This window comes from Melospiza melodia, chromosome 11 (genome assembly GCF_035770615.1).
Source record: "Melospiza melodia melodia isolate bMelMel2 chromosome 11, bMelMel2.pri, whole genome shotgun sequence".
NCBI classification, from domain to species: domain Eukaryota; kingdom Metazoa; phylum Chordata; class Aves; order Passeriformes; family Passerellidae; genus Melospiza; species Melospiza melodia.
In genome coordinates this window covers 19643571-19715659 of record NC_086204.1, presented here as the reverse complement: position 1 = coordinate 19715659, position 72089 = coordinate 19643571, and the positions used below count along the sequence as shown (strand labels likewise).

At 39.7% G+C, this 72089-nt stretch overlaps 1 protein-coding gene across 1 annotated transcript; it reads right to left on the bottom strand.

The window, feature by feature from the left end:
• Positions 1-25431: 25431 nt before the first annotated feature.
• On the bottom strand, positions 25432-68280 carry LOC134422795 (vitellogenin-1-like). Its single transcript, XM_063165168.1, has 36 exons — positions 68241-68280; positions 67909-67929; positions 67533-67684; positions 64849-65100; positions 62530-62691; positions 61689-61840; positions 58866-59016; positions 58609-58766; positions 58344-58509; positions 57142-57264; positions 55373-55591; positions 53120-53337; positions 52943-53040; positions 48533-48657; positions 48348-48449; positions 48144-48263; positions 47701-47890; positions 47519-47612; positions 47221-47406; positions 42151-42295; positions 40399-40618; positions 39348-39517; positions 38281-38713; positions 37796-38061; positions 37657-37713; positions 36652-36858; positions 35484-35690; positions 34165-34307; positions 33511-33649; positions 32216-32351; positions 31338-31524; positions 30845-30942; positions 30170-30264; positions 29905-30064; positions 28566-28727; positions 25432-25550 (listed from the first exon to the last, which is right to left on the bottom strand). Exons 1-36 carry the CDS (start codon positions 68278-68280, stop codon positions 25432-25434), a joined length of 5673 nt encoding a protein of 1890 aa, XP_063021238.1.
• Positions 68281-72089: the final 3809 nt, after the last annotated feature.

Below are 72089 nucleotides of genomic sequence, written 5' to 3'. Positions count from 1 at the left end.
TGCTGCAAATATTCACTATCTCAGCTCTGCAGGCTCAGCCTCTTTGTAGGGTGTTTGGGAATATCTGACAGCACAGACTATAAAAGCAGAGCAGTGGAGAGCTGCCTTCAGCTTCCAAATGAAAATGACTGATTATAAAACCCCTATTTTAATGGCATTGTCTCTCCCAGGAACATTTGAAAGCCAAGCCAGCAAAGTCTCAAACAGATTTTATGGGCCAGGCATGTCTGTGGGTTGTGCAGGCACGTGTCACTCGCCGGTGGGGTGAGTACCAATGCCCGGAGTCACAGATTTACCTGCTCTGCCATCCCTGCCTGGTCTGCAGAGACAAGGAACCAGCCCAGCAGGGACCTCACCTGTGAGCAGCTTTGCCCAGCAGCAGCTCCTCAGTGCAGGCGCAGATGGCCTTGGTGTGAGCGTGGTGTGACAGCAGAGCCGTGGTGTGACAGCACAGCCGTGGTGTGAGCATGGTGTGACAGCAGAGCCTTGGTGTGACAGCACAGCCTTGGTGTGAGCATGGTGTGACAGCACAGCCGTGGTGTGACAGCACAACCTTGGTGTGACAGCACAGCCTGGCTCCTGGACACGCTCAGGGGAGCAATCCCCACCTCCCCAGCAGGGAAATGAGAGCAGCACCATGGCACCGAGTCCCCGTGGGGATGTCCCCATCCCTTGCCGGCTCTGCCTGTGCTGGGCTGCAGCTCCGCTGCTTTCACACTGCCCTCTGCTGCAGGAATCGCAGCAGAGCCCTCGGGCTGGCAAAGAAGGCGCAGCTCAGGAAGGCAGACCCCAGCACCGAAATGTGCCCACCTGCAAAGAAATCCCTGACACAGCAGAGGGGTTGTGTGGCATTTAAATGTATTTAAGAATTTTTGTTTTTTAAAAAAGCAGAAAGATTTTTTGCATCTACTTGTTAGATTACACAAGTATAGAATACTTACTAGAGATATTGTTATATTTCTCGTAATGCTGAAACACTAAGGGTTTTAGAGAAGGACAACAGAGTTATGTAGGAAGTGCCCTGGATGTATGCATATTATTTGTGTGCACAGCAAGCTTTCTTATGTTCTTGAATGGTTTAGTAAGGAATAATAAAAAAAAAAAAACTTTTAAGAAATTCAGATTAGAATTGGTTCAAATAAATTAGATTTTTCTTCAGCTGAAAGCACAAATATTGAGATAGATATGCATACATGCAAAGTTGATTGGTTCTCTCTTTTCCCCTGTAACAATCAAGATCCTTCAATTGCAAAACATCTGGATCCAAACTTGTTTGGGGCTCTGCCAGCACAGGCATGTGTGAGGAATTGAGGGGGCATTTTGACACATTTCTGCAGCTTTTGGAGGGGTAAAGGTAATTGGCTCCAAGGTCAATTTGCACAACCTGGCTTCAGGATTTTTTTCTATCTAGTTGAGGTTTTCCCCAGAAGATGGAGAAACATGATTTCAATTTTCTGAGGGAACCTGTGCAGAGGAATGGGGAATCCATGACCCTGCTTAGGGCAGCAGCCACATCTGACACCATTTGTGTTTGGGGGGCTTATTGTGAATGGACTGTGCTGCTGGGCTCTGTGTCCTGGCCAGGAGAGAGTCAAAGCAAGAGTCTGAGGCCCCTTTCTGACCACATCAACAGGATTATTAATTCCCTTCTGCTTCTTCACTGCATTGGAAGGGTGGCAGCACGTGAGTACTTCTCCCACTTGTTCTTTTCAATTTCTGAGAGCATTTGTAGTAAGTGTTGAGCACACAAAATTATAGCTCTGTAGTGGGTGAGAAAGCTGCTTGCTGCAATCAAAGTGAGACAGACTCTTGACAGCAGACTTTGGTGCTTGCACAGAAGTGCAGAATAAATGAGAAATGTCAGGAATTATTCTGATGACATGCCCAAAGCTTTGGGTGAATCTTGGCAGAACTCAGACCAGATGTTTAACCCTCCCATCTTCTTATGACATTGCCTCTTGTTAAGAAAGTGTCCCCACATAAAAAATATACAGGGTTTTTCCATCTGGGACTGTGCTGAGACATTTCAATGTTTGGTCTGTTCTTTGTAGTTGCATTTCCTTCCTCCTTGTAGGGAATAATTGCCCCTTTGCAAAAAAATACAGCTGAACATCTCTGTACTACTATGTGCTACACCCTCTAATGAAAGCCTCAAAATATTTTCATATCATTAGTAAAGAACAATGAGCATGGACATGTTCCTTCGTACTGAAATATTGGCAAAGTTAGGAAAAATCAAGACAGTCCAAGTCATGAATGAGGCCTCATCAAATTAATTGCTGAAATCTGGTTAACACTCATTGACATTTTTGATTATGCCACAGCTGGCTCATGTTTTACACAAGGATATTGTTCAGAAAGGGTTAGTGCAACTGATTAATTATTAATAGTTACTTTTGCAAAAGCAGACCATAATGTTATTTGTTACAAATAACATACAGGCAAGCAAATCAGTATTAGCAGTGTATACCTGTACCTGGTGTTTCATATTGGCTTACTTTCAGCTCTCTGGAACTCAAGAGTATTCATGTGTAAAACCTGCTCTTGATATTTTAATTAATTAGTTTATCTAAACCAGTAATAGAAAGTGGAACCCATGGCTTTGGTGCTGTCTGGTTTATTATTATCCTGCTACCTTTTTGGCAAACAAAGCACAAATTTCATGCTGTAATAACTCCCCTTGGATTAGCTAAGGAGCAGAAGGAAGGGAAACAAGAAAAGGTATAGAATGAGTGCTATGTTTGCAATTTGTGTTCACTTTTTTGTCCCCTGTGACAGTACAGATTTGATGTAATATTTAAATACAAGCAAAGCAAAGTCATTGATACAATTTCTTTCTTGTGCCATGATCTATTTAGGCTGAATTCTGTTGACAGCTGAGTAACACTGTTACCTGCCAGTGTGATTACAGCAGTGTCCGCCTTCATTTTCAAACCCAATTTGCATTTAATAAAATGAAAGATGAAAGCAACCTGGCTGAAAGTGCATCATCAGCACCAGCTTGCTGAATAATGGATTTGAAAGACTGGAAAGAAGTCACCAAACTAGTTACAACGTTGGAGCGAATCTAGGTCAGAGAAACTTCAGCATGACTTATTGCAAGCCCATGGCATAAATCATCCAGGAGAGGCCAGGGAAGACCAGCTCCTGGGCTTATTTATTGTGGGAAAGATTGGCATTAATGAGCTGGAGGAGCAGGACGCATCCATCTGGGCTCAAAACACCAGCACGTCCTTCAAGGGAGTGTTGGCTGTCCAGAAAACTCTGTAGCCAGCGTGTGCAGCAGGACCCTGAGCTCCAAACCAAGGGGGAGTCTCCTGCTGGCTGCAGTGTCATCCCAAGGTGACACATGCCTGTCCCTCCTGTGCAGCCCTGGAGAGCACCCATGGAGCTGGAGGGGCTGAGCTGTGGCTCAGCCGCTGCCCTGGCTGGGGCTGGTGCCTCAGCTGCTGTCACAGCTGGGCTCCTCTGGCTTCAGCTGCCTTCCCCCAGCCTGTCCTGGCTCTGATGGTGTTGCTGTGGTGCTGTGGAAGCTGGTGTGGCTACAGCTCACTGCCCGTGGCAGTGTTACACATTGTGGTGAACCAAAAACCAGCCCTTTGTGCTGATCAGCCCCTTCTCCTACTGTCGTTCTTCTTTTTGGGCAGAAAAAACATTTTAGCTTTGGTTGTGTGGGTTGAATTATTGCTGCTTGCTGCCTTTGAGCAGAGAGGATTGAAAGTTTGTGGGCTTGGGACTAGCCTTGACTAAGGCCTTTTTTCTCCTCTGGGGTATAAATATTTAGTGCTCTGTTGGACAGGGACGTTTTCCAGTGCAGTTCTGTTTTCAGCATGATTTCCATTTTAGCTTCCATTTCTAAATCACAAAATTTTGCTCTAATGATTCTGGATGCATGAGAATGGAACTAGTTGGACTGTGGGAGATTGGATATCATGACAACATACATATGTTATTTTCTTTCCTTTATCTGCTTTGCTTGTAAGGGCTGTTATCTAGCTGTCATTTTCCTGGCTGGATTTCCTGGTTTATGTTCTTGTCCCAGAGTATTTATTTCTCTTTTGTCTGCACCCAGTACTTGTAAGTGTCTTAATTTTGTTTTTTCTTTACATGCTCCTGTGATGCTTTATTTCATAAAAAAGTACACCTGGCAGGGAAGCCTTGTTTAGCCCATCAGTTCTCAAGAGTGTTTGTAGAATAAAAAACTTCCTGATGTTTCTGAAGGCGTAAATGTGTTCAGCCACACCTAGCATTCACAATTGCAAGTTATTTTAGTGTTTTTTATTCCAGGAAATGATAATTATACAACAGTAATTTCTTTCAAGTTTTGCTATTACATGTATTGCAAGGCATGGAGGAAACTCTTTGCTTTCAAAAATTTATGTATCTTAAAAGGGCTATGACTTTGCTTGGTTATTATACAGACTGCTGGCATAGTCTGTATAATGCCTGTCATTTTAATAAGATTTTAAAAGTTAAGCTGTATAAAACATTCTTCTGAAGCAAGGAAAGAGGACTTGAATATACCTAACCAGTGAAGATGGGCAGTAAACCTGCATAAATCTTACTGGGGAGCTGATGTAACTGGAACCAGGATGTCAAAACTTTCAAGGGCCTGACAGCTATCAGCAGGACCTAAAGTGAGGAGAAGCTTTTGTTCAGTAGAGCTGATGAACAGCTCACTGATGTTAATAGGACACTTTTCAAGTAGTTTGAATTTTTGGACTTTGAATCAGGTCTAACATTCTCATTGAAAGTGTGATATTGCAATCCTTCTGTTGTCATCAGAATGACACCTTCTTCAGAGGAGATTATTTTCTTTTGGAAAGGGAGGGAGCCATGAAGGAAATAATTGATAGTCTTAAATGCCGCTTTGAAAATTCAGGTTCTCTTTATAATCCTCAGAGAATGAGAAAAATTACTAGCAACTGCACAATACTTACAGCAGACCTGATAATAGAGTAATTATTTTACAGAAGAGCACATTCTTTATTGCAAAGATGAGCATTTAATTCTACCTATACACAGCTTTGCAATAAAGGTAATAATTTCCACCAGAACATGTATGATTAAATGAGCAACCTGGTATAGAGTTGTCAATCTTGAATGTTCTGGTAGCAAGGAAAGAACAAGGACACCTTGTCTGTGATTATTGTTATTGGGGTGGGGGTGGACAGAACGATCTCACAAACAGTGTCTCAACTCACCTTAGGTGTATCCTTTAGATCCACAAAAGAGAATGGGGGATAAAGCGAATAAAAAAGCTAAAATGACTGCCTGCTGCTGAACAAACCAGTCCCTAGGAAAAATGAAGTAGAAGCATAAGATGGGCAAAATGCATTATCTGTGCCTGAGGAGAATAATATGGAAGTAGAGAGAAAAAAATTAGTACAACTTAAAAGTTTAGGAGAATAACATTATCTAAAATTACAGTGCCTTGAAGGAAATAAAGATATTTTAATATATTAATTAATTTTGATATCTTTATTTTCCCCATTTTTAATCTGTGGGATTTTTTTAAATTAGTAAGAATTGGAAGAGTGAAGTTCTAATTAATTTTTTTAAATATGCAGGAAATTATGTTGTTATTTCTAAAGGTACGTATGTGTGGATTAGTAACTTAAAAATGATTTTATTTTTTGCTTAAACTGATAATTACATTAGTGGTTCATAATCTATTAATGGGAATGTAACTTTCATGTACTTTGGTTAAAAGACATGCTGCAAAGCAGAAAAAAAGCGTTAGAGACGTGCAGTACAATCCTCAGCGTGCTTGCAAAATACATGAATGTAATGCTGTGGAAGTGAAAGCAAATTTTTAGGAACAATTTGAACTTCACAATTTATACCAATGCTGTGTCTCTGGAGGGCTGTGGGTCACAGCAGCAGGAACTGCAGACCTGGGAGCATTGGGAAGGTGACCAGGGCAGTGCTTCAGGGTGAGCAGCATTTGTGTGCCCAGCACTGCACCCATCACCACACCGCAGAGGGGAAAGCAAGCTCATCTTCTCATCCCTTAGATTTGCATTGTGTGGCATGAATTCTGATGCGCTTTTGCCTGTATGTTGTGTAAGCAGTGGAACTATCTGCAACGTTTCAGTTTGCTGATGTCCTGTGGCATTGAATTCCTTGAATTCCAGAGACTGCATTTGCATGAATTTTTGGCTTCTAACTTTCCTGTTATTTCTCACCTTGAACATTGTTTTGGGAAGACAAAGGAGTGTGATCTCTGTTTTCTGAGCCTTGTTGCAGCAAGAGTTGTTTTATGGCAGCAAAGCACCTGCAGAGGACTAGGACAGGAATGTATTTGTTGGTGAGCACACAACTCCAGGTAGCAAAACACCAGGGGCTGTGAGCACTTTGAATTTGCTCATTTGTTGATCAGTTGTTGTCCACGTGCTGTCCTCTGCTGGGAAAGATGGAGCCTGAAAGAATGAGGCTTTCCATACTCCTGAGGGTCTCTTGACTTTTGAGGTGTTTGTACTTTGCTGTTTATGCTTACCCAGCTACTTACTTGTAAGTGAGGTGCCAATGAACGTGTGAAGGGACTCTGTGATCTGTATATATCGAGTAAGATGATGTTTCTTAGTATCAGGTGTTCTTATGTAAGAACATGTTCTTCTGTTCTTTTCTTGTACAACCTGAGAACATTTGCTGTGATAAAATATGCAATTTTGCGTATTTTATTATAAAATGTCTGTACAGATAATACTGATCTCTATTTAAAAGAACCCAAGCTATGCAATAGCATTGGGCTGGACTGGGCTGTGTGTAAATGTATTATCTCCCAACTACCAAACTGCTGAACCCACGTAATGAATACCTTTGTTCTTTCTTTGCAACTGGTATCAGTGAAAGCCACCTCATTTTGGCATCCTGCTATTCATCCTGTTATTTTCTGCCCCTTAAAGATGCTGGTGTTTTCATTTCTGTATTGAAACTTACAGACCACAGGGAAGTCCAGGATAGAGCCCAGCCCTCTCTGACTCCCTCCTGTTCATAGAAATATATAGATAAATGCTATAGAGCTGTGGATTTGAGGTTTAAGGAGATCTAAGTCTCCACAGTGCAAAAAGTAGCCTCTAACAAGAATATTTACCCCAAATCAGAGTCCAAAGCTGCAGACCAGATTGAGAGTGTTCGCCCTTAGATGTGTAAATTTTTTTCAGCACAGAGATGAAAGAAAACAAGTGGCATCCAGAGGAACTTCACAATCCTCTTTTTAATGGGGACTGCAAGGTACGTGTGAGAAGAAAGACAAGGGAGTCTCAACAAACCTGATGTCTTTAAAAACAAAATGGGTGAGCCAAGTCTATATAGATATTATATAGATGTGGAAAGGGTTGCATTTACATTTCATACTGGCTATGAACCCTTGAATTTTGTTATTTCAGAATCTACTTACATGTTTTAGTGTGTATAAATGCAAAGAATTGGTGATTGGGTCATTAATGTTACTGCTAGACACTTGCAGCCATCTCAGCTTTTCTGCATCCCATTCTCTGATCAGCCAAAATCGTAGTGAAAATCCCATCCATTCTCCATGCTTTTAAGAAGTGATGGAACATAATGAAACTGACATCTCCCAGTTTGTGCAGAGTGGGTGAAGACGCTTCTTTAGAAGCAAATATTGCATGAAGAAATACAATTTTCCAAAGAAGTACCCCTTATAAGGAACATTTTCAAGAAACACACAATGAGGTCTGTCAATGAATAGCTGAACCCAGTGCTTGTGTTTATGAAATCATGCTTTGTTTGTGAGCACCACAGTGATGGGTTTCAGACAGAGAGCAGGCACAAATCTCCGTGGGGAACAGTGGTGAGAGTGTAACCCCATCCCTTTCTCTCCATCTCTAGGCTAGGGGACACACTTTCAAGTGACAGTAACACAAGAAATTAAAACATTCGCTTGACATCAGAGACAATAATTCAGTCTTTGTTTCCAGATGAAAGCACAGGCACTTGCTTGCCACTGTGACAGAAGTAATTTCAAAACAAGTGTTAGGGAGCACTCCGTGGGCTATGATGAACTACAGGTTTATTGCCTTTTATATATTTTGTATCATTTTTATTCTGCCTGGATTTAGGTTACTCAGGGAGTATTGGAAAGATTCTTTTAAACTATCTGGGCCTGAGAGGAGATAATGTTGTATATATTTGATATAAAGTATAAGCATCCCAGCACATGAAGATTTATTTTTAGCATACAGGTAGATGTATTCAAAGAGGCCTTTTGGTAATACAGAATAAGAGATGTGAAAACAGCCTGACCCACTGGTCAGGATTTAGCAATCTGGGCTGTGCATACCTGGCCAAAAAAGAACAATAACCTTGTTTGTGAGATGTTTTCTTGTATGGCTGAACAGCAAAGATTTATTCTGGCAAAGCTGTCAGTATGGAAAAGAGCAAAGGGCAAAAGCAGGATGTGATAGAAAAATAATTCAAACAAGAAAACCAACACCTGGTTTGAGTTGGATCAACCCATATTCTAGTTTTGACACTCATGCACAAAGAGGAAAAGGCAAGTTGGCTTGAAAAATGCACAGATAAAGCTGATGAGCTCCCTAAGGATGAGGTTTTCTGAAATTCCACAATTAAAGAGGTTTTTGTAGACATAAAAATGTCAGTGCAACAGTCTGCTGTATGATCAGTCTTTACAGAAACCGTTATTTAAAACATGTCTATAAAATTTTATAAATAACGCAAAATATTAGTGAGGATGTAGATATGATTTTACTCATTCAGGGCTGACTAGTCTAGCAGTTTTTGATGCCTTTTTAATGCTTAATAGATGCAGAAAAAGTCATTCCAAAGATGAAAAAATCCTTGAAACTAGCTAAAGATTTGTCTTGTGTTTCTTTTCTTTAATCATAAAAACAGAGATAAAACCAAATGAATTTCTTTTACTCATTTGTCTTGTTTTTTTCCAACTCTGGGCCTTGAATTTCAAGGACCAAGATTTCTTCTCAGGCATCTCCCTGACCTCAGTAGCCCTGACCTCAGGCTGGTGTTTCCAAGCACTGCAGCTAAAATGATAACAACATTAATGTTACCAGTAACAGGCATGGCATCTGACGTAGGAATAGATCTGTAAATATTTTTTTCACTTTCCTGTTCAAGAGAAAAGAAGTATTTCTGAATTACTGGAATGTAATTTTTTATCTCTTCTTAATAAGAACAGTGTCCATGGTTACCCCACTGCTGCCAATCAAGTCAAGTGTTGTTATCAAGGTCTGACTGTTAGCAGTCCTACATAATAAAACTGATGCTGTTTATAGATGTTTTATTAGTCAAAATTATATTCCAGCTGAAAGGTTTGCTAAAGATGAAATTCCATTTCATTTTACATTAAACAGGAAAGAGTGCAAAGGAAGAAATATCCTATTAGAGACAATGCACTGTATGCAGGTTTATAAATTTGACCCTCATTTTGGAAAGGAGTCTCTAATCTTGCTGTGCAGGCAGCACATGCTGCACAATAATAGCACAGCCATAACATCAGGCTTTAAAGCCTGCACATTCAGTGTGACAGACTTCCTTGGAAATGATCTAAATCTTGTGGAATGTGAGTCAAAGGCAGGTTTATGTTAGAAAGCTCTGGTGACCCACTTTGAATGTTGCACTGCTCTGTCTCCTGGCAGGTGTCTGACATGGACACAAACTCCATGGCAGGGAATCCTTGCAGCAGCTGCTCTGGACTGTGGCTGGGAAAGTGGCTTCTCTTGGGAACTCACTAAAGTAGATCCATGTTCTCTTAGGAAGTCATTTAATTGTCTTTGGTGCTGGAATTTTAGGTTCTTCCCCATTCCGAAGAAGTTCCAAGTGCTCCAAAGGCCCAGTGCATCTATGCCCAAACTGCTACAGTCAGATGGGATGTTCCATCAGTTAGATGGGATATTGCACAGGCTGAAATGGGGGCTAATTCTCTAAGTTTTGTGCCTCCAGTCAAGGCATGCAACTCCTGGTTGTCTCTTGGTTGATACCCCAGAAGATCAGTAGGGCTCATGGGTGGGACTCCTGGAAGCTGGTGTGCCCAGAGGTGCTTCCGAAAGCCAGGGGGAAATGTCCTTTCCCCCAGACAGGCATTTGGGTGGGAGGCAGAAAGCTTTGCACACCTTAAACTGCACCCAGGGAGGAAGAATGAAGCAGTGCCTCTTGCATACTCCCTGATTTTGTGGTTCTGACCTGGAAATGCAGCTCTCCAGAAAATCTCATCCCTGTTCTAGAGAGGGTAAGTGTGTTGGAAGGGACAAGGGCAGATGAATTATAACATCCTATTCCTTTTCAAATCATCTTTACTCTAAAATCCTCAAGGATATTTTTTCTAAAATCCTTTAGGTTATTCTTTCCTGGATAGGGGATTCTCAATTTTGCTTTCTTTTTACTACAACTTAATTAAATATTACTTGAAACAGGGGGTATGATGCCCCAATTAAATGGATGACTGCTATAATCAGAGAACACATTTGAAATTAAATGGAAAGGTTTCCTGTTCCAGGTGCAGGCAGTGCCATGGATACCAAGGATGTGTACAGTCCCAAGGACTAATGCATAAGGGCAGTGCAGCTGCAGTAGTTACAGCAATGTTACTATTGCTCATAACTTCTCTCTGACCCAGGGAATGCAATAGCTTGTACTTCAGTGAAAGAGAGAAAGCATGTCTGCACTGTGCCATGGAGGGGCAATGCAGAGACGTCCAAGCTGCTGCAGAACTGAAATAATATCATTGCACTAGCACGTTGCAAATAAGGTCTGCCAAGAGGACTGGCATCATTATCTAACCTAGTGATTATGGAGCTTGGCCAAGAGTGATGTATTCCTGCTCCCAGTCTCACTGTCCTTGATTATTTCTGGCTTGTATTTGTTTTTTAATCCAGATGCCATCTGACATTGGATATTTCAACATCCCAGGGCGCAGAAGCTGAGTCCCAGGTCTCTTCTACTCAAATCCAGATTTGTCCTCCTTTGCAGGCTCTGCATTTTCCCCCAGGAAGCAGAAGCCGTAGTTTCAGCCCTCCTCAGCAGGGAAAAGCCTGGAATTCAGATCTACCACTTCCTGAGCAAATACTCTGTTCGGGTATTATGCAAAAGGCCATGTCTGTGAATAAAAACTTGGCATACATTAAGATTACTCAAAGCATACCAAATAAATCAGGCTCTTCAGGAGGGACAGCTAGTTTGTAAATCCCAATCAGCCTTTGTTGACAGAGAAGTGCTTAGATTGTCAGCTCAGCTTGGATTTTTCAGAAATCTAGTGCAAAATCCCTTTGTGTCTTCAGTTTTCATTACCCCCTGAGCTGTGAGGCTCAGGGTTCGTGTTTGGCATTCAGGATGAGGTGCTTTGCCTGTCCTGTGCACCTCTAGCAGCTGCACCCAGAGCCCCTTTCCTGTAAAAGGATTTGTGGCCAGAGAGCAGCAGTGCAGTGAGAGCAGGAGCAGAGCTGTTTGAGGGGAAGGCCCCCAGTGCATCAAAATTCAGAACAGGAGACTGGTCAATGTATCAAGAGGGAAAGCACAAACACATGTTCAAAAGCTGCTTTAAAAAAAAAAAAAAAAAAAAAAAAAAGAGAAAAAAGGTTATAGATGGAACAAAGAGGTTAATTTAAAAAGAACTGTATAAGCCCAAATTTTAATTCAGTTTTGAAAGGAAACAGCTTTTTACTACACACTTGAGCAGTTAAAGTCTCACCCTTGTTAGCTTCCCAGAAAGTGATGCTTATTGCTTTCAGACTGAGCATTCAGAACAACTGTCCAGAGGCTGTGGGCCATACCTGAGCAGCCAGATAGCTTAATAACAAGAGACAGCAAGTTCTTTTGTGCAGCTATGCTGCACTTGGCTAACTGCTCAGGATGTCCTGGAAGATGATGTCTAATTTGAACAACATTTGTGTCTTGGTTCTTGTCTCAGACATGTGAAATTAGAAAGCCTGAAATGTCTGTCCTGGGTGCTCAGAAACTTCTTACTGCTCTGGCATCTTTTCCCAGACAGGATTCATTCTCCAACTGAGTCACACAATGGTTTATACATACTAAATCTATTTATGTGCTCATAGTATAAGGATTGCCAGGGCTTATTTGCATTTGTGGTTTATAAAACCTGAACATGATTTCCTGAAGGCGTGACAGTGCCCTGTATTGTCTCCTGATATGCTCTGAAAAACAACTTTTAGCCTATTCCTAAGGCTGCTTACATTAAGTTGTTGAGTTACCTCTAACAGAGCCAGCAGCTCACTACTGATTTTTCATTCCCTTGTGAGATGCTAAAGCAACTCTTTTTCTCAGTTGTCTCCCTGCAGATAACTCGGCCCAGATTTACATAGGTGTTGGATGTCACAGCTGCACGTCCCAGTGGCAGCAAAAGGCACCCAGGAGTGCTCAGTGCTTGCTGAAAAATGACACTATTCACATTTCAAATTTACCACTGCAAATTAGAGGAGTGGAAAGCATGAGGCAATGAAGGATGGGATTTATTTGCATTCTCCTGATTCCTGTATGCTGGGGTGACTACTAAATATATTTTGAGATCCCCTGAGTCTTAGTGAGAATGTAATTTTTTTTCTTTGGTCTTAACAAGGAAAGGAAGAAAATGATGGATGAAATTGGATGTCACAAATTTTATTTAAACATGCTGTCATTGATTTGCATTTTATTTCTTGGTCCAACTGAAGCAGGAAAATCCTGCTTTTTCAGCTCTCCAGGTTCTCCAGGAGTACCCCCTAAAGAGCTGATAAAACAAGTGTGACAACTCAAGATAAATAATTGCTCCTGGATAATTGTTTCCAAACTACAGATGCAGTCACATAGTCAAAAATCATCGTGGCCAGTTCATGGAACAGCTGTTTCATATAGAAATGCTGTGATTCATTTTGTATTCCTGTCCATTATGTGCTCTTGGTGAATTTAGTGCAATTATGTGTAGAAAAAGGTTATTACTTTTTTTGAGGAAGGCACTGTAAGCTGCCATTTTCCAGAGCTGTATTTCTGTGCTCTGTATTATTCCTCTCTATGAGAAGCAGCCAGAAGGTGTGTCAGAAAGACATTATCTTCAAAAACACATGAAAGGTGTCAGTCTGATTTTAACACAGCTTTGTGCAATTTATATTTATTTTCTGTCACATTAACTGTTAACTGCCCTGTTTGGTAAAGATGCATGCTGATCGGGAAAAAATCCAAATGAGAAATGGCAGGATTTTCTACAGAAAAGTGCTTGTGAGAAATTTTGCTGGGCTGTTCCTTCTGTTGCAACAAACAAACAAACAAACTGCCACACCAATAGAAGGGGTTCTGCCCAAATTTGGCTCTCCACCCATGGGAATGGATGTGGAACTGAAGCCACAGTGATCCTGTCCGCTAATTTTCCTGGGTGTTTGCTCTGTTATCTCACTTTCCTTCCTATAAAATGGGATATTAATCCTTCTTTCATTCAGATAATTAGTTGGGTTTTTGTGCAGTCCTTTGGTACTATTAATGAAGGATTTCCCCTGCAATTTAACTCATCTCTCCCTCTTTGCACAGACAATCCTCACTACACCAGGAACCTTTCTTTGCAGAGTCAGATTTGCTGTTTTTCATTAGGAGCTGATGAACATAAAGCTGAGATTTTCCCTGAGAATCTGGAAGTGAAGCCGAAATCACTTCAGTGAAAAGTGAGCCAGCGTGGTGAGTTTTATATTCCTAAATTAGCACTGAAGAGAAGGAAAACTTAAGAAGTAATTTCACAGAAAAGCCTCGGTGTGCTGGTGAGTAGGAAAGTATTCTTCACCCATGAATCATGCTCACTCCCGGGGAGGAGAGATAGATACTTATTGCTCTTGCCATTTACCCTCTAGCCAGCTGTCTGAGGAAGAGTCATGCACCTATAGCCACATGTTGAAAATATCTTCTCTGCTCTCTTGAGTTGTTACAGTGGTTAGAACAGAGAGGAATTGTGAAGGACTTCATTATTCTTCCCATTTAATTTTGCAGGATGCCCTTTGGTGCTTCTGCTCTGCGGTAGAGCAGAGTCATTCTGATTGATGTGTACATCTGGTGGACACCAAAATAAGGCTACCATTACTAAGAAATACAGACTTTGAAGTCATGAATTACAAAAAGAAGAAAGAAAGCAGTAAGAACATTTTGAAAATATGAAGTAGCAATGCTTACTAATTTAGCAGACAGAGCACAGAAGGAGAACACCAAAAAGCAAATAACGCCCCCTTAAAGTATGGGACTCTAGTGCTGGCAAGCACCAGTTCAGCCTTATCTCCCATGGATACAGTTGGATGCAGCAGCAGGAGTGTTATTTTCTCCCTGCATGATACCAGTCACTTCCACAGGAGACAATATGCAACCCTGAGAGCCAAGCACTAGGTGTTTCATATTTGCCGAATCTCTTGCTTTGAGTCATTGATTTCTTCACATCGAATCTCATCTCTGGCCCAGTTAGTGAGCCATTAAGTGGGGACTCTACTGCGTTGATGAAATAATAATTCTGTTTACAGAGTGCCTTCTCACCAAGGCACTGTAGGTGCAGCACACTGTCTGCTTAATTCACACTCTTTTAATAATTAAAGCTTTTCTACCTAATGCCTTTGTGAAAAATTGAATTCTTGTGTGAGCTTCAACCAGAAGCAATTGCAGAGAGACTTCCTGGGGAGCAGTTCCTAGGAGGCCGCCCATTTGTTTGGTGCCAGAGCAGACTTTCTTCTAGAATGAGGAAAACATTTCCTTCTTTTGAGGAAGGTGCTCAGGCCTTGTACTCAAGCCCATCAGCTGAGGAGAACGCAGTTGTACTCCATTTCTGCCATGCTTTTGTCCCATTAGGGATCACCATACTCTGAATGCATAAGTTGTGTGACAACTCAAAGTCTTTTTTCACCTTCTAAGAAGTTAAGATATGCTGAAATGATATTCATATTCATCAAAGAATAAGTTGTCTTCTGTTAGCAGACAGAAAGGCAAACTTAGAAAAAATAAGGGCTAAGATGACTTGTTGCATTGAGCCCAATCCAGAACAGCAGAAGTTTACCCACCCAGTTGAGGAGAAGGAAAAAAATCTTGTTCATATGTTTTTGGGCAATCACCTCCTACAAAATTCCCTCTATTTTATTTTTCTTTAATTCTTATGCATAATTAGAGGAAGAAGAAGACAGGAGTGGGGTATGCTGGCTGTTAGATGATGTGCTGTCTCACTCCCTGACACCTGCACACTGCTGGCTTAAATGTGAACAGTTCCACTTAAGATTTCATAGGGGAACTTGCAAAACCTGTCCAGAGCTTTTCTTTCCTGGGCCACAAAAGCACATCTTTGTATGCTTGGTGAATCTAATCTAGGAGGGAATAAGGTTTAGTTACAAAGACAAAAATTTTGCTTTAACCTTAAGCATTTGTGTCTCCTTTTTTTCCCTACTGTGGACATTCATGAAGTTTTTGTAAAAAGAGACTTTAGGGCTCTGTACATACCTTGTGTGCGTGTAAAATGACACACAAAAAGAAGGATGTCAAGGGTCACAGGTCATAATCCTAAAGTGGCAGTATTTGTGATTTGCATCTGTAGGCCTGCTCTTGGGCTAATGCTGGCTGATTTATTAGATGTAATGGCTGGATATAACTCTGAAGTGAACATCCACAGGGGAATAGTTGAGAAACCAGCCATGAAACATGGTGACTCACACCCGGCTGAAGTGACTTCCCTTAACCTGTGGGAAGGGCTCCCAGAAGCTGGAGCTCTTGTAGCAAAATTTAGACTTCAGGTCACATTACTGCTTGTTTTTGAAGTATGCTTTGAACATGAAGGAAACCTAGCAGGGAACAGATGATAGCCCATGTTGGCAGGAATAAATTAATTTGTTTCTTACACTTGTGTGAACATTGGCTTCAGGAAGCAGTGTCTGTTCCACTGCCATGGCATGTCCTTGGTGGGCGTGTGAGGGAACCACTGACATGCTGAATAGGTTAAGCTCATCAAGCTGAAGCATATTGAAAGTGCCCGGCTTTTTTTTTTTTTTTTTTTTTTTTTTTTTTTTTTTTAATGTTCTTACATTTCTGTTCTCTCTCCCTATATTTGGAAGGTCTCTGGCTTAGGGATGGTGCAGAGAGAGCAATTTCAATTCCCATTGTGTTGTCCCAAACACTTTCTCTGAAGGCAATAGGCTGCAGCAGTGGATGAGTAGTTCTGGTGGCATTAGCCCACCTGTGAGCTGTTTCCCTGAAGCTGCTGGGTGTCCTGGTGTCTGCTGCTGACAGAGGGCTGGAGCTCATGTGGGAAGGGTCACCAGACCACAGGAAAGGTGTTGTTTGAGAGCAAATGTCATCAGCCAAACTGCACCCACGCGGCCCCATTGCTGGTGTGAAAGCAGGGGAGAAGCCAGCACTTACAGTCTCCTCAAAAAATGCCTTTGGAAATATTTTCCTAAGATTTTTACTTTGTTTCTGTCACAAAAACCAAGGCTAGAAGGTAGTTTGAGAGCTCTTTAAGATAAATCCTTTTGTGCCTTTCCTACAGATGCGGGTAATTGCAGAGAGATTTGGGATCTGTCTAAGTCAGATCCTGCCCATTAAAAAATAGATCTCAGTGCTGGATTTGATGTGCAGTGTTGACATCCTTCTTTTATAGTAAGTCAGAAGATATGTTTAGCAGACAGCTACTTTGACAACTTTCCTTCTGAGAAGCTAAAGAAGGAAAATGCTGAAAATTTCCTGTAGCTTTTGACATTTTATGTACTTGCTGAGCTAATCTTTGTAAAATCTTGATGTTGGGAGGTCACTTACTGATACCAGAGGCAAATGCAACTCCAGAGACTTCATTTCATTGCAGTTAGGGAGCTGGACCTCCTGTTAACAAAAAATATTGCCTTGCTTACATTAAAGGGAAAACAGACTCAACACTTCTGAACTTTGATACCAATTCTGCACGATCTTTCTAAACATTTCATTTCTTTCCATTAGAAAAATCACCTGCACAAATCTTTCAAGAAATTATCAAATGAATACTATTTCCTCTTCATAGTTTAAATGACAACTTGAATGATTCCCTACACGGTTTTCTTTACTTTCTCCTTTCACTTTGCTGCACTACCTTCTCTATCTTGAATAGTTGAATAGCTAAACACCCATATTATGTGATAATGACTAACTCCACCTACAGACCCTGAAGCCATTATGAAGAGTTATTGAACAGGAGTTGAGCTGCCTGTGTGCTCATTGAGAATGAGATGAAAGCCTGACAAGAGCCTTGTAGAGGAAGTCAGTCTGGATGTCTCATTTTATCACCTTCTGCATTAAGAGGAAACGCCTAGAGTGGGATCTCTAAAGTTTTCTGGAAGCATTTTGACTGGTTACGGTTAAGAAAATTTTTCAAAATAATTATTTTCCATAGGGTGTAAAATATCTAGATTGTTTTCATTTGTATTGGTTTGAAGAACAACAATGCATATACCATATTTTTATTTGAATATCTGAGGAGAGTATTTTACTTGCTTGCAGTTATAAATTGTTTTAGGGAAATGTAATAAAGTGTCCATGTATTTTGGGTGGGTTCCCACTATGAGTATTTTTAGTGTGTCTGACATCTGTGTCTCTGGTAGAAGATACCATCACAGTATCCTTGCTGAAGGTACAATGGGCAAAGAGGCTTCTTCGCAGAAAAATCAGCCATAATGAAAAGTGATTATGTATTAACGTACTGAGATTTCTTTTGTTAAATGGCTTGGCCATGTTTGCCCTCTAGTGGCAGTGAGTTTGCAGCTGATGGACCCCCAGAAGTGGCCAAGAGGAGCAGAGAGCCTCACTAATGGATTTTATTTACCTCTGTTGTTTGTTTTGTGGTTCTATTTATCAGCTTCTGCTGTGAGCACACAACTGTACAGGGAAGGTCTCGTCTCACCTAGAGGTCAGGGTGAAGTGTGAGCAAACCTATTTCCTGCTGCTCCATTCCCTCAAGGGCAAAACCATTGAGAAGATCCCCAAGTCTCTTATCAAGGAGGTAAATGCAGCAGCAGCAGCTGGTAGGAGCAGAGGGGGCTGCAGTTTGCTTTCCTGAGGGTTTGCTGTAGGAATCTGTTCAGCTTGTTGAGACACACTTGGTTCTGTAGTGCTTTCCTGACAGCCCTGCTTACTGACTAACAAGGGAAAAATAAGCCCTACAAATAGCGTAATGCAGAACTCAGGCAAAGAGAAGAACTTAAAGGAGGAAAGGTCTTTTCATAGAAAGGAAATCTTCTGGGGAGGAAAGAGGGTAATGAAACCCAGTAGCTGTGAAATTGCTGTGTGATCACCAAGCAAGAAAAGCGCTTGGTTTGTCATTCAGAAAAATTATTGCAGTTTTCAGTCTTGAGACATTAGAATAGCAAGGCAGATTCTGCCACAGATTTTATTTCTCATATACTGTTTTAAAAGATCTATCAACATTTTTGCAGCAGAAGAAACTTTTTTTCCTTTCTTCCTTGAGTGCATATTGATGTGGAGGAAAACAGCAAGGCTCATGTTTCCAATGTTAGTGCAACTATAGAGGAAATGGTTGACATTTAAGGATGATGTAATGAGGAAATTACCAGGTATTTTCCTGAGGGGCTGACTCTGGGTGATCCCACTCCATCTGTATTCCTATGACTCAGGACCATTGGTTTTTACAAAGCACTATTTATTACATCTTGATTGCCTTAGGATGGAGTGCTTGTAGAATGGTGGAAGTGTAATGATAGCCTTATTGGATGAGAGACTTCCCAAGTTAAAATATGAGTTTTGGCAGCTTGGCTAAACAAATACATTTCCAGCTAGCAGTTGTGAAAATCTCACACTGTCTCCAGCCCAGAGGTTATGCAAATGTAAGCTGTTGTGGCATTGCTTGTCTCTGCTGCTTCATATGGAACTGCAGTTAAAAGGGGACTTGATGATTGGAACAATGGTGAAGGGATGGACACAATTACAGGAAATATTTCTATTGCTGTTATGGGGCTATTCAGGCATAGAGTCCTGATCACTGATTTCAGAACAAATCAGGTGCATATATAAATAATTAAAAAACCTCCTTTAAAGTGAGATTTTTAAGGAGAAACAAGCTCAGGAAGAGCAAAAACTTACACATTTCAACTACTCTTTGGTGCCATGCTGAAAACATGCAGCAGGTGAGTGCAGGTGACATTCAAATGTTTGTACTATAAAGGAGTTACCCCTAGAATTGATAATGGAAGCTGTGTGAGAAACAAGAAATCCTCCTTAATTATTTTTATATTTGTATTGACATGATATAGAACCATACCATACTCTGAGTTATGATTCTGCTTGGCCAGGTCAGAACCTTTACTCTGTAGGTGCTTATGTAAAGCTGCAGATTTGGTAGGACACAGAGCTTTGCCTGTGCCTATAACCTAAACCATGACCTTTAATTCAGCCAGTTTGTGCTTACTCATTAAGAGAAAGCTGAGACGGGACACCAAATGATGTGCAGAAATTTTGAGCTTCAGGTCCTTTGAGAAATATAAATGAAATGAATTCATCCCAGCGCTTCTGAAAAGCCCCTTTGTCCCCTGCCTGAGTGAAGGATTGGGGCAGGGATGATGGATAAGCTGATGAAGGTGCTGATGGAGAAGCCATCCCGGGGCGGTTTGGGGCCGTCACTCCGCGCCTCGCTCTGCGCAGGGGGGGATTTCAGCCTCCCAGAATTTCTCATGAGTGGAACAATCCATTTTGTGGATGCACCAGCTGGCCAAGAGGTGTGGGCAGTGCCAGCTTGCCTGTCGGCCTGGTGCTAAGCAGCTGGCCGTGGGCAGGCAGAGGAGCCTGCAGAGCCAAGCCGCAGGCAGGAGGCAGCGCAGGGAGCCGCGGCTGGCTGGGCTGGGGCTGGCAGCGGGATCCGTGTGGCTGCAGCTGGGAGCTGAGCGCTTGGCAGAGGGGACAGCCTGCCTGCCAGATTTATTTTGGTCTGTCAGGCAAGGTCACCAATTAATTCCTCTGGAGCATTTCAGTTTGGTTGCATTAGGATTTTCCAATGTGAAGCTGTAGTGCTGTAGAGACTGATGCCCAGCTTCACAGAGGAAAGAAAAAGATTTAGATACAATGCAGGCGCTTATACTCAAGACTGAAATACTTAATACTCCCTTCTATACCTTTAAATGGTGAAGTCTTTCACGGCCTAATTTTCACAAGCTGTAGAGCTCTCCAGCATCCTAAAAAGCAGCCTTGCCTTTGCTCAGAAATGGTGGAAAGTACACAGGGCTTAGCCCTTTCTCACACAGATGATATGAAAAGTGTCACACAACTTGCTCTTCCCTCTGTATTACACCTGTGATTATGCTTATGCCTATTTTCATTCCCTGATTTAACAGGGAATGAAAATGAAAGGAGGCTCAGGGATGTGAGCCTCCTTCCCCAGCTGTGTTTCAGAACAGGCAATGCATGTGCCAAAACCTAGAAGGTGATTTCAGGTATGGAAACTGTTCCCAGGGAGCCCAGGGCCCTGTGAAATCGAGTGTGTATGATGACATCTTCAGCATTTCCTGAGGTCTTGGTAGGGATTGGGGTGGGAATGATGCCTTAGATCCCACCTGAAGTGCTTTATCTCCTTGATAAGGGAGGTGAGTGCATTGCTCTGGGATGAACACTGTGCTCTGGCTCAGACACAGGAAAGTCACAGAGACTCAGAATGCCAGAGGGAACGGGGGCACCATGACTCATGGTGTAGATCAGAAGGAAGTGGTGTTATTTCTCAAAGGTGAAACATTCAGGGATGTGTCTGCATTGAGTCTGCAGTAATGTAGGCAGGTTAATGCCACTGTGAGACAAGCACTTCTCTTCCAGTTCTAGCCCTACCCTGAGCCCCTGTTAATCACTTATGCCCATAGTAAACCTAATCTTATAACAGATCTTGAATAGTACCAGTTTTGTTTTGACCACAGAAGCAGGAATCTGAGTAGAATTCTAGCATGTTAGCTTATCCAGCCAAATTCTTGGCTCTTTTCTTCTTCTTTTTTTTTTTCCCCTGTAATTATCTTTTTTATCACCTGGCAAAAAACAAAGCATCAAGACAGCTCTAATTAGAGTAAATTCTCAACCACATAGGAGGCAGATATGACCACAGTTACATTAGGCATTTAAATATTGTTTCATATAATATCCATAAAGAATGTTGGGTTACTTTTTCAGTGTATGTTAAGAAGATACATGAACGTTAGGTGCCCACATGTGTCCTGACCAGACCAGTGGATGCATGAATAGGGAAGGGAAACTGGGACTGCAGGAAGAGACAGGCTACAGATAATGAAGGGAAAGCTCTGTGATCAGATCTGTCAGCATAGATAATTCCTGCTTATCAAACCTGAAATCTGAAAGGCAACTTAAAATTATTAGGCCATGGAAGTGTTTACTGTGAATTACAGCTAAGTGAACTGCAAGTGAAAAAAAAGGGATAACTAGATTTTTTCTGTACACAAAGCATTTTCAGGTACCAAAATAACAGCCTTCTCACACTGATTCAGGATGAACTGTAAGTACTATTTTTGAGCAGCTTTGGATTTTCTTAGTAAACTGTTCTTCCAGTACTGCTTACAGGTATAATTATTGCCTATTCAGCAGTACCAGAAATAAGAATGCCTTATGCAATGCCTTTTTCCTCTGGGGACAATGTGAAATGGTATTCAGAATAGTGCCAAACTGTAATGCACTTACAGGAAAAAAAAAAAAAATCCCATATTAATCAAGTGTGGAGATAAGAGGGAAAAACAACCCACCCGAAACCTTAAATGGAATTTATGTAAAACTACCTGGAATATACCAGACCTATAAAAAACCTCAAGGAAAAACATTGTAACTAAATAAAAAAAGCCAGTAGATGGCATGAGAGACCTTGAGATTCAACATAGAGCTCAGATGGTCACTAATAGCTACTCCTGCAACCTTCTGAGCTGTCTCTGGTTTTAGACCTAACTACTGTATTTGCTGGATTCCTGAGGTTTCTTATTCATCAGCTGCACTTAGATCTGCACACTACATTTATTTTTAGGGACAACCGAAGTTCATTTAATAACTCATTCAAACATGCTGAGTAAAAGCCTGGCTCTGTTGAGTTTAACCATTGGTTTCAGTGGCGTTAGAATTGAGGATTTTTTTTTTTTAACGCTCATGCTGCAGAGCTGGCATTTCATTTCCAGGAAGGGTCTGGTATTAGTGGTTTTGTCCTTTCCTATCCCACTGCAGCTTCTTTCTCTGGAGCAGAATGATCCTGCTTTCCTGAGATTCACTGTGTCATTTAAAATTAGTGAATCAAAAGAGCCAGGTCTGGTGGACAAAAGGTTTGTTGTCTTTGTCTAGGATACAAAAGGCTGTGTCTCCAATAGCCTTTTTGCCTATTTGTCTGTAATAGCACCATCCAATTCAAGGCTTTTGGGAATAATCCACTAAGGTATAACCAAAGCTGACCATGAACAAATTAAGTGTATTGTTTTGATTTTTTTCCAAATGTATAGTTATTTTACAGTTGGATGAATCTGAAAATGAAAACCTTCAACTTAGCAATAAAATATACTCATGTGGTTAGGAGATCTAGTGGAAAAATTTACTTTTCATTTCTAGAATCACTGAAGAACTTGCAAAAGACATATGGGACTATAAATTCATAAGCATTTCTGACTCCATCAAGTAGGTAAGTAGTCATATCTTTCTGATGCAGAAAATGAGACACAGAAGTCCCCAGCCTGATGCAAAACCACATTACAGAGCTGCAAGGGCAGGATTAGGATGCAAGCCTGGCTTATGCTTAAGTCTGCATCTTTTTTTCTGACACTTTTTAGAAAAACAATACTAGAGTACCATAATTGCAAGATTATATTACTTGGTTACTGCAGTGAAGTCCAGAATTCATTAATACATACAATTGAGGAGCACTAGGAATGAAAAGTGGAATGCATAAAAGCTCAGCCTGTGTAGTATGCATTTTAATACTCAGTTGGGTACATAGTTTTGGCTTGCTTTATAAGATAGGACAGGCATGATTTCCAAATGAGGTTTAAATCTGGACTGCAGATATTCTCCCAGATGGGTTGGAAATGTCTGTGTGGTGCATTAGAAATTCCAGAAGGGCTTTTTCACACTTGTACTGCTAATGTTCTTAATTCCTTTGGCGAAATGAGCTGGTTCTAAGTCCTGCTTTGCCGTGCACAATACCAACCTCATGCTTTTCTAACGCCCATTGCATTGTGATTTTACAGCTGCAGTGAAGCCTTTCAGGCAGTCAAAGGCATTCAGCTGTCCCAGCAAGAGGGCACTAAGGAACAGGAGCTGCCCAGAAAGGAAAGCTGCCCTTGGAAGTGGAAAAGAGAGCTGCATCCCATCCATGCTCTGTGCAGAGCAGAGCAAAGTCTGTGCCTGGGCTTCATCAGTGAAGCTTTCCCCCAGGCTGCATTACTGGTGGGGTGATGGTGAGTGAATTCCCTGCCCCAGGAGCAGAATTTCTTCTCTTACTGATGGCTCTTTGCTGTTACTAAACCCTTGTTTTAGTAGTTGAGCATGAAACTTCATTTTTCTTCTCCCCCTACTACCTTTGTCTTATCTGAAGTGGTTGACTGGCAAAAGTTTCTCTTTTGTAAACAAGAGGATTAAAGAGAGAGGTGTTGGATTAAAGATGACAGTCTGATCCTGTGAAAGTCAATGTCAAATCTGCCATAAGCCACAGTGAAAACAATACCAGCAAGAAAAGAACTCTCCAGGTATAAGACTAGTGTGATTTTAAGGGAAAGTGGAATGCAATATTTTTCATCTCCCCTCTTGTTTGAGGCTATCTGTTTTGCAATCTAGCTCTTCTGATGAGTTAGGAAAACACAGCTTTTGTACATTTTGTGAATGCTTTATTAAAAATAAAAACACAGGGCAAGGAATTCATGTTACTGGTCTTACTTTGGAGATCTATGCATGAAGAAAAGCTATTGAATAGAGCACTGGGTATTTGCATACATTCTCAAACATAATACATAGATGAATTAAGGCTGGGGGAGGAAAAAGAGGCAGGTAACTGCCTTTTGCCTTTGTAGGTTATCCCCAGCAGAGAGGCTCAGGGCAGAGGCAAATACCTTTGCCCCAGAGTTTGCATCAGGCATCTGGGCTGAACAAACTGGTAATGGCTTACTTCTGGAAGTAATGATGTTATGGCTGTACATGGAGAAAAACTGGGCCGTTTCTGAAAGTTGGTGGCAAGATGCAACTTGAGAGAGAGTAAAAGGAGTACCTCCTTACACTACTCATGCTTCTGCTCTTGAAACAAAAGCACTGTGAAGTGTTATGCTGTAATTGTTCAACTATTTAGTCTTCAATAATTTTTCTGATAGATCAGTTTTTAGTTAGAAAGAAAAGCATTTTCATTAATGGCACTTTCCTGCCAGGATTTGGGTTCAGCTGTCCCTTGCCCACGCTAAGGCTTCTCTTGGAAGAGCGTGCTGGCTGCTATTGACTGCTGTGGAAAACATGGCATGGTTCAGTGCACGGCTGATTTGTGACACAGGGTGAAGAGATATTGTGCCATTGCTTGGGGGTTTGAAGGTGCCTCCTATTCCTGGTCCCCTGGGGTGGGAGGGAATTACCTTTCTGCACAGTGAGGGCTAGCAGATTGACTCTTCACTGGTTAAACACAGTCTGACTGTCCTGCTTGTATTTTATTTTAGCTTTGTGGTGCTATTGATCTTACATATCTTTCTATATATTGCTTTTCGTAGTATTTGGAATGCTACTTGATGTATTATTGTTCCCTGAAGTTTTTGAAGCCATCATTTTCATAAATATACAATAGGAGATGGTAAAGCAAAAAAAAAGTTCCTATTCACACTTTTAGTTAGTTCATGAAGCAACAGCACATCCATTGAAATTTAAATGAAAATGGGGACTGTGTCACACACTATAGCTCTCTGGAAAGCTACAGTGGGAGTCTAGCAGTCCAATTCATTCCTTTGTAGAATGCACTAAGGCTAATGGTCTTGCTGGGAGTAAAATATATTTTTTTGCAGAACGGTTCCAGGAACAGACGTTGCTCTTTACCAGAAAACATAAAAGAAAACAAATGCTTACTGTGTCTTTAGTATGCTAAATATGAAATTCTTTGCACAATGGAATGTTAGCTGTAGCCGTAATCATGTTTTCCTTTCATCACCTAGTGAACATAATTTTAAGAGCGGACTGCTGTAATTATATCTCAGATAAAAGGGAGCAGAATTTCTGTATAATATTATAGTTGGCCTGATTGTTTTGTTGATAGGCAAAAATAAAGAGAGACCACATGAATACTTATTTAATGAACATATTTATTAAGCAGCGCAGACTGTACATAATGCATTTGACTTTGCAATAGACTTACTTACTTTCTTCAAGCACCTTTCTTAATATTTTACTACAGCTATTATGTTCCCTTCTTATCTGTCCAGCTATTCAATTATTTGTGTAGTATGTCTATAGCACAATGCCAAAACGTTTAGCTTAACTACAGCTGCCAGTGCAGGTACAATCAATGTCAGCATCCACAGACTCCACAACATCCTCAGATGCAGATTTCTTATCGCTGCTTTTCTGCCATTCCAACAGGCTTACAGCAGATTCTGTCAGAAGAGTGAGGCCATTGTTAACTAGCATCAAGCAAATTAACACATTTCAAAGAAACACTGTTTTGATGGCTGTCAACTCCCTCATCAAGTAAAGAATGAAATCCTGCCCTCACGACTGACATCTAACTGACTCATTGACTTGGAACAGGATTTTCACCCATGATATAATTACTGTAATACTTCCCTAAAACCAAAATGAATTACATTTCACGAAGCACAAAGACAAAAGGAGGCTGTGAAAGTGCTGGAGGTAGCCCCTGTCAGTGTAAGACCACCACGTACCAATCCACATCAGCAATCACTTCTGTTAGTGCTGCATATCACTGGGTATTTCTGCTGACTATTTGTCGAAGTTCATTTCTGAAGGGTAAGCCCTTTGGAGAATTTTCAGAGGTTCATAAACTTCTAATTAAAGTTTCCCATATACTGTGAAATCTGGCAGAGCATTCTCAGTTGCAGTATTAACCTTACCACACTGCTTTATCAACAGCAGCTTGAATAAGCCATATTCCTTAATGCTGAAATAATCTAAATGGAATAATGATGTTCATCCTCCCAATAAATATTCCTAGCTAGTTGGAGGTTTATCATTGCATTGGAAGAATATTAGGATATCCATTTAGATTAGGTTTGTGTAATGAGAATGCATAAAGCTTCTGTAATTTTACTTCAATTTGTTTTATTCCTTAGTTGGACAGTACATTTATAACATGCCATCCCTCATCACAGGGAAATATGGACACTGCTGTATGAGTTCAGGTTGCATCAGTCACTTATCTTCTGAAAGGTTAACACCCTCCATGGCTAAATTACTGTCCAATATTAAGCACAGGTTTTGCATAATAAACTGGATAATGAATATTTCCCAGAAAGATGCTGGAGATGCTTTTAAAAATGTATATTATATTTTCAGGCTGTGAAATGAGAAATGCTGTAAAATGTCTGAATTCTGTTTTTTTTTGTATATTATGTCTCTTACTCTTGGCCCACTGTGGGTCTGAGCACATTCTTATCCATGTAGGAAATGGTTTCCTTGCAAACTGGATTGTGGGTGAGTAACTGATCCTCATGTAACTGATCCACTTGTGGCATGTTTGAAATATAAACCAATATGTGGATTTAAACTTGGAGTGATGCCTGCCTCAGTCAAGTTCCTAAGGCCACAGTCTTGCTGATTTGAGGGCAACAGGAGAAATTGTGCATTCTTGTACTTCATTTTATCCTTGCTCCACTGCAAGTGGGGTGCTTAACTGTGATGGGGTCCTTGAATTTTGAAACAGCAAATTGTCATGTCTGAATTCTCATATAAAGAGTTGAGAAAAGTTCTTTTTCCTGTGCAGGTGTGTTCCTAGATTCAGAAAGATGAAGATTTCTACTGCTTCTACTGCTTCTCCAAGTCATTAGACAAAGAAAGAAAAAGAATAGTTTTAAAGTGCTGGCCTTGTATTCCTATTGATCTTTAGCCTAAGAAAAAGCAATCAATTTAGCAAGCTAAAGAATGATAAATGGAATCTTTTTCTTCCTCCTTCCTTTCCTCCTCTTTTTCTGCTTCCTCTTCAGGACAAATAAATAATCATATAAACAAACAAATAAATAAGTAAATAAAATTAAGGTCTTGATTAAAAGAATTGCAAGCGGGCTCCCCAGTCTCTGCTTCAGTAAATGAACAAGAGAAGCCTGCAGTTGCTCTGAAAGCAGCACTGGCTGCAACAACTAAATTCTTTTTTTTGTTTTTTTTTCTGATTTTCCTCTTTTCTCAAACAGTTTTGTGAGAGAATGAGACAGCTTTATTATAGCCTAATATTCTAAGGCAGTGAGTGGTCTGGGGTTGTGACACTTCAGAGATACAGACTTGGATACACAATAGAAATCTGTAAAACATGGATATAACAAGATTTTGGAAGGATTTTTTGTTGAGGGTGGGTTTTTCTATTTATGAAAGAATGCATCCATTCTCATCTCAGGGAGCCACCAAAACTATTAACACTCTCTCTGTGCTACTTGTTGAATAGGCTGTGGCAGATATTTGACTATTGTAGAGAGGGATCCTCTCCTCTTTTCTAGGCTGATTCAGCACACTTCAGATATTAAGAACACAAGCAAAGTGCAAAGTTCTACACGGACATTTAAATTCAGACATAAAATACCCTGTCCTTTCCAACCCTACTCAACACAGGGGTGCATTGGCTCCAGTGAAACTACACTGGATTATCTCAGCTAACAATGGATTTGGCCAGCAATGGTTAACAGAGAACAAAACACTTCAATAGATTCTTCCTGATGTTATGGTTCCCTGTAAGCTATATAGGTAATTAATTAAAAGACTCAGGAAGGAATGCTCCAGAAATATCTGTGGGTTCCAGGTTGGATTCTCCTTTCATGATTACATAACTTCAGTGTGAAACTGTATAAGACAATGCCTGGCATCCTGGTATAAATGAAATGAGAAAAAGGATTGTGTTTTTTTTTAATCTGGGGCATGAGTATGTGTGTGTAAGATACCTTTAAAACCAAACCATTTTCTGGGACAATCTAGAGAAACTTCCAGCAATGTGGTTTTGCTGATGAATTGCACAGTGGTATAGCATGGCAGTCTAACTACAGCACTCATGTCACACTACCTGACTGACTTTCAATTGCCTTGCCTGCCCTGGTCTACACAAAATTGCAGGCTGTAATGTACATAAAAGGACTCAGTGTTGCTTAGCTCAACTTTATGGAGATCCTGAAGACATGACAAATTTTATTTTGTGATTTTATTGATTGCTGCTGCCCCTTTTACCTCCTGAAATGTTTTTCTCAGATGATGCTACCTGCCATCACCTAACCTAGCTTTTAATTGGCCAGCACTGTCAGCAGTTATAGCAAATACTAATGGGATTAAAAACAGCAGCTCAGAGAGGAGCCAGAGCAGCACAGGTCTGTGCATGGCTGTGCTGTGTTTTGTTCTTTCGAGTGCTCTGACAGCTCCTGCAGTACGTGACACACAGAGGGAGAAAAACACTGTACCTTTTGGGAAGCAGTGGAAGCCAACCTTTACTGAAGCCTTTTCACTTGCAGTACAGTCTTTCATACATTTCAGTACTGGGTCAACAGAGTAGCAGGTAGATTCCTCACCATCAACAGTAGGGTTTCGATTCAGCTTCACATAACTGCGCTGCAGCTTGCACCCTGAGAGGAAAAGGAAAGTAGTTAAAATTGTGGAAATAAATCCCAATCGATCCTTGCAATAATAAAGGTCCATATTTTCTCTTCAGCTTTTATTAAAACACAGGTACCTGACAAACCATTTTCACAGTAGCGAGGTTATCAAGATAGGACAATAATAAGTTGAGGAAAGAGTCTGAAAGGGGAGCTATTTTTAAAATCTAATTGCACAATAGAACCCAAATGGAATCATGTATACTCAGTTTTTAGAACTACATAATACACAGAAAATAACCTCTCATGTCTGAAAGCTATTAAGAATAGATACTGCAAGCACAATGGCTACTTCATTGCATTAGGAAAAATGTCAACCGTAGTGAATGGATAAAAAAGGGCAGCATTTATTTAATAACAACAAGGATAATTTTTGTATTGGATGATTTTTATAATGCTGCAATTATCTCACTAGAAAGGTATAATGTAACTTAACAGGATCCCAGCTACAACTCAGTTTCCTGACACACAGATAAGAATAATTCTGCTGCCACTGAAGTCAAGGAGAAAGCAACCATTAACTTCAATAAAATTATTTCAGGTCCAAGGTAAATGGAGACCTACCAAACAAAACTGTATTGATATTTTGGGAGTCTAACATTGTTTTTCCAGCTGCGTGTGAGATGAAGCTCTTTAGGAGTAGCTCTAAATAGTTTCCTGAGATTGCACCCTCACGTGGTGCAGAACAATAATGAATTTTTTTACATTTTGGAAATTTACATGAGTGTAGGATCTGACACTGTATTCATAGTCTGCACCTTGTGTGGTGAAATTAAGTCTGTAGACAACAGCTGAAACTGTTGTGATACAATGGTGAAAATCACAATTTATTTTCCAGTAAGAGCAAGATTAGGGCTGATTTTGCCTCTCAAGAAAAAAAAAACTACTCAGTGTAAGAAATGAAACCCAATTATTTAACATTGAATTATACATGAGACAAAGACTTTTGCTGGAGTATATATTCTCTATATTCACAAGCAGTGTTTTAAACAGTCAGTGGTCAATAAAGTTAAAATACATACATATGGCTATTGAAATTTCTAAGTAAAAGGCATCTACTGCTTTAAAAAAAATTTTTCTAGGTCCTGGCAGAGGAAAAGTGAAATCATATTCTATCCAAGCATAGAGTTTTTCCATATCCACTCACCACCAGAGCAGGTTTCTTCTAGCAGTACCCACGAATGAATAAACGCAGAACAGCTGTGTGCCAGCCGATGGTTTGGCATGAGCAGCTCATTTTCCTTTTCTCTGTCATTGTTACCACAAACTCCACAGGTCTTTCCTCTCATCCACGAAGCAACCGTAACCTGCAAAGCAGCACATCTTTGCAGTGAATGCTGAAGTGTTGGTCTGTCACACTGGCAAGGCACCAGGCAGAAAGAAAGCAGTAACCTTGAAAGTAAGTCCTGTACCTTAAGATTTACACCATCAAAAGTCACCTTCTGCAGTCCAAGTTCTGGAACTTCCACGGTAACTGTTTTTCCATTTTTATAAATTTTAACATTGCCTGTAAAAAGATGGTGAATCATACCCTGATCATCTTAAATTAATGGAGAAACTGTGTAACACAAAACTCACCACAATGCATTTTCCTTCACAATGATCATTTTGCTGCTACAGTTAAATATGTATATTTAAGTGGAGAGGAAAAACAAAAATAGAAGAAATAATATCTTTTCAAAAATATTCTACTGCTGTTACCTATAGTGGGAACTGACTTCTGTAGCTAGTATGCTAAATTTTGAAATGATAATGACAGTGGTGGTGCTCCAGCTAAATGTCTGAATAAAAGTATCTCTCTGTGACTATAACGTGAACCTTTTTTCTGAACAATCACCAAGATGGGTGAATGATAAGAAAGGGCTTTATTCACCTGTTATTGATGCTGGAGGAGTAGAAGTAAGAGTATATATACTATAGGAAACATGAACATAAGTCACTACAAAACTTAAGAAAGTAGTCCTTAGTTTTCTCTTTTAATTAATTCCACTTATGTTTTCTTTACACTGAGATTTTTCTGTGAAATTTATAAAATCTTGATATTTAGCTCCCAGGTCAGTCCTGGAAAACTGGCTATCACAGCTTACCTTTTGCATACTCAGAACCTCCACTCTGTGATAGAATTCGCTGTTCATTGTATGCCACAAGGAGAGACCAATTTGAGGCAGGACTGATTGTGATGTTCCTTAAGAAAAACCAAAAATAAAAGAGAATAAATTAGTGGTCAAATATGAAAAGTATAGATATTTGTGACTATCTGAATTTGAATGAATGAACAAGCAGTTTTCTTTCCAAGGTGCAAAATTCATTGGGACTGTGGGTTTTAGTAGTCAGCCTTTAAAGGAAAGACAGCATGGTTACTTAGTGAGCAAGTTATCAGATATTGGTGGCTGCGGAATTCAAGACAAGAACAACTACACCATAGAGCCTCAGACAAGGATTCCTTCTAGAAATTCTTTCTTTCCCATATGTCTTATTGAGAACCAGTTTCAGCTAGAAAGTAGATATCTCTTACTCCTAGAGTGACTCCCTGAGAAACTTTGTACCTAATTTCTAAGCCTCAGTATAAATCACACTTACGCTGTTGTTGTATTTATGTGAACCTCTCTTGAGAAAGATTGAGGAGCAACCTTTCTTGTAGAAATGATGAACTTTGGGTATTCCTTACAGTCTTGAACCACAACCAGGTTGCAGCTTTTATTGAAAGAATATGAATGGCTCACACAATCAAATGTTTTGAAATCTCTCTCCCCGATTTCACACGTGGCTGAAAGACAAAACCATAAAGAAATGGCAGATGTGACCACTGTAGGTGTTGCTGTGAGATTGAACACTATGAGATTGAACTACCCAGCAGACATGAAGAAAACTTCGCCTCCTTGGCAGAAGCCAGAGTCTGTAAGGACATGAGAAAACTACAAAATAGCTACCTGCTGTAGATTATACCAGTATTGATTTTGATGACGTGCCAAGCACAAAACTCAAGCTAACAGGGAATAAAATGTACAAAATTCTTGAGAAACTGGATGCCATAACAAACTGTGGTAAAAACTCCCCATTTCCCACAGAAGTGCTAGACACCAACCAGGAGAAACTTATGTGGCTCCTTTTTGAATAAAATAAACTGGACAGAAAATATGTGGACTCTCCTGTGCCCATCACCTGATGCTTCTCAATGCAGAGCTGGCACCTTCTCACGAGGGGCAAAAGACAACCTCTAGTCCTTGAAGACATGAGTGATTCCCAAACTCTGAATGTTTACAGCAGTTTGAAACCTCTTCATTCACCTGCCAATAAACCTGCTTCTCTGTGAGGCAACGAGCTGCTGGAAGCAGGGCTACAGATGCATGCTATACTTCCCTGTAAGACCATTAGAAGGAAAGGCAAGGCCCAGCCATGGCAGAGTATGATCTACACACATTGCTTATTCATGAGACAAACATATAAGTAACATTTACATTGATCTTCTTGTGCTATTTGTGAAGCTATTGCAGGCAATAAATTCCAGGCAGTGATATCTTGAGTCTCGTAAGCTGGAGACGGGCCTAAGGGCAGAGTGAATGGCAATCGGAATCCCTGACAATAAAGTGTTACCTGAAAAAGCAGAAATGAAAATACATTAAGATAAATTGAACCATATGCTCAAGATATGACTGCAAAAAAAACCTCTCTCTTATCTTGGAAAAAAACTCTTGAAGATGCATTTCTACAATTGCAGTTGTGTTAGTCTCAGCAGAACGTACCCTGACCTTCAGCTTTTGTGAGAAATCATCATCATCTCTTCTAGTCATACTTGACTTTTTGAGAAATTTTTAAGAACATTGAAAAGTAACTGATAGAGATGAGTTTAAATGATATGTGAATGACTTAAAAAATAGGCTAACAAGTTGAGTAACTGAGATGATGGATGTGTTTGGAAAAATGAATCTCATCCATTAAGGGCTGAAACTGGCATGTTCAGCGGTGGGGTAAGATCCTCCACTGTAGCTACAAATTACATTTGCCAAGAGAATCAAATGAATGCCTAATGCACAGACTTCCTCAGGATCACATATTCAAGATCCTGCAGTACTGAAGCACTGTGGTGGGTTAAAGACACACGAGTTTCTGTGTATGAATTGCTAGCTGTTATTAATTTGCCAGAGATCCATAGGGGAAATTATTCAAAGAGGTGCATAGGAATTTAGTGGACAAGGACCAATTAATTAGTGGGACTCTGCAGACCAGGCCTGTGCAGGCTCCTGTCACAGGGTGACTAACTGCTGCAGTTTGGTTATGGCAGAGTTGCCTTTGTGGCTGCTCAGACCAGTTACATCAAGCATGGTTACTGCAGGTGTGGGACTGCAGTGCCAACACACACAGGGGCTGCTTGTGGCTGCAGCAGTGTGCAAAGTGCTCTCAAGGCCCCCTCCATCTGAGACCCTCATTCAAGAACTAGTCAAAATGGTTAAAAATGCATAAAGGTGTGAGTGCAGAGCAGTTATACCTGAGACAATTTGGCCTCGCTGCTGTTTTCCAAATGCAAATAAAATATTGGACTACAGAGCCTGATTTTCAACTTACTCCTGCACTGGGCCAAAGCAGCACAAAATCAAGGGAGCTGTTGTATGTATTTGGACACCCACCTCATACTGTGAGGTATGTAGCAGATTCTCTAAAAGGGAATGTTTTGTTTCTTTACGTTAAGTGTCAAAACATCCTAAGTTGAAAATCATTTCAATGTAAGGAATATGAAAATAAAAATTTAACGTACCTCAGGAGCTTTAATTACTGTATCAATTGTTCGTGGAGATGTTGCAGCTGCTCTTACTATAAATTCATGAGATGGATTTTTCTGATGTACTTCTGAGAAGCCCAACACGAGCGCTGCACCAGGAATGTATTGCATGAATCTAGAGATAAACAAGGTGTGACAAACTCAGGTGCATGAACAAATGCACACATGGGATGTTGAGGGCTACTGCAGATCCAAAACCTCAGGAAAAAATGGAAGAACTGAAAAGTTGAGGAAATATTACTTTGGGTCAAATTAAATGGTTGATTTTATCAAGAAGAAACACATTGGTTTTATTTTGCCTATTTAAAAGGGTTATTTTTTGAGATTGAATAGAAGAATATTTTAAAACATAAAGGCATTTGGAAAATAAATAGAAAATAATTTAATATGGAGAATGAAATCAAACATAATTTTAATATATTTGGAGGCTATCATTTAATATGAAACATGTGGAAAAAATAGAACACATCATAAAATACTTGTCAACCATTGAACTTGTGGTTACCATCCAAGCACCACCCAGACAAGTATGTTTGAGTTGAAAAATTTCATCCATTCTTTCAGCGTTTTTCAAAAGCCAAGTAGGGTAAAAAAGTAAAATAAAAATTTAGGAAATAATGAATTACATACTCTGTGCTTGTCTTTTTTATCCAGGATGGAAGCTTTCCCCATTGCACCTTCAGCTGTGCAGCTGGCTTCTTTGCTAGTTGTCCTGTGGTAGTCACTGCTTCTATCCTGTAATCCTGGCACTCCTTGCCCCATCTCAGTCTGGCCTTTGTAAACAGGGAAACAGTCACCCAAAGTTCAGAAAAGAATCCCAGAATGAACTTTGACCATTTCAAAATGTAAAATTTTCTTTCACCAATTTGTGCATTGATCCTTCATATTTCCAATCTTTAAACAGGCTCACAGAGAAATGTTGACTCGTTCATGCAAAAGCTGAGGCATAGTAGGAAAAAAGTTTTCTGGTCTGTGCCAAACTACATATGTTTGGCATAGACCAGAATGTTCCTGTTTGAGACATGTTCCTGTCTCAAAGCAGCTGCAAAAAGCATGTTGAGATTTCCTTAGATGTGGTAACTTCTTAATAAATATGTATTTTTTCTAGAAGAGGACTGCACTATAATTTCTCTTTTTTTCCCCCAAGACTTCTTGATTTGAACCCACCCCACTTTCTTCAATAGTGAATATCATGCTGAATTTGTTAATTGCAGCTGCAAAAAGCAGAGATTTATAAATTGTTGCACAAACATCTCTTGTTCTAAAAAACTCATGGGAAGCACAGCACAGGGATATGCAAAAACAGTAAGGACCTTTTCCTTCATTTATGATGCTCTCTTTGGCATCAACCCGTTACTCAACTTTGCTTTTTCCATCTTTTCATATAAATCCTAGGAAATACAATGTAAATATATTTGAGTTATGAGTCTTTTGAAATCACACAACAGTCTGACTTGGAAGGGACTGAGAAGGATCATCCAACTCCTTCCAGAAAGAGTTCAGCTCCTGAGTGAATGGCCCATACAGGGATCAAATCCAGTGTCCTTAGTGTTATCTACACACTGCTCTAACCAGCTGAGCTAAACTTGGGGTCAATAAATTATATACAGAAAAATCAGGCAGATTCCCAGACAAGAAAACTCATAGTTGAACAGATAATAAATAGTGATGAAGAAGTGAATTTTTCAATTTTTTAAAATGCTTCTACTGGTTATATTTTGATTTATCTTGAAAATCAATACTTTTTTTGCCAGAGTTTGAAGTGTGTGAGTATTTCTTTATACTATTTTCTATATTAATGGGGAAATATTTTCTGAAAGTTCCCCAATTTTATGAAACATTTAAAAATAAGTATGCCTTTCCTGTTTAATACTCTTAATCAGCAGATTCTCTGCGCCTGCTCGGGGCTTTGTGGATGTCCCTCTGTGCGAAGCCGCCTGGGCACTTACCTGTGCTTTCAGAGGCAGTATCACAGCATCAGCACACGCTTTCCAATTGGTTTCAGCCAGCTGAACCACAACTAGTTGCACATCAACTTTGGCAGCATCAGAACGAACATATGCTGTGGCTTGATAACCTTGATTTCTGCTGTCACTCCTCACTGCCTGCGCCACAATCGTGATGCCAGGTGGAATTACGTCTCCCAGGAAGTTGCGCTGAAAAAGAGCCCCCGACCATCTGTGTTTAAGGATTCCTGTGTGCTCACCAGAGAGCCTGCAGCCCAGTTAATGTGCACTGATAGCAGGCAGCAGCCCTTGTCCTTCACCACTTTAGTTTGCAGTACACATTTCTATATCCACAATAGTTAAAGATGAATTTGGTTGGAAACTTACTTATTCAAAGACATGATTATTTTGATGAGGGATCCAAGATGCTTCCAAGCTATCTTTGTGCATACAGCAAGGTTTTGTTCATTATGGTAATGTTCCAAATAGTTGCCTACAATGTGTGCTAGAGACATTCAGAATAATATACACATTCACAACTTATTTTGCTATACTACAGTTTCTTCAAGCCAATCAAATATTTTGAAGTCCTGCTTAGTAGCAGAATTTCCCATGACATTGCCTGCATTTGCAGAGCTATTTGTTCTATTATTATGTAGATACCTTTATGCAGGACAATTATAGAATACTGTGTGCACAATAAAGGTAAAAGCAATCTGTGCTTAATGGGCCTTCACATTTACCAATCAGTAATGTCCATGGAAAGTCTGATTTTAGTTATACTCTGCATGCACTCATGACCTCCAGTCTACATTTAAAAATGATTAGGCAGACTTATTTATTTCTTCCTCATTTTTACCTAAAGCAACTGATTTTGTATTCTGGGCTTTCACAGGATAAAGAAAATTATTTCCTCTTTAACTCACAGCTACATTCCCTTCAACATGTATAATTTCCAAATCCAGGCTTTCACATACTGCAAATACCTTCAGAAATGAAGGAAAGGAAACAGACAAACCTGAAGACAAGGGGATAAAAAAAAAAAAAGAGTTTTTTTTGGGGGAAATATCTCAATGAACTTTGGCTTTCAATTTTAGTGGCACCACATCTACAGCTCCTGCTCAGCAGCCAGCTAAGCCTGGCTGCTCCTGGGTACCACACGCAGTTGTACCTCTCGTGTCAGACTGGAGCTGTGGCTGTGGTGGTGGATCCTGACTCTTTTGCTCCTCCTGGAGTTGTGGGCAGAATTTTCTCCATGGTGGTGGTGGTGGCTGCTGCTGCTGCTGTCACTGCTGCTGCTGCTGCTGCTGTTTCTGTGGCTGCTTCCCAGCTCAGAGGAAGATGATGATGAGCTGCTTGATCCTTTATGATCTGGATGCTATGAAATAAAAATAGGTTAAAAATCTATGAGGTAGCTCCAGTTTTACAGTGTAAATATCAAAATCAGAGCTATCAGCCTTCCTTTATAGGTAACGGACTTGGACATATCTAGAGTGTTATTTTTATTTCCATTTATAGACATGAATTTTGTTGGTTTGGAATGTGCCTTGCATCCACCTGAACATCTATTGAAAAAAAGACTGCACAGATACTGATTGCAAATAGCAACATCACACCATTCGGATCTAATGCTAGGGAAAATGAAAAGTGGCATTTCATAAGTGGTCAAATACATCCATATCCAGAAAAAAAAGATAATACAATTTTATGAATAACACTATAAATCATCTTCCTTTTTCACATGCAAGGTGAAACACCTACAAAAGCCACTCCATTATCACCCTTCTAATATATGCTAAAAATACCTCTGAGCCATAATGTGTACTGAACCTTGTTTCTGAAAAAAAACTGTGTAATGATTTTGCCATGGCTGCCTAAGAACTGTGAACATAACTATTCCCATTGGAAGGTCCCACTGTTTTATCATTTCCCCCATGGTCTTTGTTAACCTAGCTTTGGCTGCATTTGTGTGTCCTGACCCAAGTGCTGCAACACCAAAAGGATGACATGTAACAGCATATTAGTAATAAATCTGCTTTTTTTGTTCATCATAAATATTGTTATTGGGGATTATGGAATAGTCAAGGGAAATGGCCCAAATAAAGCCCTTCAGTAACAGGTTTGTTCACATCAGCTGCAGCTACCATGGCAATGTGCACTTGAATTAGGCACCTACCCAATGGACGTGAGCAGACTTGAAGCGGAGACTGTATACTTTTGGAAGGTGATATTCCTGCAAAATTCACAAAGAAGTTATCACCTACAGGTCAGTCAAGATGGCCTCCTAGCAGAAGTCAAAGTATTAGACATTTTACCCATTCTGTGGAAGTGTGACTACTGCCACTGTGAACTCGGGACTTGGCGTGGTTTGTCTCAACTCCTTGGTCAGACTTGCTGCGCCAACGGGAAGCACCAGTGCTCTCACTGCTGCTGCTGCTGCTGCGGCTGCTCTGTGTTTTAGGCTTCTGCTCACGGCCACTTCTCTCTCCTTCAGCAGCACTGGCAAGTGGAAATGATGTGGTCTTGGACTGCTTCTTAGCCTTATGCTTTATACCAGGTGCTTTGCTACTGCTGCTGCTACCTGCGCTGCCTCTGGTACTGCCTTTGCTGCTGCTGCTCTGGCTGCTGATACCACTGCTTCTGCTGCTCCTGCTGCTGCTGCTGTCCTTGCTGCTGCTGCTCTTACTACTACTGCTTTTGATACTGCTACTATTGCTCTTGCTACTGCTACTACTGCTCTTACTACTACTGCTGTTCTTGCTGCTACTACTGCTGCTGCTCTTGCTACTGCTACTCTTACTGCTACTACTGCTGCTGCTCTTGCTACTACTGCTGCTGCTCTTACTGCTGCTACTACTGCTCTTACTGCTGCTACTACTGCTCTTACTGCTACTACTACTGCTGCTCTTACTACTACTACTACTGCTGCTGCTCTTACTACTGCTACTACTACTGCTGCTGCTCTTACTACTGCTGCTGCTGCTCTTGCTGCTACTACTATCACTGCTACTGCTATCACTACTACTGCTTTTGCTGCTGCTGCTGCTACTGCCCCCAAATGGGTAGAACTTCTTTCCTTTGGCTTTGGACTGCCCTGCTTTCAGATTTATCTGGGTGCTTCCCTGTGATGCTCTGTCATCGGAGTCGCTGCTGGAGGGGCTGCTCGTTGTACTCTCGGCACTTCCACTGGCGCTGCTGGCACTGGATGATGAGCTCCTGTGTTTTCTTGTCCCCTAGTCAAGGGTAACAATGGAAAAAAATTATTTTTCTGTGTTCCTGCAGAATGGTATAAGTAAAATCAGATGCAGACATCTCTGAATCTCTGCTGCCTTAGAAGACAAGGTGTATGCTTGATAACATCTTTGCAACACATCACAATAATTCAAAGGCAATTTCATAATAATGTGTTAAACCCACACATAAGCAGAACACCCCAAACACTTTTGTGATAAGGAGTGTGTGCAGCAGTTGTTGGCCTCACAATGACATGTAACTGGTATCAGTAATGACAATGCTGTAGCTGTCACTGTCTCAGGGCACGTTATGTAGCTGGTGTCAGAGCATTTTGCTGCAGTTGCAGTAGCTGTAAATAAGACTACTTTTTGGCTACACAACAGCTATTTTATCTCTTACAAGAGATTTTCAAAAAAGCATGCAAAACCAACCTGCTCCTTCTAATGTCTTTCACTTCCAGAAAGGATGAGTGCAAACAAAAGACCTGCTGAAAGACTTGTGTATCCAAAAGTCTGTCTTTATTTTCCACTTTGGCATAATATCTAAACAAAGGAAGCTACTTAGTAGAAGGAATAAAAATAAGCTTTGTGTAATGTCTCCCACAAATTCAGAAGTGGAATTTTGCAGCAGTACCTGATCATCAGTGTCAGCAAGGATTTTCTTCACTTTTTTAATTGCTTCTTTTCTGGAAGATGCTTGTGCCTTTGGATCTTCAAATGTTACTAGACGTATCATTTTTGTAGGAGCTTGGTCTCCTGCTTGAATTGTGATTTGTATTTTTTCAATAGGTGCCTCAGTGGAAACTGAAATTGCATGACAATTAGTATTATTGTTACTATTAGCAACTGAATGAGAAAATAAGCCAATTTCACCATAATTTATTCAGCCATTTTTTCTCAAATATAAATGTTCAGTGATTATTATTGGTATTGAGAAATTTTGTTAAAAAATTTCTCTAATAGCTGAAGCATTTATTAATGGCAAAGAAATTTTATAATATTACCATGATACTAGATTCTTTTCAAGTCAATAAACAGAATGATCAGCAGATTTAAGTCAAGTGAATTGGATTGTTTAAAGAGATAAACCATGGGTTAGAGAATTAAATGTCAGACAGGAATGGAGGCTTAACTCTTGAATGCTAAAGAATGGCCCAATGGTTAGGCCATTAGTTTGATACTTAGGAGACCTAGATTCAGTGGCCTGCTGTGCTTTTATTTCTTATGATCATGGATTAAGACATTAAGGACTAGATCCTGGCAGGGTTAATCCATAATTCCCTTTTAGAGTCTGGGTTTTAGAATGTAGCTACAGGACACTGCATCAGATCTGTTGCCCATGTCCAATTGCTTCGTGCTTGCATCCCAAATCCAATGATTCAGGATGCATCAGACACACTCTGCAGGCACAGATCAGCTCTGCTTGACGCTGGCCACACTGAGTGGCATTGCTGGGAGAGCTGGGAAATTGCTGCTCAGGCGGCTGGGGGAGAAATGGATTCCTGCTGTGAGCACAGACTGCTGCCAATACTGGCTGGCCTGGTTCTTCTAACTGTAGATTTAGTGGTACTTAAGATGCAAAAAATACATATGCACATATACATCTGTATCTATCTATATGTGTGAGTGTGTGTATATACACACCTCCACCCACTATTTTCTCTTTTGTGCCCACTTGCATTTACCTGGCTTGAAGCTGATTCTCAGGGCGTGCTCTCCAACCAGGTAATAAAGAGGCAGGTTTTTGATAAATGCTGCGTGCACGCTTTTCTTCTCAATGCACACTTGAACTCCAAACGTGCTCGCATTGAAGCACACGGACTGAACAAATGGCTCTTTTTGGGAAGAGGAGCGTCCAGAAGAAAAGGGATTTCCAGATGAAACATCCTCTGCAGACTGTCTACCCTATGAGACAGCACACACATCAAGGGAACTCAGACAAAAATGAGAGGAATTACCTGCACGTTATGCATCATATTTTGGTAACAGTACCTGTGCTCTGCAGGGGAAATTAACCAGTTTATTTTGGATAGCAAAGCAGAGACATAGAACAACTTGGTTTTAAAGTGGAAAAAATTATCATCTGAATGGGTTGATTTGACTACCTACTGTAAAAAGAGCTTCAGGTTGTAAGAATGGGAAATTATATCAAAAATTAATTTTAAATATTTAATTTTGTTTCCCTGGAATATTAGACAGTGTTTAGAGGTTCTTGACAAAACTGACTATGTTTTAGACTGACTGGAGTTTTTTCTTTTGATTTTTGACATGTCAGACAACAGAACTTTCAACTATGTTCACAAAAATTCTGAGTCAGATGAGGTCTAACATGAATGTGACACTATATCAATTAAATGGTCAAAACATATAATGTATTAGAAATTTCCACTAAAAACTATGTAATTTACATGTGATAAGCAATGCTTAGAGAAGAACAAATTAAAATTAATTAAAACTGGAATCAAATCCATGAAATGAAAACTATGATTTCCTGAAGCAATGAAGCAAATACCTAAAGACACAATAATCACAAGATTTAGTTTCACATACAATTCATGCTTGCAATTAGCTTTTTTATGCAGTTTATCATGTCTCACAAGATTCCAGCCTTGCGTGAACCCTACCAAAAAACCCGGAATTTCTGGTGATGCTGAGAAATGCTCCATTCAGTGCCATTTTTCAGCTGCTGTTCATTTAAGAATAACTGTGGAATGCTGAGTTTTCAGGAAGGGAAGCACAGAGGCACAAAGCAGAAGGAAGCTTGTTCCAGGATATCGGAAAGTGCTCTCACTGATAGCACGTTTGTCTATTGACTTCTCCACAGGAAAGTGCTGTTCTTGTCCTCTGTTCATCTCTTATTTTATCTGAAAACCCTTCAGAGTTGCAGGATAACAATGAAACCAGAACAGGACAGTGTATTCCTGCCTCTGTCGGTCTGAATGAATCCTCACAGCGATGCCTTCACAGCACTGCCTGGATTAGAAAACCTATCCTGGCTTTAAGGAAACCTGGCTCAGGAAGTCATGACACAAACTGCACTCCATGCTCGAATCAGGATGCTTATAGGCATTAAGTTTGGCTCTCTAAGTCGAGCAGTGGAGCATCTTGTGGAACATTTGTGATTGCCCCAGGAACATGGTGCTTCCATAATGGTTGCGAAGTATTTTAAAGATTGTGGGCCTGTAGATGGCAGTGCAAAATTAATTACCAAAGAAAATGCTTTTGCTTTAGACAAAGTGTTGCAAGCTTGATGTATTACACTCCAGATTTTAAAATAATGTTACTATAGGGCTATTTGTGTTATTAGATTGAACCTGGCTTATTTGAGTGAATCAGCATTGGTCAGAGATGAATTGTAGCCTTTCCTATAGAGAAAAGAAATGGTTCCCTACTGTTTAAAAGCCCAAAAAAGAATAGTCAGACACTACATCATTTACCCCGATGTTATCAGTCTCTCCTGATGCAGAATCTGAATTGAAGGACGTCTTCATTAAGTCAGGCACTGCTTCAGGTAAAAGAACTGGAGTCATCTTACTAGCAGCCAAATCTCCAATATTTCGTGTAACAGCAAATGTCTTAGACCTGCAGAATAAACATTAGAGGAAACCTGTATTGATAAAGCACTGCTGAGGAACAGACCTGAATAATGCCTTGTAGCCTGCACTCAGCAACAAGTATCATACCTTGCAAATTGCTTTACAGATATTTACAGCATCCTTCCTGTTGTGTTTTCAAGGACTGCTAAGAGTCAATAAAGACAATCTCAGGGGCAGATAGCCCAGTTAGAATTTTAGAACCATGTGAACAGGTTAAAAACCTTTCAGTTGATTGGATCTTCATACTCTAATACCATGAAAAACAGCATGCTTAGAAGCCTGGCTGCGGATTATATTATTACATTTTCGAGTTTCCCTATTTTGAGCTCGTGGACTTTTAAATTTTTATATTCATCTTCTCTGTCTTCACTGCAGTAGCCTTAGTTCTAACTTCTTTTGACATTGTATTTGGAAAAATACTGCCATAACTTCAAAAAACAGCCTGGGGACTTGTGGCTACTGAATGCTGTTTCCTGTGCAATTTTTATTAGAGCAGAATTGAAGAAAGGAGTGTGAAATCATGAAACTGTCTCCAGCTTGATTTAAATTCACTAATACTCATGCCTTGGCCATGACTTGGCAAGAGGTCAAGAGAGTTGAGCAGGAGGGTTAAGAGCCTATTTATGTAAATCTGTCTGGTACATTGTTTCCAGTGTTGTGAATTCTAAGTGTATTAGTCAGGATCCCAGATAAGAGATAGAAGGTGCAGCATCAGGCTGAGGCTCTCATGGCAAAATATCCTGAACCCCTGGCTTCATACCCCACATTCTTCGTGGAACTTGTTATGGTGCTGTGAACTATGAGTTTTGTTTTGGGTCAGAGCAACACCTCGAATGCTGAAACACTTTTGAGAGACACAAACCTATTTCCCTCAGCTATTAACACGGTGTTAGCTCTACCTTATTAGCCATTTATCAGCTAACATCCGTCTCAAAATTCCCCATGTGCTCTTTCTCAAGGATGAAGCTGATCTCTTTGCCCTGGGGCTTTTGTGGTCTGCCAATGGAGGTGGCTGCTGTGACAGTGAATGGAGATGGTCTCAAAATGGTCTCTATTTTAATACGGTCCACACTGTACTAGCCTGAGCAATTCCAATCTAACCTATTTGAAAGATGAATTTGTATTCATTTGATAGCCCTCTCTTCCTCTTGAAGGCTCCTACCGTGCTGTGTGCAATGTAAAGCACACAATTGCTCTTCATGTGGAACACCTCAATAAAACATGTGTCACCTGTGGGCTTTGTTTTCTTTTCCATCTCTCTCTTTTTTTAGATAAGGACATGACAGCAACGCTCCATGCTGGGTGATAGGAGAACCTTGAAGAATGGAATCTGAAATAAAATATTCTCCCTAACAAGCTGAGGGGATAAAAGAAAATACAAATCAACTTGCATTTCAGATAGCTCATCTGGGTAAAGAGACAAAAAGGGAAATGGTTTTATTTTAATCCCATTCAATAATTCAAATGACCACTGAACTGCAGGCTGGATCTCCAAGCAGAAAGCCCTGGGGTTTCTTTTCCAATTTTTTAAGTATTTTTATGCCAATAGTCTACTCCTGCCACCTAATGAAAGCGAAGGATCGATTCCTCCCTGTTGAGCACAGAGAGCCGACAAATGTAGCTGCATCACAGGTGACACATGTCAATGTCTGCAGAATCACACGGCACAGTAAAAATAGGCTACAAGAGCCAGCTCTGGTGCTTTAACAAGAAAAAACAGTCACAAAGAAGGCCTAAAGCTATGGTATGAAAGAATCTGTTCTCTCTGATCCCACACAAGGGAGGAAAAATAAAAAGGAGATTTTCCAATATGTATTAGTGCATTTTTTTGGATGAGAGAAGAAGCTGTGCTATGATATAAGGCAAACTCACTGCATGGGTAGGGGACAAGCAACTGAGCTGTGTTGGACACACTGATGTTTCAGAGAGTGTGGCCTTTGAGCTCTCCTGTCCCCCCTAGGATGGGGACAGGAGAGCTCAAATGTCTGTTTAAAACAAAAAACAATCAACAAAAACCTATTTTTCCAGGTTTTGAAGCACAGTGTGACAACACATGTAAATAAATGAGCAGTGCTCCCCAAACACACCTTGCTGCCTCAACAAGATCACTCTCTGCATTCTCTGCTATATGTGGTATAATATGTTGGACAAAGAGATTTACAATTACCTGGCTCATCTTGCAAATAAGATGCCTATGTGAAGCAATTTCTACTTATCCTACAGCTAAAATAAGCAAAAAACCTTATGATACAAGTTCTATTCATGATTATACATATACTTCAGTAGGCTGTCATTATGAATGTGTGGTATATTAGCAAAGTGCATTCTCTGGCAGCTCTCCATATTTATACTTTAATCACAGAGCTCTAATTTCCCCTGAAATTTATTTGATTTTTACTTCTTGTAAATTTTGTTTAAAAGTATGTTGAAGTAGCCATCTGTAGTATACTAAATAATTATGTGAAAAGAGCCTTAAAAATAACCATTATTTTAATTAAATTTTGATAGGATTGAATTGAAACACATGCTATATATTCTCTCCATAGTACGATTAATTACTGTGCTCTGATTTTTGCTATAGAGAGAGTTGAGCCCATAATGTGCTGATTTGTCTTGGGAATGCAACATCTCTATCACCAAAGTTTTCTATTTTTTTTTTTCTTCTTTTGAGCCTGTGATTACTAACCTGAATTTCTTTTTGGCTCTTGAAAATTTATATAAGTCCCACTGCTGTGACAGGTTATAACCTTTATGGTGTGTAGGATATAAATGAACCTAATACTATTGAAAACTGTTTGCTTCCTGTGTCTGAATACCAGAGATGATGGGGAAAATAATACCATGTCCTGTCTAACTTTAATGTCATGGGACTGTAGAAAGTAACCTGTTGATCATCAAGACAGTGCCCAATATGAAAATATTTTGAACAGAGCTTACAAACACATGAAAGATCAATAGCTTTCTAGGACTATTTCTTTAAATGGGGTATTTAAAGCTAACAAGGGAAGGTGTCACAATATCCCTAAAACATTGACTTCAATTGGATCTTTATTATTTGGTAGGTCTATGTAAAAGGAAGAAAAAGGCTATGTTGAATTAAATTTTTAACTCAGTCTATATAGCTATATATATCTCTATATATTTATACATCTATATATCTATCTCCTTTCTGTCTACTGTGCCTGCTTGTTTTTCTTCATGCCTCTAAGATTTTACTTTGCTTGGTCTTTGACCTCCTCAGTGATGTGGTTCAGTGTTACATTCTCTAGTTATTGCTTTGCCTTCTCTTGCACTCATTGCTGTTTCATTGCTCCGTGTGGTTTCCACTGGCCATTTGTTTTGTAACAGTGAATGGGAATGCTTTTTGGAGAGAAATTGATGGTGCTAGAAGTCATCTAGTGAGTATTAGCTTTCTCATATACTTGGCATTATGGAGCTATTTCCAAGTGACTACTTCACTTTATAAATGGTAATGCTGCAGGGTCTAGAGCAGGGCTTGTGCTGGAACTCATGGGCTTCTCTGCTGTAATACCTTGTTTCTGATACTGACTTGCTTTGTGCTTAATGGCAATGCATTTAACCCTTTTTCTGTCTCATTTGATCTCCCCTTAAGTCAAAGGAGGAAAATATTTTTTATCTATTTGCAGGGAGGATCCTTCTGCTAATATTTCTCTCTGCTTGAGGCTGTAAACTCCCCATCAGTATTCAATATTCTCATTTCAGTTCAGTGTGCTTATTGAGTTCATTAATATCTGCCTCCCTCTCTCTAACAGTGGGAACTGGTGAGAAGCTGTTGCCTGCTGTCCCTGATGACCTTAGGAGCAGGCTGTCCTGGCCTCTATAAGAAACTGAACAAAAAAAACCCATGCAGCTAACTTTTCATCTCTGAAATGCTGAGACCCTCCCTACCTTTGCATGGAGAGGACCTTATTACAACCACACTTGATGGAGAGGAGGAATTGTCTTAGGGAGGAGGATGAGATGTCAAATGCATGTCAAATGGCCTGTGACTATTGAAGGACAAGGGAAAATAATGATTAGCCTAACTGGTGGCTAAATGGAGGAGACCTGCAGAGCATCTCTGGGCCAGCAGCCATGAATGCTAATTGCAGCTGGATCAAGCAACTGATCTCTTTTGTTAAGGCTGTATTCCTGGCACAGAAACTTGTTAACATTTCAGTGGTTTGTATAATCGCTGATTTCTGTTGTCAGTGAAGCTTTTTCCTTTGTGAAGAATTTTCAGCTTCTCTTTCTCAGGCTTTTTTTTTTTCATGTGTGTGCGTGAGAAGGTTTTCTAAGTTTGGTCTACTGCTTTGATTCCTTGGACATATTCTTTCTGTTTCCTCCTGCTCTTTGCATTTGTATTTCCATCTGTTTTCATTTGTTTGGCATCTGGCTACAACAGTTTTCCAGAGTGTATTGTAATTGCATGCACTGATAATAAATCAAGGAGACCTAACAGGTAAGAAAACCAAATGGCAGCCACAGGGGAACAAAGTAAAAACATAAGAAACACCAAACACTCTATGCTTCAAGGCATCTAATGCAAATATAGATGGGTTAACTGTTCTAACTGATAAGATTCATCTGGCTTATATCTTACCTAGTGTTTCCAGTTCAAATATTTGTATCAAGATAGAAATTTTATGTAATTTGTGTTTCAGATAGCTTATGGATCTCAACAACTGAGATATAGTCCTAAGGAGGATTTTCAGGCGAAGGCCACAGAAAGTAACACATATTTTCAAGCAAAGCTTTAGTGCATATCACTTCACTTAAAATGAACATTAACTATACCAATCACCACCACTTATCCAAGCTGTAAGTCTTGGAGACAAGAGACAAGATTCCTGGATGTATTTGGGTGACTCTGCTTTGCTACATATAAAGATACTAAGTGCTGTGTCTTACCTTATGGTAACTACATCAGTCTCATCTTTACATGGCGGGATTTCAATTTTGATATTTTTTTCCTTCATCTGGATACTGGCAACAACATTCACAGGCACATGAGCATTCATTTTGGTGCGTGCTTCCAGCCCTGCCTGGACTGTGTGTGTATTAATTCCCATTACAAAGGTCACCTCCTTGGCCATGCTGAAAAGGTAGAAGGAGGATATAATTATGTTCATGCAGCAATCAGCTGTTGAATATTTATGGTCTCTGTCACTTGAAAATATAATTATTTTATTTTATACGAAATACTTACCTTAGACTTGTTTTGGATCTCAGCTTAATGTTGGCATTTAGTAACTCAGTCAATCTGAAATCAGACTTTGGAGAAGGTGTAATCTGTGCTTGAACTATTAAAAAGAAAGCAAGGAAATGGTTAAAAACGCCCTCCAGTCCTAACAAGAATGTTTGTATGGCTAAAGCAAAGAGCTATGTTACCATTTCCTGCCACTTTTGTGATGGAAGAGTAATAGAAGCTGGTCTCTGTCGGGAAGCCAGTGCAGGTGGGCACAATGCGGCGGATCTCAGAGGACAGGAGAGCCTTGGTCCACTGCCTCCCTACACCACTTTGAAGGCTACTGATTATTCTCCTTAGTGAAGGGATTTTTTCATCAGATCCATACCATGCCTGCAATTACAGAGTTCAACATGTCTAAATAAGCAGAACTTGAATATCATGATCCGTGTCATTAAGTATGCCTCAGGGGAAATTCTGCTAGCAATGATTATAAATAATCCTGATCAAAGCTTGACCTTATTTGCCTTGATTAATACTAGAGACAAAAACCCCAATCATGGATTTATAAAAGGGAGAGAATGCATGAAAGTAACAGTATTTTAGAGATTTTGATGCTTGGGTAGTGGTGCTTTAAAAATGATACCTGCAGTGCATTTTGAATGGCGTTTTTATCAAGTCCACCAAAAAACAGCTCTTGGCCAAACATCTTCAAGTAGCCTGATGCAAAAGGTTTGTCACTGGAGAATGCCTTCCAGTCAGAGAGCTGTGTGAGAAGATTAAAAAAGCCTGATTCTTCATAACATCTGAGAAAGCAATATCAGAGATTTTCTTTTCCCCCAGAATTTACCGTTTTCAGGATTTTCTTGAAGTCATAGTCAGCCTCCCAGTCCCTGTCAGGAGTGTAACCTTTGGCAAACAACTCCTGCAGTCCTTCAGCTGCTATTCCTACCTGTGGGAAGGAAAAGTGCAGGTGTCAGTGGATGAAGGTTATAAGAAGGGATTAGAGGGCAAACTGTGGGTAGACCCAATTACCTCCAAGGGATCAGCCACTCTTCCAAGGAAATGTGCCCGTAGCTGGGACATTGCTACAGTTGGAATTAAGCTACCTGCATCATTCAATACCAAATATTTAGCTGCCAGCCCGCTCATAAGGGACTCTGCAGAGAAATAGGCAGTAAGACACAGCACAGTTAGTTTTTAGGTCAGAATGTGCAGATTATATCTATTTACTAATTTAATAATCAATATCATATGAGCAAGACCAGAAAACTTAGCTATAAAACTGATGTTCTGAAACAGTTATAAACAGAATATTCTGATTTTTTTTAAGTAATAATGGGCAAAGCTACAAGCTCACTGGTCACTGCATGGTGGTGATGCCATTTTTCCAGTTGCTTTTGCTATATCATAGAATCATAGTATGGTTTGGGTTGAAAGCAATCTCAAGGATCATCCAGTTCCAGCCTCCTTCCATGGGCACGGGCACTCTCCAGTAGACCAGTTTGCTGAAATCTGCATCCAGCCTGGCCTTGAATACTTCCAGAACTGGGGCATTCACACCTTCTCTGAGCAAGCTGTGCCACTCTCATCACCCTCACAGTAAAGGATTTCTTTGTAATATCTAATATAAACCAATTCTCTTTCAGTTTGAATACATTCCCCTTATCCTGTCACTCCATGTCTTGTGTAAAGCTGCTCTCCAGGTCCTTTGAATACTCCCCTCATGTGCTGGAAGGCCACAATTAGGTCACCCCAGAGCCACCTCCTTTCCAGACTGAACAGTCCCTATTTTCTTAGCCTTTCCTCATGGGAGAGGCATTCAACCCATCTGATCATCTCACTAGTCCTCCTCAACACTTGCTCCAACAGGTCCAAATCTTTCCTGTGCTGAGGGCCCCAGAGCTGGATGCAGCCCTGCAGGTGGGGCTCACAAGAACAGAGGAGAGGTGCAGAAATTCCCCCTTGTCCTGCTGGTCTGGCTTCTTTTGCTGCAGCCCAGGACACAATTGGCTTTCTGGGCTGCAAGTGCATGTGGCTGGCTCATGTCCAGGCTCTCCTTCTGCAGCACCCTGAGTTCTTCTTGGCAGGACTTCTTTTGATCTGTTCATTCCCCAGCCTGGATTGATATGGAGGGTTGCCCTGACCCACGTGCAGCATCTGGCATTTGGTCTTGTTAAAACTCCTGAAATTCCTATGGGCCCACCTCGTGAACTTCTCCAAGTATGGAAAATATGCCTGTCCATATCATTTACATCCAGTCACACTCTGTAACATCAGCTTATGAAATGCTTTTACGAGACGTCATTTAGGGCACCTTGACTAAGGAGATGAGAAATGAAAACAGATTTGCCATCCTTTGCTAATAGTTCAGGGAAAGTGATACAGATGTCCTGTAAGGACAGATGGTGAGCTATAGATTTGTCTTTCAAATGACTCAAAAACTATTTAATAAATCTAGTCCCAAATGCTGTAACCCCCACATGAAATGCACCAGTTGTTAAATTATTGATAACTACTGAGTGAACTTTGAGGAAACAATTAGTTTCTATTTATTTCTCTACTTAGATATATCATCCATAATGTTTTTAGGTACAGATAATCAGTGCAGAGCACAGTCAGCAATTCTTCCCAGTTCTGGCATGTTAGATTCTGTCCTGTTTTATGAGTTGAAGTAATTTCTCTGCTTTTCTAAGTTTCCTTAGGTTTTAAGAAGAACAAGGCTGACAGGATATGTCAGCATCCTTGTTGTGCTTCCTTCTAGCCCTCCTCTCCTGTTCCTACACCTTCTGGAGAATAGGGAAATATGTATGAACTGTAATTTTGCCAAATTGCCTTCATTGTTTTGCTGCATGAATGTACTGTGCTATCCAAAGTGCTGGGCACTATCTACCTACAGCATATGAGATTCAGAAACAGCCCCTGCAAACAAGACACAGGCGTTTATGCCACCCCACTTTTGACAGAGGAATAAGTGGAGAACATTCAGTAGATAGTAATGATGATCCTATTAAAAAAAACCAAACAAACAACCAAGTGGTGCCACACCGGGACATTACTAGTGAGTTGACAGAAAACAGAAATGTGAAGACTAGTTTTTCTCTGCATGAGCTTAGCCAAGGCAATGCCAGGTGTTTTCTGGACAGGACACTAAAACTGAGGCACAGTGCTTAAGTGAATTTGTTAAAATTTTTATGTTCTTACCACAAAACCAATAAGTTAAAAAGTCCATGGTACTTCCTGATACTCAATAAGAAGTATTGCTTAAAAATTAAAAAATGATTATATAGAATTCATTGACTTGAAGAGAGCAGGAATATTTTCCACACCTCAGGCATTACATAGTGCTAATGCTCCAAGAATATGTTTGCCATTTCACCATAAGAGTTTGATGACACCCGCATATATTTGATTAATGTCTTACCCCAAAGATGGGGGAAAGAAAACTTAGTGAGCAAAGAAAGCAGTCTTTGGTACATATAAACATCAGCATACATTTGACTATATGAATCTGTGCATATTAAGAGTCAGATTCTCACAGTCCTCACACTGAGCCACCCCTTTGATTTCAGCAGCAATGTGTAGAGCATGAAGCACTATTTGTGGTGGTCATGTGTGACAAATTCCAGAGCAGAGATAGATTCAGCTGACATTATTTCTTGTCATTAAAAATTCAGTATCTAGCACCACAAAGATCTGCAATGCTGGGGGCAGATTTTTGTTTTTATCAAGGAAATAGGTACTGCGTTACAGCCGTCACTATGGTAACTCTTCCAGAATGGACTCACAGAAAAATATTTTACCTGTGGCTAGTGGAGACAAATCAAATTAGAAATCCTCTTCCCATGCTAGTGCAGTACAAGATTGACTTAATTTAACTGAATTATGCAAGTCTAAGATTAGCATGTGTGAGAAAAGGATCTTGGTTTTTATTTTTCAGGATGAGGACCTACCTATCCATGGTAGCCAAATTACTGACAATGGTCTTCCCTAGGAAGTAACAGCAATTCCCTGATGTACTGCATTTCCAGGCTACAGCCAAAATAAAGTATTCCATTTCACATAGCCTCCCTCATACATATTGCACCCTTCTTTCTCACTGTGTGAAAATTTAGATGGCTTTAATTTAAAAGCAAAAATTAGAAAACAAAATGTTTGTCTAAACAAAGAAACACATATCTTCATATTAACAGAAAATGTATCTATCCCTGAATGTATTTTAAGTAGTACAAATGTTCACCTGGTATATATTAGTGACTGTGTTTCTTTGGACAGTTGCTGTCTCCATGATTGAGGCAGCAAGGACATGTATAAAAATATATGACTGTGATTCTTACAGAATGTATCATATTTATTTCTATTATAGCACACATTAAATGGCCATGTAAAACCCACAAAACTGGGGCAAGACAACAATAAGATTTACCAAATTCTTTCAAACCACACCCCTGTTTCCAAAAAGGAGGCAGCAGCACTTGTACAGTCAGCACTGTGGATTTCAGATGTTTCAGAGTCTCTTAATATTGATTGCTTTGAGATACCAGTGAACGACAAAAGTTCTAAAAACATCCAACTCCTGATAGATAAACAGCATGCATAAGGAGACTGTGTTTGGAGATATAATCTCCCAAGTCTACCAGCTACATATGCCAAATCACTGAGGCTGTCATGGTCATTTACATAGAGGAGTTGCTTAAAAAATCTACTGAGAAAAGTAACATACATGGAAAATAGGAAAAGCTACAATGTGGCCCAATAAAACATCTCTTCTAATCTGGTCCTTCCCTACTTTAGCTACATTTTTATTTGTAACTCTGATGTAACTGGCCAGTCTCCAGATACCATACATGGATCTGCTCATTGTAGTAAAGAATCCTGGTAGGAAGATGCAAGAAAAATCTTTAGACAATAAACCTGATGTAGCTGCTCCTGGGTGCAATAAATTGTCACATCTGAATGTTTTCAGAGTTTTCTGTTTCACTGGACACAATTGTTGGGGTGAAGAGTATTTAGCATCACATTTGGATGCAGCAGGAGTTGTAGGTGTTCAACACTGGTGGAAATTAATCCACTTCAGCAGCAATTTAGGTCCCTTCTGTTTGTTTGGTGCTGAACAATGGTATGAAATTGTTAAGCACCACTGAGAATACAGCATTTGATACAGGAGCATGTGCCTCCCTGACTAATGAAAACGGAGGGTTAGAGCCCCACAAGCCCTCTGGTAATTTCATGCTGGCAGTGTACAAAGCAAAACACACAGGGACATAAAAACTCTTCAAATGGAGGGTCTGAGATTCTCATATTTTTTTCACTGAAGATCAGAAAACATGGAGGAACAACAAGCAGCCTAACAGCTGGCTAGGAGAATTTTGCTCTCATACTGTACAATTTTTCCCCCCACATATTCACCAGTGTACATTTTCCACAAAACCTTCTGGATCTTACCTTTAAAGATGCTGAAGCGGAAAACCTTGCTGAACTGATATCCAGACCTGTCAAACTTGGGACTTAGAGCTCTGACAGCCATCCTGCAGGCAGAACCCCTGGAAAAGTTCAGTGAGCACATTAACATTCCAATTAGCTTGCAACAAGTGCTTCTCCTAGGAAGGGAATTTTCCTTACAGCACTTGAAGATCTGGATCTGTGCTTCTGCCCAGGGCCCTCAAGTGAGAGTAGATGAAACTTGCCACTTGCATGCTGGGCTCCCTCAGCACAGCATCAGCTAATGTCATCACGACTGGGAGACCTGGCTTGGTTTCAAGTAAAACCGCTGCAGCCAACATTCGGATTCGAGGATGAAGTTTTTGATTCAGGAAAATCTCAAGGGTAATAGCCTGGACCTGAAAATAATAGATATATCCAGATTTACTGTATGTTTGAACATTTTGCTAATAACCATCCAACAGCAGTGAATTATCTGTTTCATCAACAGAACAGTAACAATTTGGATTAATTAATTATAATGGCAAGAGTGTGGTTTCATAGTCCATGGGCTGGAAGGGGCATTATGGTAATGTAGTCTGACTTCCTACACAATCAAAGCCAAGGAACTTCACTGAATAACTTCTACATCAAGTCTTTCATCCTTTTTTGAGCTATCCCACTCTAGGTAAAAGAGATTTCATGAATCCATTACATACCTGAGAAGTGATTTCAGTAATCATTTATCCCTCTATATAAAGGTACAACTTATTTCTAATAATGTGATCTTCTGTGGTACTTTCTGCTAAACAATAGAATAAAAATGAAACAAATAAAACCTAATTTATTACCATAAATCTCTACGCCATATAGGCAGCTTAAACCAAAATTCAAGGCAATGAATGTAGTAGTACTTGTGGTTGATGTGTTTGCCCTCAGCACTATTCACTACCAAGAACAATTTTGTGCTGGAACCTTAGCAGTTTCCAGGGGGGCACAGGAGCCTTTGGCCCTAACTTTGAAATGGATGTGGGTGATGTGCCCCTGTTCTGGCAGCCCTTCTGCACAGCCCTGTCCTGCCTGGGAGAGAGCACATCCATGAGCTCTAATGATGAATGACCCAGGAAACTTCAGCAAACTTTGGAAAAACCCTGACTGGTTTTATGAATTTGGATATGTTTATTATCAGATGACAATGTAGATGAGGTGACAAAGATACAGTAGGCCTAAATTTTCAAATTAAACAATAAAAAAGGCCATGAATTATGTACATTTAATCCAAATATGGGTGTGTGCCTAGCTGCAAGCCAGGAATTGAACTGTTTTTGGAACAAAAAAAAAAGTGGCCACAATCATTAACTTGTTCCAGATCAATTTTCCCCAAACAAAATGCATAGGAAATGAAACTGAATGGTCTGGGGCACCTGTGGAAAGCCAGGCCAAAGAATAATCAGAGATGCAGTGTTGGTCCTAAACATCAAATTGACTTTTTTTTTTCCCCAGAAAATACTTTAACTTCTACCCTTGCAATTCTCTCCCCTCCCTCCCCTGCATTTCCCCATCCAGCTCCTGCACTCCACTAAATTGTTTCTTTATTCTTTTGGTTAAAAGCATACCCTGGCTCACTATTGTCTGTGGATCAATATATGCACTCAAACTGGGAGGCACATGCAAAAAATGAGTACAATGGAAACACTGATACTGATTAGTAGGTGAATAGTTAATGAAAGCTTTTATTTTACCTTTTTATATTAAGAATTTACTTATATAAAACAAGAAATTTCAACATCAGGAAAAAGATCTTGAAAAGCTTGAAAAGGTTTCCATTTAAAAGCAGATTGCTTCCAAATGAAAACGATTGTAAAGTGATGTCTGTGGTACACGAGAGTATGCTGGGGTAGGCATTGTATGTGAGATCTAATAATTATCTCAGTCAGGGACAAAAGTCACATTTAGTAAATGCTCTGTTTATGACTTAAGCCCACACAATGTCTGTAAATTTGTAATTAGGATGCAAACCCCTGGTATCTATTTACAATAAAATCTGGTCTTGAATTACGATTAGATGTGACACTCAGTATTAAATGTCAATTCTCTGAAAACCTTGTTTTGTGGTTCTCTCACATACCAAAGGTGAAGTAGTACTAAACACATTTGGGTCAATAATTTAGTTTTCTGTCTAATGTCCTTGGAAATGAAATGTTTGCAATGGAAATACCGATTTGTCTTCAACAACAATGAATGTGTCCTTTTAATGGGATTTTTTTGTTGCAGTCTGAAATACTGGAGGTTAATGTCAAAAGAAATAAGACATGCCTACCGAGGAATGGCTAAGTATTTTTTTTTAAATAACGTTATCTTTAAAGAAAATAGATCTTTTTTTCCCTCATCACCCATTATCTGTTAGCGGCTTTGTAAGTGGAAGTCAGAAGGGCAAAGGAGGCATTTTCTTACCATTTTGGGGTCTTTCAGGCCTATGTTTTTCAGGGCCATCACAGCAGTCACATGGACCCTGAGTGGCAAATCCGAGGCACCAGCAGCATATCCTGGCAAAAACTTCTTGATGTGCTTGATGCTGGCTGGATGTCCTACATTCCCAAGGGCTTTCAAAGCCAGGGAAATTTCTTCTGTGCTAGACTTGCTCAGTGCCTCTCCTGCAAAGCCATGAAGAAGCTGAAAAAAGAAAAACAGATCTGTTGAGTTCAATTCCAGCTCTTATCTATATTCCATCCACCAGCCTCTTCTGGGGTTTGACTTCTATAATTTCAGTTTGTTCAATTCATTTATTTTAAATGTTTTCAAATTCTTATTTTTCCTCATGAATAGAACATTTTATTCATAGAACGAGTGTAGCTGTACTGAACAGCTTCTTCTCACTACACCTTAAAGTTACCAAGTAAGATTTTTAAAGGAAAAAATAACAGCTTGGACCTAGCGTTCCCTGCCTTTTAAGGTAAGCTGGTAACCCTGAAATAATGCTGCTTGAGCATCTCTCTCTCTCATGGTTGAAGACAGGACAGATACGGTTAAACCTTCACACCCTTAAAAAAGATTCCTGAAGATATGGATAGTGGTGGTGCCCTTAACCAGCTATGACAGCCTCTTTTCAGTGTGGATTAATAGATGAAAAATGAGTTCCCTGCCAACAATTAGGTAATTTTACAGCCTTCATTGTATGCAACTGGATCACACTTTCTTTAGTATGGCAAGATTAGAAGTAGTCGTCTGAAGGCTGAATAAAAGCAAATAACTAAATCCTATTAGATAAGTTTTAAATTATAAGAAATGGCTCTAAAAAAAGCAACCGAGATGTTAGAGAATAATTTCAATACCGACTGTGCAGTTTAAAATAACACATTTGAGATCCCTTCATGGTGCAGAAATAGTCTACTTGGTATTACTGATCAAATGAAAGGACACTGGAAATGCATTGAATAAGCCTAAACAATCATTTGCTTTGGGAAAGAATTTTCATTCTTTGACACAAGGTTTCTCAGATTTAATTAGCTCAAGAGCATTGGTGGCAATTGTAACACAGGAGACCAATGCAGGAATGTTGGCCATGCCTATGTACTGCAGGAAAAACATCGTGTCAGGCACGCAGTGTAATTGGCACACCCTGCTCTCACTGGGGATGGTGGATTGATGGGTGCCAAAGACTAAACACATATTTCTCTTTCCTTTGCTGTTACTGGCTGAGTGGTTGGCTCCACGAAACTTGACACGCATTTTTAGAACTGGGAAATGCTATTCAATGACTACTCAAATTGTTTTGAGGCCTGCTGATTAAAAGCAGTGTAGAGCAGGGAGGGTATTACTGCTGTTATAACAACCTTATAGCCTATATTGATGACTGGGCTCTGCTTCTGGCTAGGATACATTAATTCTGACAAAAAAATTGGGCTTTTGTATCACTTAGTTAATTTATAAATATACATAATGCCTATATTTAAAGTATTTTTGAGCAATGTCATGGGACTTCATTAATAATTGGCAACAAAGCACTCAGAGACACTCAGATAGAAAGTGTTATGAATTGTTTGCTCCTTCCTCTCACTCTCTTTTGTGTGCTAATCTAAAGATAAAAATGCTGTATTTAACCAACTGGGGTTCCTTTCCCCAAAGGAAGTGCTGTAGTGAAGCGAAATACAGCTTTCTGAATAATGAAGAAAGAACTCAAGGCTTAATTTTTCCTTTTAAATGATAAATAACCCCGTGGTTACCTGGAGACACTCGGAGCAGGAGTCTGAGGAGGAGCACTGCTTGTGGCACAGGGACGCGTAGCTGAGGTGGCAAACCTTCCCAAGCACGGAGCTCGAGCGTGGGCAGTGCTTCTTTACTATGAGCTGGGGAGAAGGCAGCTGGTTGTTACTACCATTAATGAAGAGGAACATTATTGAAAAATATGGTTCTGCCTAACGGAAGACAAAATCGGGCTTTTGATATTGTTTTTGTTGATGGATTTTCAGTTAATCTGTGGATAGTGCTGTATTTGACACTGTAATTGTAAAGTAACACCAAGTAACATCTGGAAGGCAGATCTGTCTCTTTTACAGTGTTTCACATTTAAATTTGGCATAGCCTATAATCCAAAGGGAAGAAATCACCCAGTCATGGAATGGAAAAATGCACATTATTGAAGAAACATTCATCGTGTTTTGTGATTGCCTCATCTATAGGTACAATGAATTTGAGATTTGTTGTGAATGGACCTCACTGCTTGGGCAGAGAGGAATATCTTTTATAAATGTAGGAGCTGACAGGAGGCACCGGCTGGTTTCCCACTGGTTTCTTGTGTGGGAAGCAGAGCACCAGCACACAGTAACAGTTGGGCTGTCAGGGCTTTCACTGGGGGAAAAATTCTAGTCTGGGGTTCATCATCTCTACTTAGGGTAGGCAGAGATAAATTCTTGCATCTGAGACTGGATTAAAGCCTGCGTATACGGAAAAAATTGCAAAAATAATTAGACTTCCTCCTACATGGCCTACACATTGACATAATTTCCTTGGTTTTGACAGATCTTCTCAAATTCATAGCCATCCTTCTAGGAAAATTAGGACAAATACGTGGATATAACAAATATGTATTTCTTGCTCCCTTGTCTTTGTAAACAGTCAGAGAACTAATCTGATGTAACTATAAAGTACATTTGGAAAAAGAGAGACTAAAGCCACTGTTTGCAGCAATAACCTCTGTCCCTGTGGGGTATTTTAGTCTTTATTCCCCGTTTCATTCCGGACTCATTTTCGCCCTTTTGATTTGCATTCTCCTCCCCTTAAGACATGCAGGAAACAAAGCCCTTTCAACCTCGCTAGAGGATATAAAACCTTTGTAATTTCAAAGCCTTTGCTATCTTGTGAAAGGAATAAATACAACAGATGCTAGAATCAGGAGGGTGGTTTGAGAGTGTTTAGAGAATCCCACCGTTGCTTCCTCCATCACATCCTGAGTTGGAGGGCTGGAGTGCAGAGCTACAAGCACTGTTTGAGTCACTTCCCAGCTGGTGAGCTCCTGCCTTTCCATTTTGTGCCGCAGGAACCTGAGCGCTCGGTGACTGGCCACTGCAGGGATTATATCCAAAATGTGGCGCCTGCAATGGGAAAGGCAAGCAGCATTTTCCAAGTCTGCCTCTGAACACAGGGATCCCAGAGGGTCTCCACAGAAGCAGCACCACCTTTACTGCCTGTACCTGTAGGCTGGCCGACTGGAGAATCGCTTCCACACCGATTCGTAATTCTCCTCGTTTGCTGCACGGAAGAGCTGCAGGAGCTTGAGAGCTTTTGCTGGTGCATCATTGGGAAGCTGGTCAGAGGTGGCCTCTACTAATTCTTGGAGGCTTTCCTCTATCTGCAGAAAGATGAAAATGCAGAAAGATCACATGCATTGTTTCCCACAAGCAGGGATTTAAATCTCCAACAAAGAATCTGTCCAGTTTCTGAGCTTTACCTCATTTTCCACATCTTTTATTTTGAATAAGTGGACAGGAAGCTGAAGCAGTTCACTGCCAAACTGATACTGAAGAGATCCACGATTCTGGTACTCTTTTGATGGGACCTCTGCCCTCTGCTTCTGCACCTCAGTCAAAACAAGTTTCTGCCTGGAATGGAGAACCCCAGGAAGAAAACATCACAAGATTCAAGGTACAAACGAAAAAAACCCCAACAAACAGTAATCCTGCTTCCCCGTACTGCAATGCAGCTACAAAAGGTTTTGCTATTGAGGGTATTTGCAGCCAGATGCAAATACCCTCAATGACATGCTGCTCAGAACCAGGCTCTGAGGAGGTGTGCACTTGCCCAACAGGGCTCAGAACAGAGCCAGCCTTTGCCTTCCTTTGGGAAAAACTGGGCTTGAGAATTTATGGAAGAAGAGGGAGGTGAGAGGTTGTGGCCTGAAGAATATCACAGGAAATACTTGCTGTGTCTTAAGGAGTAAAAGATGGACTCTAGAAAAACACAGATGGGAAACTTGCTCAGAAATTACAATTTAATTTAAACATTTTAAGAAGTTCATAAAAGCTGTTATGTGTCTGTGTCTCTCCTGGAAGCTTCAAATGAAATTGAAAGTTATTAGATACAATAAGAAATGCTACAATCTTTTTACTTGAACTATTACAATTCCCTCCCCATTTTGTTTGGTAAGCTGAATATCCTGGGGACTACAAAAGAAGGTTCTCATGAAGCTTTAAATTGGATTTTAAAAGAAAAGGGCCACATAAATTCAGGATTAGTCTTTGGAAAAGTGCTCGACCTTTTGAAAACTTTTTAAGAATCAACAAACCTTCATCATTTGTTATTAAGAATAATTCCAATGAGAGACTGTCTTTGTAAATATTTGCTATCTTTTTACATTTTCAGCTAAAGAGATGCAGCCTATCCTACCAATTATGTTTAAAATGGGTCATTTAGGACACTATAATAAAGTTAGGTAGTTGTACTGAACAACTGAAAACATTCCAAAAGCAATATTGCTGTACTACAGAGTCTCTCAAAATCTCTGTAGAAAATTGGTGTGTTTATTTTGGAATCTCTATGATCTTCTGTATCATTTCTATTCACTCCTTCCATATGGATTGCAGAGAACTGCTGCAGAAAAATAGCATATAACTGCTTTACAGACAAGTCACTGGAATTTGAATAGAAACTGCTACAGAATGAGTAGAGATTTTTTCTCTCTTGAAATTTTATACAATATTATTGAAAGGGCATTTTGGTCACAAAGTATAATGTCAGGTACACTCAGGCACATTTAACTCCCCCTTTCAAATCTTGATGAATCTATTATGTCTTCATTTTCATTGTTTTGGGAAGAGATATATCTGCCTAGAATAGATGAGAAAATGCTGTATTCTGAAGAGAAGAGCAAATGAATGCTAAAGATAGGATGAAAATGGTGAAACAGTAGTGAAATCTCTCTTGGCTTTGAAAGGTGCTGCAAGAGTTTTATGCTGAGCAGGTCTGAAAGCTCAGCTCCAAGTGCCTTGATGGATTACTTTTTTTTAACAGAGAATGCATTGTGGAAATAACTTCTGAAGACTTGAGTGAGATAGTCACATCCTCCCAACTATCCTATATTTGTCCCCTTCAGCTGGATAATGATAAAAATGCAGAGAAAATGGGAAAAGTAAAGGTACTACCCTTCAGAGAGCTGAGAAAGACCTTACTGAAGACAATCTCTACAGGCTGCACAGGGAGAGTGTAATGCACCATAAATCCATTGTCTCCAGACTAATGCAGACTCAAAAATCCCTATGATTTAATAAGAACTGCAGATGTGTCTATCTACACCTCGATTTTGTAAGACATTAAAGCCACTTTCACTATTTTTTTGGGTTTAGTTTTGTTTGGTTAGCCAAATGGAACAGGTTCATTATATACATGAAGTTAATCAGTCAGCTACTGACACAAAATTTCTGATTCTGCTGTTTCCAACAGATCCTTGCAGAAGCTAATGGAGCAATGAAGATTACAGCAGCTGTAGAGTGGGATCAAAGAACACCCTCTGCACTGAGACATTTATGCAAAAAGCCTCTCCCTTCAGTAGGGCACTCCTATTTCCAGAGCCCATAATTATAGTAAATTTAAGTAACCGAAAATTTTTCCAAAAAATGAATTTGATAGATGAAAAAAATTTCAAATACTGAAAGTTTGAGTGCTTGAGCTATGGACACAATTTCATAGAAAAACTTATTTGTGTTTTGCCCTAAATTTCTTTAAGAAATATGCAAAATTTGCTGTGAAAAAGCAAATGCATTTAACATGTCTTGTGCCCAATTGTTTTGCAATAAATTTTGCAATTTCCTATCAAGAAACAGTTTTGGTGGGAGATTTGCAAGCTGCCCATGGTATTTAGGAATCCAGAGTCCTATCTAGGTTTTTTGTGAACTAGTCTCCAAGGATCTCTTACTGCATTATTATTTTCCAGGGAACTCTTTTTCCTGAGTAACTGTTTTTCAGAGTATTTTGCTTCAAATATATTAGTTCACAATTTCTCAGATGGAATTACATTTTTTTGGCTTTTATGGCATAAATCAAATATCCCTGAGAAATAAAATAGTCAAGTCCTGCCAAGTTTAGCTAACAAAATTTGGATAGGGATGTGCATGTTTCAGATTTACAACTAACAGTGACGGTTGTTTTTATGAGCTGTTTGGGATTTTATGTAATTAAATACTGGCAAACAATAGGCTGTGGAAGTAAAGGATTTATTTCTCTTATAGACCTTCACTCAGGTTACTGGATTGCTGAATTAAAGCAATATGTACAGTACCTTGCTTCTACAATAGCATTTCCTCCTGTTATCTCGTTGAAGGGGGAAAACTGGTGAATTTCCTCAACATCAGCTTGTGTAATTACAGCTTCACTACGTGAATATTTAATTTTGTAATTGTAAGTAGCAGTTGCACGAGAATTCTTGTTCCTCTTTATAATACAAAAAAAAAAAAAAAAAAAGAAACAAAGAAAATAAAAAGTCATTGAACTTTGAAATTCTGTAACTAGAGGCTATTACATCACCCACTTCAACCCATTTCTTTTCCAGGGCTGTTTTGTTCATTGGCCATAAGAGCAATCACTGTGAATTCTGTGCACTCACTTCCATGGGAGAGGTCAGGCACGCTGCCTGTCTCCATTACTTTTACTGCTAAGACATGTTAGCTGCTTTTTCCTTTTCCCAAATCTAAGTAATTGGTCATTCCCTTGAGAAGCAGACACATTTTTCTGAGGAGAGCAGCTGCATAAACCACTCTATTTCAAAGACAGGATTATAATAAAGTTCAGCAGTACCTGTCTTGAATAGCAGAAAATGGACATCGTGACTATTTTTTTTACTCAACAGAGTAGGTGAACTAACTCATGCTGATAATTATTGGTTTCCAAGCCAGCTAGCTTGAGCTAGCTCAAGTGTGCTTGCAGTACATTACAGTGGGCAGCCCAGACCTCTGCTTCTCTGTGGCATCATTTTCATACAGAAAGAAAATATTGACAACTGGATACAGCAGATCTGATTTTCCTCTCATTTTTAGTACTTAAAATTAAGAGATTTTGTGGATATTAAATGGTGTTCTGCATAAGAATTTAAAATACTTATGCACAATACCACTCTGATTTACCTGCTGGCAGGTCTTGCATGGATGAGTGTATGCTGATCCTGTGACAATTTGAACTTTCTCTTCACAGCTGTCCAGGTCCTTGGATTTGCCCACATAGACTACGCTTGCTCTCTTGTTTTCCTGGATTGTATATGTTGTGTTACAAATACCTCCAATCCCAGCCTGGCAAAAATGAGAACAGGATCAGAGAAGGTCACTAGTATGCAAAGCTTTTCCTCACCTCATGAAATTTCCTGTTTAATTCTGCATTTTCAAAATTACTAATGGAAGTAAATGCTTTATTTTTCCTTATATTCTTCAGAAGCAAAATTGCAATGATCATTACTTTCTTCTCTTTTTCACAAGTATCATTTCCAGTAAGCCAAATCAGAGTTACACTGAGAGAACCAAATCTCCCAAAAGTTTCACTCAGAGCCTCAGGAAATGGGAGTAATAATTTTCAGCTAGAGCTGTTGATTGTGAAATATGTTTTGGGAAAATATTAATAAAAAAAGTCAAAATAATTTGATCAGTCAGCATGAAATCTTAACAGTAAAGTATTTCAAGGTTGGAGATGGCATTCTGCCCTCAAAACTTGCTTTTACAGCGAGCTTACAAATGCCTATGGAACAGGCCTTGCAGTATCAGGTGATCTGTCACAATATGATCAGCAATAATTAAAAAAAATTTCAGGATAAGAGTTTTGATTGTGGGTCTTCTTGAGTTCACAGTTTTAGCGGAGCTCTTAAATAATATTTTGAGCATTTACATTTATAAGAGCTTTTAAGTCTCCACAGTCAGTGAGATTTTTGTAGAGGAAAAATACTTGATTGCATTTCAGGAGGAAGAGTTATTTTCCTGATTTTTTTATTATTGTTATTTATAGCATAGCTAGTGCAGAGACCAGCTCTGGGCTATGTGAGAGCAGAGAAATGCTCACGTGGTGTTTAGGAAAGAAGATGTACCCACTTCATCTTCAGCTTAACAGAATTCCCTGAGACACTGTGTCTTTGGTAAAGGCTAGAAATAGGAATTGCCCAATATTTCTGGAAGCCTTGCACTCTGCAAATACAGGTGTGGGTCTCTGCACTCTGCAGGGTATGGTAGAGACATCCCGACTTTAAATGGGAGAATCCAACCCAGAGAATTCAGTGGGATGGAGCAGACTCCTGCCCAGCTGAGCTTCACAGCTGTGTGCAGTTTATGGCCAGCTCAGACACCCTGAACCCACAGGATGGGATGTACACCTTCCCAGGTTAGTCCTTTAAACCTCTCTGCAGCTCAGATTTTGGGACTAATAATGTTTATCTTCCTTTGCAGAGTGACTCAAGATTGTCAAGCATGGGTGCCAAAGCTCATTAATCAGTTGCGGTCTGAGAGAAGCAAAGAAAACTTGGAAATTATTCCAGAAGGTGAAGTCACATCTATTGCCTAGCGGTGAGAGTAGAACATGCTAACTGAATTAGAAAGAATTAAGATGTGAAACTTGATATGAGAAAATAGCGTTGCAGAATATCCAACAACACCATACGGATTTTTATGTGCAGCAAACAGTGTGCAAAAAATTAAATCATCTAACTCCTTTCCCAGAAACAACTCTACTTATGTAAAAATAAATTAAAAAAAATTAGAGTTACTCTTGTCCATAGTTCCAATAAAAATAACATGAAAGTATAATAATTTAGGTTTTTGCCACTACATTCTGAATTGAATGTAGTGTAATCAATGTAAATATGGTTTCACAAAAACTAAACACATTGCAATTTCTGTGGTGAATAGCAATATCAGATGATTGACCTTGACTAATATATTAAAACTTGAAAAACAGTGGAAATTTCAACAGAGCATCAACTGCAACTGTCAAAGCTGTTATGGTAATGTTATGACATATATACTATTTTCTTCCTAAAAGAGGAGCTAGAAGAGATTAATGTATATACGATTGGTAGAAAAAGTCAAATTACTGTTATTTTGGCTTTAATATGAAACTGTATTTTCAAGCATGTTTTATACAGTGTTCCCATTTTATGTAGGCTTCATCTTTCACGGTTTACTTTCTCTGGAATCACAAGCCAGATTTTCCAAGAGTTTAATTCTGCAAATGTATTTTTTAAAATACTTTCATCAACCAGCTTAAAAATATGCTCTTCTGTTGTTCTGTTTAAGTACATCGCCACCAAATGTTGTCCCATATGAAACTTAATCATGATGTCCCAAGCTTAGGTCTTTCTTATAAGTGAATTTTATGTCAAGGATGAATATGGAAAATGCAGTAGAAGACTCTGAAGTGAAAGTTTATTTATTTACAAAGGCACCACAATGGCCAAACCCAAAACTCACCTCCTGCAGACTGTATGAATTCTGCGCCTTCTTTAAGCTCAGCTCCAGCACGTTCACAATCCCTCTGTAGATGTTCAGAGCATCATCCGAGACAGAATCAGGAGCCATAATGTTCCCAACGTGGCCATTGCTGTACTCAAACTTGATGGGGCTGCTGAGCTGCCCAGTGAGGACCTGGGTCAGTTTCAGGGATCGGGAGAACGAGCTCTCGGGCCAGGCACCGTTGTACTCTGCGGCTTCGATCGAGTGAATCTGGAACAAAGGGGGAATAAATCTCCTCTTTCAGTTTTTTTCTCCCCAGTTAACTTTTTTTTGAATACACCCAAGCATCTAAAGCTTCAATCACATCAAAAATAAGCTTTTAAATAATGCAAAGCTTCTTCAAAGGCGAAACTTAGAAGCTGTATTTAGCATAACTAGTGTTGATACACACATTTCTGTATATAAAGTGAAAGAGAGCACTGCAAATGGCTGATATTTCCACAGCCACTGCACTCTGTTCTGTTTCACAGACAATCCATATTGCCAAAGGTTGACTTGTGCAAAGAAATGAGCCAGAGAAGAGCCACATGCAGCAGGTTGCTACCCGAAAATAGTGTGGAAGAACTGCAGGAAATTGCAGGAGAAAGTTAATGTTGCATAAAGCCTCATTAACTCCTGTTGTGAACTCTGCCATTTCCCTCACTGGGGTCACAGAGCGCAGGCAGCAATCTGAAACGAATAAACACATGGCCTCTAGGTCAGCCAGACATGCAGAATTAGTTTGAGCGGTGGACAGCAGGTTACAGAAATTGTCCTTCCCTACACGTTGTGCCATGGAACCAAAGGCTGAGGCACTGGCTCCAGCCCCACTCTGCACTTCACACTCCAGCCTCAACACAGGGCACATCCAAACAAGTAGAAACCTGTGCTAAACTATGCATTACTTGAAAAATTCCTACCCCAGAGAATGGGCATGTTTAGGTTAGTTTCTCAGAGGACCCTTCCCTTCTATATATTTTGACAACTTAAAGAGACTTTTCTCTGACACCTCAGGCTGGTGATGTGGCGCAAGACACGGATTAATTTCTCAAAAAGCCACACAAACTAAATCCTCATGCAGCAAATCACTGGAGACTGCGCTTTCATATTTATTTTTGTTATTGTTGGTGGAGATCACTGCCAGCCCCAGTAACTGAAGCTTACAGGGAAGGCTGTTAGAGAGTAAATCCCTCATGCTGCCTCTTGGACATGCTTCTGGCATATTGCACACAGGCAGGTTTGGGACTGCTCTGCAGGGTCAGGGCGAGGTAGTTTTCCCCAGCCCTTGGGGCCCAGGCAGGACTTAGGCTGTCTGCTTGGTTTTGAACGCAGCTGGCAATTCTTACTTGTTGGTTTGTGATGAAAAAATTGTCAGCTGGAAACTGCCCAGGGAGCACAGCTTTTTGTTTAGGCTGAATGTGAACTAGTAGGCTGCAGATGAAAGTTTAATTCCCTGAACCATCCCTCCAAACTCTCTAATTTAAATATAACAGCAGCAAAATAAACTTTTCCCAGAGAAGAAGGGAATAAATATACTATTTCCTTTAACTTAGAACTTGCCCAAAAAGTTATGCTTTTTTCCCCTCTTCTCCTTTCCTTGCCTGAAATTATTTCTGAAATGGAAACTTTTCAAAAATGCAGTAACACTAGTAAAATTATGTTAGAAATTTTTAGAGAACAGGAGTCAATTTTTGGTGAAGACTCACCCTGGCACACCAAGAGCAATTTAGGCAGGAATGAAGGAGATTCTGGGATAAGGACAAGACTTCTTCTGTCTCTTTTCTGGTAGGGAAGCTTTCTACTCACCACTCCAGAAGTGTGACTCTTATTTCCTTGGCTTTTTTTTTTTGTAATCCATCCCCTTACAAATGTCATGGAAAAGCAATATTTCCCATCTAGATCTATTATAATTTGAACTTACAAAAATACCAAATAACAGCAGGCTAATTCAGGGCGGAAGGCTACAACATTTACTAGACAGCCACCAGTCTTTTTGACCTAAAGTTTTTAATATGCCAAATTAAAGATTTTAAAATAACATTTTTCTTCCCTGCATGCACAAGGCTAAGTGAAGTTTGTGTAAAGCAATTGAGGTGTGCATTTCTCTACAACCATTATAAGCACTTATAGGCTTCTGCTAAAGACAAAAGTGTATTTCACATAATCAAATCCCTCAGTAATTACTCAGCAAGGAGTAAAAACATACAATTGAGGATGACAAAGAATGTCACTCAGAACCCTTCAGAAAAAAGAAAGATGACATTAATTATGCTAAATATTGAATCACATGCAACTACTGTTGCATGTTTTATTGCCTTTTGTCTGCTGGTTATGAAATCAGTTGATTAAATAATCCTAGGTTGTACAGTTTGAAACAATTGGATTGATCTAGTAATAAATAATTGTGCATTTCAAATTACATTCCATTGTTTCCCTGACCACAAAGCAGAAGAAATCCTTCAAGCCCAAGGTTGGCTTGAGCTGAGAATTACCTTGCAAAGTGCAAATAGAATTTTAGGGCACTGTATAAAAAATAACAGTGTTAGTTACATTATCCCTGAGTAAGCACAACACATGAGGAAAGCTAGTAACTTCACAAAAGCTTAAAAAAGAAGCTAAGTATGATGACAATTTTACCTTTCAAATTGAACATATTTTCTTACCCTAATGAGACAAAGTTTTGGCCCAATACCACTAATTTCCACTTTACTTTTTATTCTTATTCCAGCTCTTGCAAGTCCTTTCTCTGGAAGTCCACTGAGAAGCGTTGTTTCATAATCAAATGTATAAACCTTGTTTTCACTGAAATCGGGTTCTGCAAAGAAATTATTCCCATAAAATATTATACACAATGTACAGAATGTATTAAAGCACCTTCATTAGAATGTTTGGAACAAAAAAAGACAAATTTGTTCATTTTGCATTGCACCTGAACTAAATTAGCTGTTGTAAAGCTATATTAAACATTGATACACTTTTCAGATCCTATTTTTAATTTCACTTATTATAATTATATTAGTTGATAGGAAAATTACTTACGGTAATTAAGATGCTGGCTCCCTGAAAGAGAAGAAAAAATAGAGGAATGAAATGACAAAGAAAAAAAAAACAACTCTAAAATGTGAATGTACTGTAGTATAAAAGCCTATATCTCATCTTGCACATATAGCATAACCCTTTCTAATTAACTTTACTTCCATTTCAGCACCAGCCAAATGCCTTTTTTTCTTTAAACAACAAAAGAAGTAATGAAATATTTTTTCTACAACATGTTAAAGTTCACGTCTGCCTGCGAACTATATTTAGGTTCTGAAACCTTTTCCTGAATATACAATTTTAAATTGATCAAAGCACATAAGTTAGATACTTACCCACCAGGGTTAAAACCACGGCTAATATCAAGCCCCTCATGATGGGGATAGAGTAAAGGTGAATGTGATGGGTTTCTCTTTTATAAAGGCATGTGATATCACATGTTTCTTTTGGCACATTAGTTTGACAAATAAGTGCATTCTAGAATGCATATTGATCAATCAAAAGATAAACATTTCTGAGGCCATGAATGCTGACAACTTCAAATCCCCTCATGAGTTCAGCTACCTTACATTCTATATAATTCACCATGTTTGCGAGCCTTTTGAAATTCAGCAGGACACCTTAGCAGCTATATGCTGGAAAAGATTTAATTTTAAAAATATCCTGCTTTCTATTTTCCTCCATTTCTCTACATTTTATTTATACAGTAAAAAACCCCACTAAAATTTAAATTATCCAAATATAGTTCCTCCATCATAACTGAAATAATTTAGCTTTCTTCTGGTCATGTCTTCAATCTCCTGCTAATTTATTCTTCATAAGGGTCATTGCTTTGCAGATAAACCTTGCTCACATAGAAACTCTCCCTTTAGAGGAGAATTTGTGGTTGATTTTACAGATTTAGGCTCGAGACACCTTACAGCTCATGGGCATGCAATGAGAAACTGCCTTTCTGTGGTGTCTACCATATCTTGCTTCCCACACCTGGAAAGACAAAACTTGTCAGTATGACCATCACATTAGCCTGTGCTTAACAGTGAAAGCTTATACGAAGAAAACAGGAGGGAAATTATTCTCTTTGTTTATAAGAAGAATCTAATAAGAAGTGAGTTAAATTTCCAGAGGACCTCTGTGAGTTGGGACCATTGGGAACTTCTCAGTTGGTTCTCATGGGGCTTTTTCTGCTGTCCCACTAGGGGAAATATATCCAGAATTTCCCTCTTGCAGCAATAACATTTAGATCAATCCTTAGTAAAACCATGTCAGGAGGGAGTTTGCTCCCTAACTTCAATTATATGTATTTTTTTGCAAGTGTTTAACATTTACTTTGAATTTAAACTTGTCTTTTGTTCAAATGATAAATTAAATATCAGGTAAAAACCCACCTGCATACAAAGGTTACTGAGGGGGCAGGAAGGAGAGCTCAGGAATGTCTACCTGGTATTTCCATGAGGCTGTGGGAGGTGCAACACAGCAAACACTGCACTAATTCAGGCAGCCAGACTTTATCCTCCAGGAGGGGAACAGGGATTTCTCTGCTGGTGCTGTCCATCAGGGAGGAGAAGGGTGAAACCTAAACCCAGGTCCTGAGGTCTTCTCCTTCAGGCCTGGAGAGACATTTACTGCAGGCCCCATCTAACAGTGCTTTACATTATTGCTTCATTTACTTGGAGTGATGCCACCTGACTGAGGAATAGTGAAGTTCATTATTGTGGTGCCAGGGCACCTGGGCTGGAGCCAGGGATGCAGTTTCATGGTCCCTCTACCCCATCATTGCTCCACCAGGAGTCAAAGCAGGGCTTCTTCACTACCAAGACCTCCTGAAATCTTGAGGATTCTAGTATCTCAGCTTTCCTTCATGAAGAGAGTGATACAGAATTGTATGGGTAGTCAGAACTTCCCTGAAATGAAATCTGTCTAGTAAAATGTTTAAATATATAGTAGACATATGAACCATTAAAATAGATTAATAAATATTTTTGGGTCAGTGTGAGCTCAGGTGGTGAAAAAATAAGTATACACAGATTTTCCTTGATGTTTTCTCCTGAGGTCCTAAGTCCTGTGAGCTATGACAAGACACACCATGTTTGTGAGCCCTGTGAAATTCAGCAGCACACCTGCGTGCTGTGAGATGTAGTCAGAAACATCCTTACAAACAGCTACATGTTTTGCAGCCAGCATGGAAGTAAATGCACAGCAGCAAAGTAATACTGTGATAACATGCAAAACTCCTGCTCCTCTCACCCTGCTCATCACTGCCACAGCTTGACCTCTGCAGTAATATTGTGCTATCATATTGAGCTCAACTAGCTCCATTCCATAGGGCAGAATGTATAAGATAAAGTACAGAACTGTGTGAGAAAGAATATTTATTTAAACATCATTATTAATAGCTCATTGAAATACTGTGTGAGGGACACATACATATTAAAACAGAACTGCAGCATTTTTCAAGTTTAATAAAAGGTTTTATATTTAAGGTGTAACATGAATAAATTTGTTCTAAATGGATAGTGAATATACTGCATTTCTTTTTTCTAATGAAGCACACTGAACCTAAGTTTACAATCACCATGTGGACACCTGATTGCAAAAATAACAACTATAATAATTAAGATGGTGCAGGCTGCCATTTTCTCTTCATTTGCAGCATGTAATCTCTCTTTTTAATAACTCCTCTCTACCCAGGCTTGTTTCCTTGGGGGAGAAAAGAAAGTGATCTCAGAATTGTTGTACCCATTATTACTTTAAAGGAGCTACAGAATAAATGCAGTAAGTAGAGAGGAGACACAGCTAGAGTTTGAGGGTCACAGCACTGAGCTCTAATCCTTTCTTCAAAGTAGACACACCATTCCAGCTAGTTCTGAGGGAATAAACAGGAGATCCATCACTTAAGGGAAATGGATAAAAGGAGGAAAGGTAAGAGGTACACTTTTTAAAGGCAATACAATTTTTCTTAAACATTCAACAGGTCATGTTAGTGAGCAAGAAAATACATGAAAAATAAATAATCCACAATCAAACAGGTCCTCCACAAACAATATCCAAGTGCCTAATTTAGTTGCAGAGGAAGGAAATTTAATGTGGGCAGAGGCTTTATACACAACCTGAATCTTTTCCTTTTTTTCTTCTTTTAGGCATAAACAATGAAGAAAAGGGATTGTTAAAAAGCAATAGGAAATACCTTGGGATTTTTTTTCTTTTAAAGAAGAAAATATATGCTGTTGAGTGTTACAGAGAATGTGATGCCTGTATTAGGAGTGCAGTAATAGGAGGTAGACTGCTTTGATTTTACAGGGCACTTGCACCATAAATGAAACATGAATACAGCCTAATTAACCTGATTAGAGCTATTGCTTCTACACAGCAATTGTCTTTACATAACACATTCTGCTTGAGTAACAGAGTCTTATTATCTGCTGTTGTACTGCCATGGATAGCTCTGCACTCTCCTTGTTCTGTATTCACATTGCTGAATTATGGTGCAGTGATGCCATTTCCATCCTGCTAATGTATAGCCTAATGACAAAGCAGAGATTAGCCAAACTGCTCCCAAGCAACCACAGCAGGTTAAAATAGATATAACCAGCTGGCTAGGAGAAGAGATTTTTAGCCTTCAGTTTTCCTCATTTCGAAAGATTTTTAAAAGGAAGCTTCACACCTATTTCATATTTAACATTCAATCCCTGAATGTTTTGCTCAAAACATTCAGCATTTGTAAGAGTGGCACAGCCTCCAAGATAATGTTTGATATTCTCTCCAGAGACATCGTCTAATGAATGAGAATGTGTTCAAGGCTGGGCTAAATTGCCATATGCTTATTCTAGTACATTCACAAAGGGATTTTTTTTTTTTTCATTAGATTGCTTTAAAAGGAGCTTTGGGTTTTTTGGGTTTTTTTTTTGACTCTTTTCCCAGTTTGATGCTGGCACACCACCACTGGAGTGATAATTGTGGGAATTGGATACAAAGTTTAAAAATTAAAACAGGTAGAAATGCTATTTATATGTTGTCTAGCTTCTGATATATGCATGGTTTGAAAGATACTGTTGGTCTAGATTAATAGAATAGCTGTAGAATTTTATTTTGATAAATTTGCTTTTTGCTGCTAAGGTAAAGACACATTTTGGTGCATTTTTTGAAGTAGTTGTTGGGACTGTTCCTAAGGCCAAGTGTGCATTGCC

Excerpts from the sequence above, each read along its gene's own strand:
- LOC134422795 (XM_063165168.1), bottom strand. The coding sequence starts at position 68,280 with ATGAGGGGCTTGATATTAGCCGTGGTTTTAACCCTGGTGG. Across the intron at positions 61,841-62,529 it reads CATGCAAGACCTGCCAGCAG|AGGAACAAGAATTCTCGTGC; the intron begins GTAAATCAGAGT and ends TGTATTATAAAG. Across the intron at positions 57,265-58,343 it reads ATGTGATGGAGGAAGCAACG|CTCATAGTAAAGAAGCACTG; the intron begins GTGGGATTCTCT and ends CCTTCTCCCCAG.